This window comes from Scedosporium apiospermum (assembly GCF_000732125.1).
Source record: "Scedosporium apiospermum strain IHEM 14462 chromosome Unknown SEQ_SAPIO_0121, whole genome shotgun sequence".
Classification (NCBI taxonomy): domain Eukaryota; kingdom Fungi; phylum Ascomycota; class Sordariomycetes; order Microascales; family Microascaceae; genus Scedosporium; species Scedosporium apiospermum.
The window spans coordinates 2214067-2275411 of record NW_015971822.1 but is presented as its reverse complement, the minus strand read 5'-3'; the positions used below and the strand labels follow the sequence as shown (position 1 = coordinate 2275411).

General features: G+C 51.9%; 13 protein-coding genes and 4 pseudogenes across 13 annotated transcripts; 9 read left to right on the top strand and 8 right to left on the bottom strand.

Moving 5' to 3' along the window:
• Positions 1–1426: 1426 nt before the first annotated feature.
• On the bottom strand, positions 1427–1774 carry SAPIO_CDS8676 (uncharacterized protein; the record flags this gene model as incomplete). Its single annotated transcript, XM_016790267.1, has 2 exons — positions 1427–1495; positions 1568–1774. The coding sequence occupies 2 exons, from the start codon at positions 1772–1774 to the stop codon at positions 1427–1429; spliced, it is 276 nt and encodes a 91-aa protein (XP_016640530.1).
• Positions 1775–4774: 3000 nt separating this feature from the next.
• On the top strand, positions 4775–7792 carry SAPIO_CDS8675 (annotated as a pseudogene; the record flags this gene model as incomplete).
• A 3701-nt stretch (positions 7793–11493) lies between these two features.
• SAPIO_CDS8674 lies at positions 11494–12402 on the bottom strand (annotated as a pseudogene; the record flags this gene model as incomplete).
• A 1749-nt stretch (positions 12403–14151) lies between these two features.
• Positions 14152–15308, bottom strand: SAPIO_CDS8673 (uncharacterized protein; the record flags this gene model as incomplete). Its single annotated transcript, XM_016790266.1, has 2 exons — positions 14152–15069; positions 15165–15308. The coding sequence occupies 2 exons, from the start codon at positions 15306–15308 to the stop codon at positions 14152–14154; spliced, it is 1062 nt and encodes a 353-aa protein (XP_016640529.1).
• A 427-nt stretch (positions 15309–15735) lies between these two features.
• SAPIO_CDS8672 lies at positions 15736–16506 on the top strand (annotated as a pseudogene; the record flags this gene model as incomplete).
• Positions 16507–16827: 321 nt separating this feature from the next.
• SAPIO_CDS8671 (Tryptophan synthase) lies at positions 16828–17918 on the bottom strand (the record flags this gene model as incomplete). The annotated part of the gene is made up of 2 exons (XM_016790265.1): positions 16828–17631; positions 17796–17918. 2 exons carry the CDS (start codon positions 17916–17918, stop codon positions 16828–16830), a joined length of 927 nt encoding a protein of 308 aa, XP_016640528.1.
• Positions 17919–24946: 7028 nt separating this feature from the next.
• On the top strand, positions 24947–28821 carry SAPIO_CDS8670 (Uncharacterized protein; the record flags this gene model as incomplete). Its single annotated transcript, XM_016790264.1, has 2 exons — positions 24947–27412; positions 27472–28821. 2 exons carry the CDS (start codon positions 24947–24949, stop codon positions 28819–28821), a joined length of 3816 nt encoding a protein of 1271 aa, XP_016640527.1.
• A 1276-nt stretch (positions 28822–30097) lies between these two features.
• Positions 30098–31789, bottom strand: SAPIO_CDS8669 (HIV-2 retropepsin; the record flags this gene model as incomplete). The annotated part of the gene is made up of 7 exons (XM_016790263.1): positions 30098–30375; positions 30449–30525; positions 30585–30627; positions 30703–31248; positions 31316–31446; positions 31515–31643; positions 31710–31789. 7 exons carry the CDS (start codon positions 31787–31789, stop codon positions 30098–30100), a joined length of 1284 nt encoding a protein of 427 aa, XP_016640526.1.
• A 2474-nt stretch (positions 31790–34263) lies between these two features.
• Positions 34264–35550, top strand: SAPIO_CDS8668 (putative voltage-gated potassium channel subunit beta; the record flags this gene model as incomplete). Its single annotated transcript, XM_016790262.1, has 4 exons — positions 34264–34381; positions 34477–34631; positions 34724–35040; positions 35100–35550. 4 exons carry the CDS (start codon positions 34264–34266, stop codon positions 35548–35550), a joined length of 1041 nt encoding a protein of 346 aa, XP_016640525.1.
• Positions 35551–35944: 394 nt separating this feature from the next.
• Positions 35945–37014, top strand: SAPIO_CDS8667 (uncharacterized protein; the record flags this gene model as incomplete). Its single annotated transcript, XM_016790261.1, has 3 exons — positions 35945–36302; positions 36441–36824; positions 36905–37014. The coding sequence occupies 3 exons, from the start codon at positions 35945–35947 to the stop codon at positions 37012–37014; spliced, it is 852 nt and encodes a 283-aa protein (XP_016640524.1).
• A 331-nt stretch (positions 37015–37345) lies between these two features.
• Positions 37346–37764, bottom strand: SAPIO_CDS8666 (uncharacterized protein; the record flags this gene model as incomplete). The annotated part of the gene is made up of 3 exons (XM_016790260.1): positions 37346–37393; positions 37506–37654; positions 37746–37764. 3 exons carry the CDS (start codon positions 37762–37764, stop codon positions 37346–37348), a joined length of 216 nt encoding a protein of 71 aa, XP_016640523.1.
• A 2017-nt stretch (positions 37765–39781) lies between these two features.
• Positions 39782–41456, top strand: SAPIO_CDS8665 (uncharacterized protein; the record flags this gene model as incomplete). Its single annotated transcript, XM_016790259.1, has 8 exons — positions 39782–39844; positions 39943–40010; positions 40092–40345; positions 40431–40530; positions 40612–40661; positions 40718–40910; positions 41027–41309; positions 41379–41456. 8 exons carry the CDS (start codon positions 39782–39784, stop codon positions 41454–41456), a joined length of 1089 nt encoding a protein of 362 aa, XP_016640522.1.
• A 2363-nt stretch (positions 41457–43819) lies between these two features.
• On the top strand, positions 43820–44365 carry SAPIO_CDS8664 (annotated as a pseudogene; the record flags this gene model as incomplete).
• A 1861-nt stretch (positions 44366–46226) lies between these two features.
• SAPIO_CDS8663 (Uncharacterized protein) lies at positions 46227–50153 on the bottom strand (the record flags this gene model as incomplete). Its single annotated transcript, XM_016790258.1, has 2 exons — positions 46227–46861; positions 46928–50153. The coding sequence occupies 2 exons, from the start codon at positions 50151–50153 to the stop codon at positions 46227–46229; spliced, it is 3861 nt and encodes a 1286-aa protein (XP_016640521.1).
• Positions 50154–51082: 929 nt separating this feature from the next.
• SAPIO_CDS8662 (uncharacterized protein) lies at positions 51083–52217 on the top strand (the record flags this gene model as incomplete). Its single annotated transcript, XM_016790257.1, has 2 exons — positions 51083–52074; positions 52163–52217. 2 exons carry the CDS (start codon positions 51083–51085, stop codon positions 52215–52217), a joined length of 1047 nt encoding a protein of 348 aa, XP_016640520.1.
• Positions 52218–56161: 3944 nt separating this feature from the next.
• SAPIO_CDS8661 (UBA/TS-N domain-containing protein) lies at positions 56162–58647 on the top strand (the record flags this gene model as incomplete). The annotated part of the gene is made up of 5 exons (XM_016790256.1): positions 56162–56276; positions 56344–56360; positions 56459–56569; positions 56674–58424; positions 58596–58647. 5 exons carry the CDS (start codon positions 56162–56164, stop codon positions 58645–58647), a joined length of 2046 nt encoding a protein of 681 aa, XP_016640519.1.
• A 137-nt stretch (positions 58648–58784) lies between these two features.
• SAPIO_CDS8660 (Duf821 domain-containing protein) lies at positions 58785–60265 on the bottom strand (the record flags this gene model as incomplete). Its single annotated transcript, XM_016790255.1, has 2 exons — positions 58785–59783; positions 59864–60265. 2 exons carry the CDS (start codon positions 60263–60265, stop codon positions 58785–58787), a joined length of 1401 nt encoding a protein of 466 aa, XP_016640518.1.
• Positions 60266–61345: the final 1080 nt, after the last annotated feature.

Here is a 61345-nt window from a genome sequence, read left to right as displayed (position 1 = left end):
TCCGCAAATAAGAGAAACGTCCATTTGATCCGGAGAATTTGGCGGGAAAAGGGAAGCAAAAGTCTAATGCCCGAAACATGTCTCGCATCCTTCCTTCCAGAAGGAAAAGCACTTATGGACTAGTCAAGATAGACATCACTAAAGGAGATCGAGAGGAAAACCAAGAAATATCTTCTTCGCCATGAGAAGTATAGCCGAGGCATTAGTCTATTAGTTGAGCGACCAGGATGGCACTACCTCTGCCGGATACATTTCCTTCCCTTTGCCTTGATCTATATGAGAAGCCCATCCAGGGGCGGCTCTAGGAGTCCATTCCCTTAATTACTCCTCCACAAGGACTAACAAGAGCATGTGTTGCAACACATGCCCAATAATCATGTAGTCTCCGCAGCAAAGAAATCTCGTAACCGACGTGCTGGTATCAAACAAAACGCAACGTGCAAGCCAAAGGGTATAGTAGCAAAAGGAAAACATCAGGCTTCCACAAACTATGCCAGTCAAGGCGGGCAGATTAGGGAAGCAGACAAGACCTCAGAACCCACTGAGCACCTAAACCAAAAGCCAAATGATCACGAAAAACCAAAATGCTGCAAATCCAACAACAGCCAAGCTCGAGTAAACACTCATGGCACACACAACACACAACACACAACACACAACAGACAACGCACTCAACAGAAGAAAGCACATGGACGAGAACATCATATACTTCATTCAATCATACTCTCGATCCAATCTCTCCTTCACCACCACCACTCTCACCTCCCCCGAATGCAAAGGCCCAGCCAGTTCTTCCTCTCTCCAAGAGTGATGCACCAAGAAAACCAATCTCATGTTTTTTCTCTTGCCATAGCGCCCCATAAAGATCCCCCAAGTGATGCAGTGAAAATGCTAAACAAGATGCAATACCTATATATCACCAAGCGAGCGTCGGGGAACATAAAAAAAAGCCGAGGAAAAAGAGAAAACAAGTATCGAAAAAACGCCCGCCAGTGCTAACAAGAGAAATGCATCCCAAAAGTCCCTTGGGAATATCAAGCCAGTTGAGGAATCCGTCTATGGTAGTCCGAGCCGGAAAGATGCTGTTGATTCAGAAAAAAGAAGAAACAGAGAGGGAAATAGAAAAAGGATGCCGCATTACCACTGTTCTCCAGCGTGGTAAGGGCGGGTATAGGTTGACGTGTGTACGCGAGGCTGTATGTTTGTGGTGCAGATTCCCAGGAAAAACAAAAGTGGTCCAGACAAGAGTATACACCAGTGACCAGGGATATCCGAATTTGACTCCAGAATCGACCAAAATCAGACCGCAAGGAACAGATGTTTCGAACCAAAGTGGTGGACGCGGGCGCGGCATCAAAAGGTCCTTAATAGCTTAGGGCCTCGAGAACCGACGCGGGCACCGTGAAAAGGGATAAAAAGGGGTGTTTCAGTTCTTCTTGGAACATTGTTGCGCATCGGAGCTGCCGTGGCTGGACGAGTAATAGCAGGTCCGGTGCTGTATCAGGAAGTTAGTGCAAGTTCCACGCATCTCCTTCGCCAGTTCTAAGAATCAGGAATGACTTCGTACCCTTGAGCGGCCCCTCCTCTCCTCTTCGTCGGAGTACATGCCGCTAAGACGGCTTCTGTCCTCCTCGTACCATGTGCTCAGCGACTTTCCGCCAAACATTATGTCATCATCATCGATGGATATCGGCTCAATCCACTGGAACGAATCTGGGCTCATTTCCTTGCTGGAGTCGAGGTAGTATTGATGATCTGATGATGGGGAAGCCATGATTGCGATGGTTGTGTTTGAGTGGAAACGGATAGAGACTTTCTTGTCGCTGTGTTTTCGCGATGGCTATTCGCGATGTGGGTTCGTGTTTGTGGATGGTCTTCGCGCAGGTCGATGTTGTGCGACGTCGCAGATGGCGATCTCAACAAGGCGATGCGCGCAGGCTCGTCGTTGGGTGGGCAAATATAGTATCGAATACCGCCCGCCGAGTTTCTTCTTCGTCTTTGGAAAGTCTAAGTTCAGCCTTCCGTAATGTGTCTTGCGCCTCGATTGATGTAACAGATGGCGTCTTTATTGTGTATGTGGGTATCGTTGATTAAGGGGTGTGGTATCGTTCTAGTGTGGTATCGTATTGTATGGGTTGGTATGGTAGCACACCTCTTTTGGTGATGCGAGTCTTGATGAATCAAAATAAAAACTCCGCGCAATGAAGTAAAGAGTAAAAAGCGAAAAAAAAGAGCGCAAAGCAAAATAGATTCAAGACAAGGGAGGGCGATGGTCGCTTTAAGTTCCGTCGAAAAATTCTCTTCCCTTTCCCTGTTTTGCCTTCTTCCGGTATACTTTGTTCCCTTAGTCGGTAAGCGGGGGAGGGCGGACAGGTGGAGCTAAGGTTGGGCGTGGGTGGTGGCACTGGTGGGTGGGTGGCGAAGGGTTCTCGACGCGGTGGAACGGAATGCTTTCGGGGATCTCGATTCGAGGGGGGTGATGGGGGGGATGCTAACACAACGAGGCGTCTAGCTTGTTCGGATACCTCCTTTTCTTCGATTTCTTGCAAGAGGAGACAAAGTCTGCCGACACTTGAGATCGGATGGATTTTGCGGGGGAAGATAGTGGAGGTTTATGAAACTGATCGATCGGAGGGTTTACGAAGTAAACCTTGAAGGGGGGTCCTAGTCTTTTTGTAGGTGAGTAATAACAGATGGGCCGGGGAGAGTCAGAGGAAGAGTCAGATTTGGGGATCTGGGTTTCTGGGATTTTGGAGGACGAGAGGGCGGAATCCTTGATTGTGCAGGTTTTAGGGTGTTGCTCAATGTTGCTCAGGGGGTGGGGACAAGAAACGACAAGAGACGCCAAGAGCCCGGTCTGTCCAAGGGCCGCGGTGGTACGAAAGTACAGGTGGTACGAAAGTACAGGTGGTACAGCAGCGGTCTCTGGACTCTGTCTGGTGGGCAGTGGTACCGAAGTCGGGAGGATACGTACTGGTACAGGCCTATGGCAGAGCAGAAAAGGGAAGCAGCGACGCCGGACAGGGCAGCTGAAGAGGAAGAGGGTGTGAGGATTATTACTTGGTACAATTGTACGTGGGGTGTAGTGGGGTGTAGTGGGGCGCGAGGCTATTAAGGATCTTGTAGTGGTACCATTCAAGCCTACTGATCAATCGATCGGACTGATCGTACAGGTACTAGTCGATGATGGGGTTATTTGACGGTACAACTACACCGGAGAGTACAGACAATAGTAGTCTGGAAGGAGCAAATGGCAATGGCGGGGAAGGTAGTGTAGTGTAGCCTGTCCCAAGAAATGAGGAAAGCCGGATCCGGCACGTTTTGCGTTTTGCGTCTGCAGAAAGAGCAAACCAGAGGACAATGGAGGTGGAGGAGAGTTGCATTTCTCCCCTCCCGAAGCCAGAGCCTTCCTCCGACCAGAGAACAAGCAAATCGCGGGGTAACCATGTCCTAGTCCATCGTAAACGAAGAGGGGAAAATAAGAAGGAAAAAAAAGCGGAAGGGGAAAAAAGCACAGAAGGGCAGGCCACGGCCGTTGCAGCCTAGTGAGCAGTGTGTCGACCAACGATACCTGTTGGCTTACATGCAGATTTTCGTACGTTTCCGACGCCCTACATTGTTTAAGGTGCCCCGGACTATGCAACGATGGCGGAGGGCAGGGCTGCCTGGCCTCTTGCATGACCAACCTGCGGTTCAGACACCATCAACGGTGGCGGGCTGAATGATTTATTGGCTCGTAGTCTTTTCAGGGCCACCAAGCATGGAAGCCTTCTTTCGACACTTCATACTTCGTACAGACCACATTTGCCAGCTCACCAGGCCGGAAGACATCAAATATCGGCAAGCGCACTTCCCTCTTCCTCTTCCTCGTTTTTCGTCATCACATTTCTTGTCCCTCTGGTGATCTGAACCTGATAACCGCCTTAGGTTGCGAGGGTGGGCTCATTGCTTGCAGCTGTTTTGTGTGGTTCGATATGGCAGAAGGCGAAATGGGCCTCCCTGGTTTTTAGGTAACCATTTTAAAGGACCGGGGGATTGACTTGGGGCTTATATCGCTTTGCTGGATATACGTGTATCGAGGAGGTATTGCTGTTAGCGAAATCGGCTTCCGCTTTTGGGACACCATAATAACCAGCCAGCCCGTGGCTTCACCACTGCGTCGTGTTGGCCAGCCGCCGCTGCAGCCTGCGATTAATCGTGAATGATCTCCAGCTGCCAAGGTCGAAACGAGTTAATAAACGGAGAATGAGATATTGGGCACATGGATACTCTGGGTCTGCGAGACAGCGGTCTGCAAGACTCTTGTAACGACGCATCATCATTTTGATCAGTACGAAGTACATCGCCAGCTACCAGCGACCATCCAACCCTCACCATGTATGCAGTACCGTACAGCCTGGTCTCGACGTGGCAGACGCATTTGCGCCTGAGCTGCGGGTTGCCCCCTATTCGCCTCGCAGGCTACAGACAGACCCCTCCTTTTCTTTTCTATCTAGAGTATTACCTAGAACGACCACAATGCCCTCCCGCCCAAATTAGGTTCTCCCCGACATCTGCCTAGGCACTGAGGAGTGAGGAAAGAGAGCAAGTCCACCACAGCTACCGAGCTCACCGACAGGGACCAGACCAGAGTTGCCTGCCCACCAACCCGCGAGGCCTGTGGCGCTTTCTCACCAGGCGCTGTGCAAAACTAGTAGTTCTGACTTCGCAAGCATAGGCCCTTAGATCAGCCGACGTTCGATATATTAAAGTCGTCTTAGCCCTTGCAATCGACATGTCATTTGAAATTGGAGCTGGAGTGGTCGGCGTCATTGGCCTGACGATTCAGATCATCCAGGTCACTGTCCAATTCGGACTCGACTGGAAGGACGCACCGGACGACGCCAGAAGCTTCGTGGCTGAACTCCAGACTCTCAAAACAGTCTTATCGGAGACATACACGAATATCATTCTCAATGACGACTTTGCGGCCGCATTTCAAGGTCGACACTCCGCGTTGCTATCGGAGCTTGGACCATTAGCTCATGGTACAGATGCCATGACTATGATTTCAGCATTCGAAGTCGAGCTGAAAAGCCTGCTCGAAGACTTAAAAAAGCGGACCCAGGGCCGTCGAATTGGATGGGAGCGGCTGAAGGGGACTTTTCTGTCTACTAGAACACGAGAGGCCGTGGAAAATCTACACCGGAAATGCCAGGGCTTAAACCAGCTGTTAGCAATCGACTCTCTCGCACTCATGGTGGACATCCATCGTGAAGTAAAGGAAGGCAGGAAAGAACAACAGAAAATACATCGTGCGCAGTACCGCGCTCTCGATCACATACGTGACCGCATTGACAGCGAAGAAGCCACCCGCGAGCAACAGACAATCCTCAAATGGCTCGCCACGGTAGATTACGCTCCTCAACAGAACGACTTCATCGGCCGCCGACAGGAGGGAACTGGGCAGTGGCTTCTAGACTCAGAAGAGTTCAAGGCGTGGCTGCATGGCGAGAAGCAAACAATGTTCTGTCCGGGCATCCCTGGAGCGGGGAAGACAATACTAGCTTCCGTCGTTGTCGACGACCTCCGGGCCCGATTTCAGAACGACGAGCGCATTGGCATCATATACATCTACTGCAACTTCCGGCGACAGCACGAGCAAAAAGCCGAAGATCTTCTCGCGAATCTGCTGAAGCAGCTAGCTCAACGCCAACATTCTCTGCCAGACAGCGTGAAATCTCTCTACGACCACCATAAGGATAAGGGAACTCGGCCATCGATTGACGAACTTTCGAAAACTCTCCAGTCCGTGTCAGCCCTATATTCGAAGGTCTTCATCGTCGTCGACGCGTTCGACGAATGCCGAGAATCCTGCCTCTCGAAGTTCCTCCCTCAGATCTTCAACCTCCAGGCAAATTGCGGAGTGTATTTCTTCGCGACTTCGAGGTTCATCCCAGAGATCGTGGGCAAATTCGAAGAGAGCATACGGCTGGAGATTCGGGCCACTGAGCAGGATGTTCGCAGATATGTGGATGGCCACTTGTCGCGCCTACCGTTCTTTGTCCAAAGAAACCCAGACCTACAAGGAGAGGTCCAGACCGGCATTGTCAGCGCCGTCGGCGGCATGTTTCTACTTGCTCAGCTTCATCTTGACTCTCTGGTCGGGAAGAGATCCCCTAAGGCCCTTAGAACCACGCTTGCAAAACTGCCCACTGGTTCTGACGCATATGACAGTGCATACAATGACGCAATGGAGCGTATCCAAGGGCAGCTTAAGGATCAGGAAGAGCTTGCCAAGCAGGTTTTGTCGTGGATCTCGTGCGCAGAGAGACCACTCACGGCCACAGAGCTTCAGCACGCGCTTGCTGTGGAAGTTGGAGAATCAGAACTTGACGAAGAAAACCTTCCAGAGATCGAAGATATGATTTCGGTATGTGCTGGACTAGTCACAATTGATGAGGAAAGTGGTATCATCCGATTAGTCCACTACACAACGCAGGAGTACTTCCAGCGGACACAGGCACGGTGGTTTCCAACTGCCGAGGAAGAGATCACGATAATCTGTGCAACTTACCTCTCATTCAACGTATTTAAGAGTGGACCTTCTCCGACGGATGCTGCTTTCGAGGAGCGGGTACGGGTAAACAAACTCTACGACTACACCGCTCGAAACTGGGGTCATCATGCGCGCAAGGCTCAGCGCACCCGTCAAGAAACTGGAACCTCAGGTCATAAAGATTACATATATATGTGTACAGAGCCAGTAGGGAAGGTTGATAACGCAATTCAAGCAGTACTAAACTTCCTAGAGAGAAAAGGTAACTTTGAGGCAGGGATTCAAGCACTATTGGCGGCGAAACGATGGGACGACGATTCAGAGTATAGTCAGCAATTTCCAATGATGGCGACGACGCTTCATATAGTAGCGTATTTCGGGCTTGGGGCTATTGTAACGCTTCTGCTTGCCAGTGATAGGGTCGATCCTAATGCAAAGAATAGCTGGGGCGAGACACCGCTAAGCCGGGCTGCCTGGGGGGGCCACGAGGGCGTTGTCAAGCTTCTTCTTGCCGATGATAGGGTCGATCCTAATGCGAAGGATAACTGGGGCGAGACACCGCTAAGCCGGGCTGCCTGGGAGGGCCACGAGGGCGTTGTGAAGCTCCTTCTTGCCGATGATAGGGTCGATCCTAATGCGGAGGATGATGGGGGCGAGACACCGCTAAGCCGGGCTGCCTGGGGGGGCCACGAGGGCGTTATGAAGCTCCTTCTTGCCGATGATAGGGTCGATCCTAATGCAAAGAATAGCTGGGGCGAGACACCGCTAAGCCGGGCTGCCTTCTGGGGCCGCGAGAGCGTTGTGAAGCTTCTTCTTGCCGATGATAGGGTCGATCCTAATGCGGAGGATGGCGGGGGCGAGACACCGCTAAGCCGGGCTGCCTGGGAGGGCTATGAGGGCGTTATGAAGCTCCTTCTTGCCGATGATAGGGTCGATCCTAATGCGGAGGATGGCGGGGGCGAGACACCGCTAAGCCGGGCTGCCTGGGAGGGCCACGAGGGCGTTGTGAAGCTCCTTCTTGCCGATGATAGGGTCGATCCTAATGCGAAGGATAGTAGGGGCTTAACACCGCTAAGCCGGGCTGCCTGGTGGGGCCGCGAGGGCGTTATGAAGCTTCTTCTTGACGATGATAGGGTCGATCCTAATGCGGAGGATGGCTGGGGCGAGACACCGCTAAGCCGGGCTGAGCCGGGCTGCCGGGGAGGGGCCGAGGGCGTTGTAAAGCTTTTTGCGAAAGGACATTTCCCGACTTAGAAATTTAAACTCTCTTTACTTTTCTACTTTTTTTTCTCTCTCTTTGTTGGAAAGGGGCTTGGGGGCTGTACTTAATTTAAAGGAACTTGTTTACATTTAAGTTTCGGGATACTTTTAGAATTTATAATAATCTATTGTAAAGTTCTGCGGAGAGACAATTGGATGGGCTTCTTCTGCTGGAGCGATAAAATTAATTATTGAACACAGGTATTGTGAAGCTTAAAGACGGAATGAGGTCAACTCTGATTGCCAGGCTAACGACTGTACCTTCCGCTACAAGCATATCCAATAAAGCCATATAATCGCAGATCGAGCACGCCTGACGAATTCTTAAAGAAGCTAACTGAGAAACCTGCTGAGCGACACCTCTTCCGGCTTCCACTGTCAATAGCCTCAGAAATACGCGGGGGGGGCCAAGGAAAAAGCAGCCCAAGATGGGGGTGTGTCAGATCTCGAAGACCTCAGACTGATGTGGCGAAAAAGAAATGGATCATCCAAGGGAGAGCCCGCACCATGTCTCGGTCTGCTGGACCATCCTGTCGACCGACCATGACTACATTTTCTTTCTGCGCTCTCGATCCTTCCGCTTGACTCTATGAGATGATAATCATGGAAAGGCTCTCTGGCCATTTGTGCGCACAAGTTGGCAGTGGGCAGACGGAGAAGCCCATGCCAGGTTGGGGATCGGCCGGAGCACCCCGCCAAACGGCGCATATCCCGCTGACAGTCGTCACTCTTCTTGGAGGGTTGGTCCTTCATGGCAGTGGATGACGTGCACACACACACCTTCTGACAATCAATGCGGCCTGCGGGAGAAGCCTTCGCGGGGCCTTCCCGATGTGGGAGGTGAGGCAAAAGAATAGCTGCAAGTAGAACTGCGCAAGTGACTTTCGCACTTTGGGGGCAGTGAAGAAATATCGAGGGTGCATCTAAACGACAAAGTACTCCGTAATGCCATGCTGCGCCGCGAAAGCGTCAGTCTTGTGGCCTTCAAGTTTGCCTCCTTCTTCCTACGGAGGGCCCGCCCAATTTACAGAACGTAAAATTGTAAAATTAAGTTTATAAAAGAGAAAGATATTAATTGATCCTTGGGCAGCTGTCGTCCAAAGTTTCAAAGTTTCAAAAGCTCCGATTTCGTTTCAGTGGAGATGTGAGGAGGAGTGGGTAAGGAGTCAGAGCGTTCCGGGCTTTTCTTCGAAATTGTTTCGAGCGGCGCCTCGTTGATCCCGAAACGGGAGGTGTCGAGATGAACTTAACCGGTTGGGTCTAGACTGCGATCGAGGCATCAAAGTTCGAATTGTTCGGAAGGGAGGTTTTTTAAGTGGGAACTTCAGGCGCTGAATTGTTCTCCTCCTACATTTGGGTCTGATGAGATTAATCATAGCGCCATTACAGAATGTAAACTTGCAAGGATTGATTGCTCTTTGCTTGCGGAGGGGACCGATGACGCTAAAGCGAGATGATCTCTGAACAGCAGATTCGGTGAGCTCCAAAGGCCATCCTAAAAATGACGAATTATTCTCCAGCGATTACTCATCGTCCATCCTTGCTGCAGACAGGCGATGGAGCTTGATCTTGTCAATCCACCATCTCCAACAACGAAGCCGCCACAAATCCGCCGTTTTTCCATCGGAACACTTCTTCTCCTGAACTCCTTCGTATTTTGTTCCACTTCGCAAGTAGAATCTCGTTCTTATTCACAAGGGATACTTTAGGAAGCAGAGATTCCCGCGCCACTCGGGACCCCCCTCCCCCCACCTCAGGGCTGGCAAGCTTTCTCCTCTTCCATGGCTTGGCGTTGTGGACTGAGGCGTCAAAAGTGATTCGCAGCCTGGCGCCTCCTGCCCAGACTGTCGGGTTTTGCAGGAAAGTAGTTTACTTCGGGCCCTGCTGTGGGAGGGCAGGAGCGAGCGCTAGTGTGCTTCGTACTGACCTTTGACAGGCCTCTCACACTAATCTACTTTGCTTGTGATTCCAGCAGCATCTGAGATTACCCGTCTGGGGTAAAGAGGGCAGATGCATCGTTTGCGGGAGATCTCTGGAGAGTTATTCTCATTTCTCATAAACTTGAAGTTAATCTGTGCTTTCCTCTGATGAGTCCTATCGCGGGCGTCCTCAAAAGGCATTGAGCACCAAAGCTTCTGCGGAGTAAACAAAGTAAACTAGACTAAACTCCGCGAGGCCATGAGCCCATGTACCAAGACGCCTAATTAGTGTGGGGGCGATACATCACACCACTCATCGAGCTCAGTTTGCTGGTGGCGTTCAACCTCGGCTCAACGAAGTAATCTCCACGTCCAAAGTGTGTAGATTACTTCGCAGGGTACGAAGGACGCCAGGGGTGTGAATCCAGCCTTGTACTGGTACCTGTCCACAACCCTAAATACCCCAACTTCTAAGGGTCTGGTCACCCTCAACCTCGTCAAAATGGCGGGGTCGTCTCGGGTTGCTTCCAATGAAGCTGTCAGCTCCAGCCACAGCTGAGCTGACTGCGAAGATGACCCCGTAAATGCGGTGAGAAGAACGGGGATTTTGAAAGAAATATTTGGAATCGAGTATGAAAAAATAGGGTGTTGTTCGTGTCCTTGCATTTGCTCGTATTATGGTGAGGCCTGTACGAAGTGAAGCTTGAGCCTTGAATGTTGGACCAGTTTGGTGGTAGGACACGGAAGGTCGGTCGGTCAAAACAGCAGCTTCCCCGCTCTGTGAGGGAACCCTGGCATCTTCCCCACGCTCCATCCTGCTGCATGCCTATTCGGGCAGTTTGCTGGCAACACAACATGTGAAATCCCATCATAGGATAAGAGTCGTCACCTCTTTCGTGTTCTGCCTTGTTTATTTTGGATGACGCCTTGCTTATTGCGCGGCATGACATGGGAGACCAGAATAAGCCAGGTAAGCGAGAGGTAGGAAATGCCAAGAACATTACGCCCCGCCTGACATCGAAGATGAAGCTGTGGGTGATGGGTGTAATATGGTGGGCATATATCTGACCACTCCTGTGCAGCAGATGATCGGTGTCCGCAAAGACATGTGCGTGGGCCACGGCCTGGAAGCGCGGACGGGATGTGATGCAAAACGTCCTCGCATCCGCCGGAATCCTTTCGGCTTTCGGATGTTGCAAGAAGCACTCGTTCCGTCGTGTATGCCTCCGTCTTCGAGGATAGAGGGAGTACACTACTCGTGCTATTTAGATATTTATCAGGCTGCTGGTAAACTAGACCAGAAGATAGATGGTTGGCGCTGTCAATTGACCACCCTCCCCACCTAAATGCGCTGCGTGGGGGTGCCCTAACTCTGAAGCGAGATAATCTAGTAGAGTTGAGGCCTCGGGGTTAGGCGATGTCGCAAACCAGCACGTAGCAGCTCTTGGCACAAGAGTTACCGCTGGTGTCTTTTGAGCGGTTATTCATTGCGTGTAGCTTCCCAGCTGCCCTTCGCAAGCAACTGTGAATTGATACATAATGGATGGATACCTACCTAGATGCCGGAGGAGAGACACCTGGACCGTCTATAAAGGACACATTGAATGCTGAGGGATCAAACATCAAATCTAAACCATTTTGATTCTATCAGACGAGCATTACGGTCTGGTAACTATCCAAAGAGACCCAACCCCAAGGAGATTCCACAGAATCACATAGACGCCTTCCTTTTTTGATGAGAAGAAAAATTAATAGGTGCCCCCAGTTAGCCTCGCTTCACTTCGTCTTTGTAGACTCGATCTTATCGCCGGGCTTCCTGGCACTCAGTCCCTGATACCCCCATTTCCCACCACCAGCGAATCCGCAGACTCCAGCGATGGTGTTAATAAAGTGCTTCTCGAGACGGAATAATCTGACAAAGTAGTATGGAATGATAGCCATAATATAGAACAGCCTTAACATGGGCCGAATGTTTTCCGTGTAGTCCTTCCGCTCGACGTTTCCAAAACCGGCATTTTCGAGGAGGCTCTTATAAAGTCCCCTCGTCGACGCCTGGTTCGTAGGCATCGCGGCGATGGTATTGATTGTGGCCATATCCTGCGCCAGGGATCCATTCTCATCTATGTCGGGGAGGCGATCATATTCAAACATGACGAGATGACCCCCCGGTTTGAGAATACGATAAAAGTTGGCGAGCACAGCGGCGGGATCCGTAGAGTGAACAAAGGTTTCCATGGTATACACGCCATCATACGACGCATCGGGTATAGTTTCGAGGTGGTGATAGTCCATGCGTTTTACCTCGACCTGGCCGGTCGGTAGACCGGACCGTTGTACGTTTCGTTTCGCTTTCTCGACGTGGTGCTCGACGACATCGATGCCCGTCACCTGGAGGCCCTTCTTGGCCATGAATAGCGCTACGTGGCCGACGCCGCACCCCGCATCCAACACCCGGGCACCCTTTGGTAGGTCGAGACGCGAGAACATTTCCTCTTCCATGCGCCGTAGCGATCTGCTGACGGGGAAGGGCCAATATGTGTCTTTTTCATAGTATCCAAAATGGCGGGTACCGCCTAGCACTAAACGGTAACCGATGCGCGATTCGAGGGAGTAATAGTATGATTGGAGGTCAGGGTTGTCGTTGATGATGGGGGCTTCATCGCTTGCTTCGTTCTTGCGGGCCATGATGTGGAGGGTTCGGAGGGGACGGGAAAGAGGGAAGTCTAAATTTAGCACGAAATTAGGTTGTTAACTTCTATTAAAACGCCGAGTCGAACGAGTCGAGAAGCATTGATGATATCAGAGGTCGGCAGCCGGAGCCACCGTAGTTGCAAAAAGAGCTGAGACAAGACGCGGGACGAACCGCATGCGAATCCTGTCGCGACGATTACGCGGGGGCGGGCGCCTACAGTAGACTTACATGGGTAGCTTGGTGGACAAGGATTTGATCAATGATAGGTGCAGCTAGCAGCGGCAACGCTATGCAACGGGATTAAGCAAAGGCTAAGAGCCTAGCTCAACTGACTTAGGCGAATGGTGGACGATACAGGCGGAGACGGTAAATCCTCCAATGTCACAATCAATTCTCCTCTCGAAGTCCGTAATGGCGTAGCATCCGGCAGCACCCCGATATCACCTGGCCTGGCCCTTGCTGATCCCATTCCACATGAGCAATCCAGTGATCTCAGCCAAGATCTACCCCCACCAACACTGCACAGTTGCACCCACACACCTACCCCCATCGTCTTGAATGGGAGGGTCGATAAATTGCCTGCCTGCCTGCGGTCATATTCTGGACACGGCAGGCGAAAATTGGCTGCAAAGGCTTCATTCAATTTATGTGGAGAGTCCGCCAAAAATAGGGTGTGCGGAAGGCAAAAACGAGCTTGAGCTCTCTATTACAATGTACGGAGGTCGCTACAAAAAGTTTTGTCCTCAAATCCCCTCCCCTACAAATACATATTTCTTTTTATTTCTATATATGAATCCCAAGTAATTGATTAATGTACTTTTAACTTCCATTTCAACTGTAGAAATCAAAACAAACACACCTCTGACCTTTTTTTTTCCCGTTCCCTCCCTAAAAACAACATCAACTGTTTTCACCTTTTCAAAGATGCCACGCGGCTCAAATATAGATCTAGCTACGCGAGCTGTTATTGTATCCTTAAAAACCCCCTTTGGAGGCAAAACTACTGCCCAAATCGCATGCCGACTAGGAATTCCAGAGCGGACGATAAACCGCATCTACGCGCGAGCCATTGAACGCGGGTTTGATCCAAACCAAGAACCTTTAGTTCTCAAAGACGAATATCTTACTGATGCCCCGCGTTCTGGCCGCCCAAAGAAAAGAACAGATGAAGTTATCAATCAACTTGTTCAAAAAGTACGATCTTCTACGGATAGTCGCGCTCTTTCTTGTGCTGACCTCTCTGGCTTCCTTAGGGAAACATTTAAAGCACGGGGCAGATATTGTTTATTATAATTCTATTTAATTAATGAGGTTATTTTATTATCATGTCATGTGGGTCAGGACAAGACTTTCTGTGGCGACCTTCGGGGAGAGAGATCAATTTAGGGAGCTGGATTCTGGGCACGGAGTTTCTGGAGTCGCATAGTTTGTGGGTACTTTGTTTCTAATTTACTCTATTACTATTGAGGCTGCTTCGGGTCTTCATGATGTCTGATCGCCAGGGCTGCTCATATGGCCTATCCATGTTGTCATACTGAATTCTGGTTGCAGATATCGTCACTTCAATAAAACGAACATACAAGTTTGCGTGAGGCCTGGACAGCCTTCAGTTCGGGTTACATATGTCGGACTGCTTGGACAGATAAACAAGCTTGGCTTTCGTGGAGTTGGAAACTCTTCGTTCCTCCATCTTATGGGCCTAGAGTGAAGAGATTCGTAGATTATAAGCTCCACTCTATCCATCACCTCCCCTTCAACCTCTCCAAATCACCCCGAACCTCCTCAACCTCCCCCCTCATCCCCCCATAAACCCTCGCCATCTCCCTCAAAACCCTCTCCTTCCCCTCCCCGCCCTCAACCCCAACCCCAAACTCCCGCAACTCCGCCTCCAAATCCCTCACTCTCTCCTCGACCCTAACGCGCGCGTCTCGCAAATGCGCCGCGTAGTTCACCAGGGCCCTACGCACCTCGGGCGGGTAGAAAACCGTGGCGCGTAAGAGGATAAGGTTGATCTGTGCAGAAAGGTGGGATGTTTGGGAGGCGAGGGAGAGGTGTGTTGCGCGGAGCTGGAGGGAGCGGGAGGGGGATGCGTGTTTGGATTCGAGGGCGTGGATGAGGGTTGTTAGGGTTTTGGTTTGGGTGTTGAGGAGGGGGAGGAGTAGGTTGGAGGTTAGGGTTTGGCGGTGGGTGAGGAGGGTGCCTGGGAGGTTGGTGGGGGGAGCGATCGTAGAGATGGATGATTTTCTGGATGTTGTTGTGGGCGGCTGCGGAGGTGGTGGTGTGAGTGCGAGGGAAGAGGACAGTGACGCTATGGTCTGCGGGAGAGTCGGTATCGTGCGGTGGAGGTACGACGGATTTGTCGAGGGGGAAACGACCCGGGCAATGGCGAGGGCCGAATCGTGCAGAGAGCGGGATATGAGCGGCCCGAGCAAGGGGAGGAGCTCGGATAGGTGTGAGAGTGGTGGGTGCGCGAAGAGCCGGGCCGTCGAGTCTGGCGTGGGAGGATCGCTGAGGAGAGGTGGGAGGAGGACGAGAAGATCAAGTAAGGGCTCTGGGAGGGGAGGGTCTCTTGAGGAAGTGCGTGTTGGTTCGGGGACGGAGGAGACGGCCGAGGCTAGGAGGTGGCGCTTTGCGGCTTTGAGGCGGTGGCCTTGGAGTTCCTGGGACAGTTAGTTCCTTTGCCCGAGAGCGAACAGCCGAATTGAGGGACATCCATGAGTAAATGGACGAAGAGAGTAGGGGAGATCATTCTTACGTCATGGACAGCTTCTCTGGACTTGGCAGAAGGGTCTGCTCTCGTGGTCCCATCTGGATTCAGTATCGACTTGGTAAGTGTCGCGTAAAGGGTCGCGAAGTCGGGGTTATTCTCGAGAACAGATGGTTCGACGGGCGGGAACATGGTGAATATAGAACACACGCATATCCCCAAGAATTTTTCCCTCTAAAAAAAAAACCTGCTTCTCACAATGCATCAGTTGATGGCTTTTCAGGAAGCTCGCTCCGGGAGTTGAGATCCTTGAATTGGGATATGCTCGAGAGCTTAGGCCGGTCTGGTGATGGTGGGGGAACACAGAGCTTGGGCGGGACCCACCCTTGCAGGAAGCCAGGAACCAGACACGCTATCAGGTGACCCCCTTACATAATCACCATCTCGAGAATTTCCATCCAGAAAAACTTCAAGCTTCACCATCGCCAAACCACATCACCAGCTCCAAGACGGCCAATCGAGGTTCCGCACCGCCAATTCCCCCCCGCGGCCTCCCCATCAAACGAACGACCCGCCCCAGTCAAACACCGAACGAGAAAAGGGCTAAGCCGACTTCAAAATGGCGCAACAAACCCCCCTCCGCGCCGCCCTCACCCGCCTCACCATCTCCTCATCGACACCCTCAACCCGCACCTTCTCCACAACCGCCCCAACCCTCACAAAGACCATCCAAGCCCACAAGATCCCCTCCCCCCTAACCCCCCTCTACCCGCCCGGCCCCCGAACCCTTTACAAACAATCCAACAACGGCCTCTACGGCTTCTCCCGCATCCGCTTCGGCAACAACGTTTCCGGCCGCAACGACACCCGCACCCCACGAACGTGGAAACCCAACGTCCACCGCAAAAAGCTCTGGAGTGAGTCCCTCTCCGCCTGGGTCAAGACGCGCCTTACGACCCGCGTCATGCGAACCATCAAGAAAGAAGGCGGGTTGGACGAGTATTTGACGGGGCATGGGAAGCGGAGGATTGAGGAGTTGGGCCCCGCGGGGTGGAGGTTGCGATGGCTTGTTATGCAGACGCCGCGTATGAGGGAAAAGTTCGCGGCTGAGAGGGAGAAGTTGGGCGTGCAGGTCAAGGAAGCCGAGGATCGGGAGAAGGAGGCGCTGAAGAGGGAGGAGTTGGTTTGGATTGCTATGGATTATGCCACCCCGGGACCGCTGAGCAAGAAGACGAGGGATATCCTGGAGAGGAGGGAGAAGGAGATGTTGGAGGAGGAGTATGCTTTTGGCGAGGGGAACGTTGATGTGAGGGTTAAGTGGGTGGACGGCGAGGCGCCCGAGGGTTTCGAGGCTGAGGGCGAGACCGAGACCACACCGAAGACGGCTTGATTGCGGCGAAATTCGACATTTCTCGGATCGGAAACGACATCGACACCCACTTCGAAACGACTTGAATCGGAACCTCTTTGTGTGATTAGACTCGGTGGGATTTTCGGATACTGATAGAGGAGAGAGTCCATGTTTTCTTAGTTACCCCAACACCCTTTTGCCATTGTATCAATATGTACACCAAATACAGACAACACATCAACATCCAGTCCGAGACAGAAAAGGGTGATGAAATCCTTTCCATTACCTATCGACAAGTGACCAAACTATATATACCAAGTGAAGCATAATGCCCATTTCTAGGTCCACTTTTCCTCCCACCTAAAACCTCAAATCCCACCCAATCACGGGTCCAATCTTCGGCAACTCATCCGCCACACTCTGCACATCCTTATCACCCCGTCCACTCACACAGATCACCAAATCTTCTCCCTTCTTCATCGTCTTCGCCAGCTCGATACCACCATAGATACCGTGCGCCGACTCCAACGCGGGGATGATACCCTCGAGCTGGCTAATGAGCCTGAAGCCCTCGAAAGCCTGCGCGTCCATCACGGCGCGGAACTCGGCCCTTCCGCTGTCCTTCCACGAGGACAGTTCGGGTCCGACACCGGGGTAATCGAGACCGGCGGACACCGAGTGGGTATCCCCGATTTGGCCGTGGGTGTCCTGGAGGACGTAGGTACGCACGCCGTGCAGCACGCCATGGCTACCGGCGGTAAGGGTCGCGCTGTGGCGGGGCGTGTCGATGCCGTCGCCTCCGGCCTCGAAACCGACGAGCCTCACGCTAGGATCCTTCGAGAAGGGGTAGAACATGCCGACGGCGTTGCTGCCACCACCGACGCAGGCCACGACGGCATCGGGAAGTTTGCCGCGCTTCTCGCGCAGTTGTTCCTTCGTCTCCTCACCAATGACGGACTGGAAGGTTCGTACAATGGTGGGGAAGGGATGGGGGCCGATGGCGGAGCCAATGAGATAGTGGGTGGTCTCGAGGTGGACGACCCAGTGGCGCAGGGCTTCGTTGACGGCATCACGGAGGGTTCGGGTGCCGGCCTCTACGGGGATGACCTCGGCACCAAGGAGACGCATGCGGAAAACGTTGAGTGCCTGACGACGGACGTCCTCCTAAATAATTGATGGGTTAGCATTATTCTTGAAGCGTTCGTGGGTGCTCTTTAAGTGGAAGAAAAAAAAAAAAAAAAAAAAAAAAAAAAAAAAGAAGGAAACACACATTCTAAAAGAAATGGTATAATGGTTTTCTTTAGTCCCGGGATTTCCGTGCTGTGGACGGGATTCTGGTTCCATTGATTCAACGAGGCGTAGATGACGCTCTCCTGCACGAAGTACGCAGGTGAGGGCCAGGCCAAGCCGATGACAAACAATGCCCGTCTAACTGTGTAACCCGGGTTCATTTTCTTCCTCGGCCGCCAGGTTCTTGCTCCCCGCTGATTTTACTTCATGATTTAACTCGACGTATTTCATGGACTTTTGGCTGTTGAGGCTATTCGTGGGGATAAACCCGCCTCTGACTAGCCTAGCTACTTAGTCTAATTACCTGTAGGCCACGGAGGGCGACGGCTCAGTGTTGCACGGTGGATGGCCTGGCCTGACTGTCCAGTTTGTCGTCTGGACTTGCTCCTCCAACCAGGATTGTATTACTTCGCTCGAAGAATTGTCAAAGACATACTGACCGTGGTATGTTGTCGCCGTACAGCCACCAGGGTCTTAGCACTTGGGCCGCCGATCAATGGCGACGTCGCCCAAAGAAGAAAGCGAATTACGAAGCAAATGATACCAGCATCTCGCGAGGCCGTGATAATGATCCTCCACAAGCACTTTTACTCGTGTGGCAGGGTCCAGCAACGCTCGAACCCCGGATTAGCGGCAAGCTAAGGAGGAATACTGAAGTGCCTTAACCAAATGGAGAGAAGTGAAAGTGGCGGCCAAGCTGGCTAATTATACGAAGTAAGGGAGAGAAAATAACGAATGCCAACCAATAGCATCGACATCTCCATGATGCTCAGCTTCTGAACTTGGAGATGGTTAGCGCAAAATGAAATCATTGATGAAGCGTCCCTGCCCACCCAAAGTGAGATAGCTTCTACACTACACTACACTACTCTACCGACTTGTACACTGTTATGATAAAGTTACTCCGCTAGGCTCTGTGCTGAGCTCTATCCGAATTGGGCATCCACGTGGAATGAAAGTTGGGGAAGAGTTTGACAAATATAGATCGTGCGTTCGGATTGGGTTGCATTACGAAGTACGCTACCGAGGTCGATGCGGATATGCTCTGGTTCAGCTGTGATTGAACAGGAAGCTCAACATTAGTGGGCACTTTGTTGATTTCATATCTTGCTCTCGATGGGCAATGGGGTCGTCGTTTACAAGAGTTGAGGTAATATATTCAGGGACGACAAACATGAGCTCCACTAGCCGGCGTAAAACCAATGCACCTGCTACTTGTAGGAGGGTCCTCTCATGCCTAGCCGTAAGACCAGGGCTCGTCAGGGTCTTCTGTAGTTTGTTGTGAGCCAGCCACGTCCGGTAATGATTCCGGCTGGATGATGGAGGACAAAGAAATACCGAGGTCTCGTGCAGGGCAAGGCTCGTTATCTCTTCGTCGTCGATTGGGTGTTGGATGGCAAAACAGTCCAGAAGATCAGCGACCAAGCAGTGATGTATGTATGATTGGGACTTCTCTTCTACATTGTAACAAACACTACAAAGTCGGCTTGAGGGCTTGTCCTACCATCCCCTCATGTACTTTTTGCAAAGGCCTTGTGCAATTCTCAATGCGCCCCGAAGGGAGGACTGAACCGACGCTCCTTCGTAATGAGATGTATATTACACATTCTGGAGTGAGTACGCTAAATCCAGGGAGGGAAAGGGTTTCCAAAAAGAAAAGGCCCAGCCCCAAGAAAATGAGAGAGGCTTTTTCGGCGCAACTCCCGACCGTAACAGGGGGCTATCCAGCTAGCCGCGAAGATCAGCTTCAAGCCACCGGAAACGCACCGGCCGGCGATGCCCCCAATCAAGAGACGACATGGATATCGGAGAGGGGGCCAAAATGAGAAGTGAACGAATTTAACAAATTCCAGGGGTAGATGTTTGGAATGAAACTGGATCCGTGAAGATGGAAGTTCGGATGAGACAAAGCTGCAATTAGGCAAAAAAAGATTGAAAAATGTTTGCAGAGATATGCGAGTATTTCCGAAGCCGGCCTTGAAGTTGCTGGGACCCGATCGGCATATCACAAGCCCGGGCGAATCCTCCAGCCTGGTCGATCCCTACTTCGTGGGTTTAAACGGAAAGAAAAGATGGGCGGAGCACGGTGCAAGATCAGGGTGTTGTTGGGAACCGTGGACAGGCTGATCGCAAGGGTCTCGGACCATACTTCGTACGAAGTTGGCGATCGGCTGCCAGGCTCCCTGGGCACGATCGACACTAGTAATGGGGATGCTCGGGTCTCACCTCTCACCCTTGCAAGATGCTTGATGTTGAGAGATGATATTATCTTCCGCTTCACTTCGAACAGGTTTCGAGGATGGCGGGATAATGCCGCGGCAAACGGGGAACCTGGATAGGCCTGACCATGGGGATATCCAACCTCCGCCATCGTCCGGCCATTAAACGTTGCCAGACAATGAGCCAGGGGTAATTTTCATGGGTATGCCGATATTCTCTCTCCATACTGCCCGGGTTACGCATCAAAAAGTTTACGAACGACGAGGAACGGAAAGGCACAGGTGTTTGTTTGTTCGGGCATTTTCCCCGAATCTGCCTTCTAGAATCTCAGATTTGGTGGGACCTTCCTAAAATGTCGTTTCGCCTAGTCCTGTCAAGGCACGAATTACGAAAGTCTGAAGAGAAAAGCAAGGCCACATGGGCACCACAAGTAGTAATGGAGATGTTGTGTGACCATTTGGTCTACGCTAGGAATCAGAGGAAGCAAAAATGAGAAACATCAATCACTGAAAAAGCAAGCAACGGCGCCTCCAAAGGGCGTCTGTCGCCCTGTACGAAGTATGCCAGGTCTGTCTCTCTTCAGCCGCAGCAAAATATTGAGGGATGAGTTGCCAACCTCTGCGCGAAGTACCTTCGGACTGTCGATAACCGGCGGTGACGGTGACGGTGATAGTGGAGTGGCGTCTGTGGCTAGCTTCTCTTTTTTAAAATGAATCTCCACGAGTCCATGACAAGTTGCCTGATGATTCGGAGCCGGCACCGCTCCCACAATTCCAATTCAGGAGGACAGAACTGGGTTAATCCACTCTTACCTTGTTGGGAATAGTGTTCCTTCATACCTGTGTACGGAGTAGTGCCATGTACTTTTGAATGTAGTTTAAACTTACGAGAAGAGTTTAACCTCGTGCATGGCTGGGGTGCGTCTGTGTGGAGAGACTCTTCTCTGGGCATCACCATTTTCACCACTTCCTTCGTTCACGACACCACCTGCAAGTCGTCAATTAATCTAGTTCTGGATGAAGTACTTCGTATGGATGTATGTACTTTATCTTGAACACGGACTGCGCTCAGACTGAAAGGGGAGCTCGGACTCTGTCGTCTGATATCATCTGTTGGTACCTCCACAACTTCACGGGCAGACCGACGCGAGGAGGAGAGAATCATCTTCCATGAGTAAATCTTTTCTCGGGGTACATGGACAGACCGCTTCGGCTGAGAAGATGAATTTTTGATGCTCGCACTTAATTAGTGTCTAGCGTTGAGATGGTTCCTGGTGACACAGGACCTCCTGCAGGAAGGCTTGCCGCATTTTTTTTTCTCCCGTAGACGATATTGATCCTCACCTCCTTCGTAGCTTATAGAGGTGTTTGCTTCTCCTTGTCGTTTCTCTTGTCCCTCGTTCCTCATTGCCGTACTGGACTTCCCACTCGTACGAAGTATTGGTTTACTAAGTAATAATTACTTCGTAAAAGCCTGCCAATCTTCTGGCCAGCCACATCGTCAATATCGGGTGGTCCCCTAATGCCCTAATTGTACCCAAATCGGACATATATAATAGACTTGGTGGGTGACATCGATCAATGTCAATGGTTATTCCAGAAGGACGTGACCTCCACACATCCCACACTACTTCGTAGTCCATCTGTGATCAGACAACCCCAAGCCTCGCCGACCAAATTAGTCAGTATTACCTACTTCGTACTTGTGAAAGTGTATGTACCGACCTCAAGACTCGTAAAGCCAGAGTCCGAGGTATTTGAATTTACAAAATGCTAGGAGTCCGAAGAGAGCAACGTGCAGTAAATTCTACTTCGTGCTACTAAGTATGTACCAACCATGGTCCAGCTGCCGTTGAAACGAGGTTGTAATAAGTGACGGTGCTATACTCGATTGGAGATATTATGCAATGATTAAAACTGCTGTCGAAACACGCAGGGTGAAACAGATGCCACCAAGAACCCAGGTTCGAAGGATTTCTTGGAAAGATATGCTCCACAGATTTTTTCCCTCCGTCTTTCAGGTGCCTTTTCCCGCGTCCTCCCACATGCTTCTGTGGGTCTTCTTCTTCCCCTGCTGCCGCTCTGCCAGTCGGGACAGAGAACAGGAAGAAGAAGCGGGGCAGTCTCTCTGTCTCTGTTGCTCTGTCTGGCGAGTGACGACTCCTTCCAGATCCAGGTTGACATCTCACCCTTGCAGCCTCCTCCCTTTAATGCGCAAGAAGCATGGATTTGTCTCGTTCCAGAGCCCTTTTCAACGAGACCTACCCCTCTTCCCTAGCCTCGGCAGGCTCGGTTTGAACAATGGTCCTTGTCGTACAAGGCACTACGCACGAAGTGCTAGATAGAGCTTGGGAAAGGGGCGTTGCTGATGGTGTCTGTTGCTCATCAAATATGAATCGCAATGTAGACGAAGTGGGACAAACTGCATTTTTGACCTAGATCCTACATGTCCTGACATGGCCTGGCTTGCTTTACATCGCTCCACTGGTTACCAGAGCACGGGGACTTGCTGAATGGGCAAGTCGGTCGAGAGTGGGGGTGTGGGCGAGCTTCACGGACGCGCTGCAAAGGGCATGCCATACAAAGTATGAGAATGGATCCATCAATAGAACACCTCATGTTCCTTCGCCAGGCGTTCGATACGAGACTCACTCTGCGAAGTACTCATCAATGGCCCAGAATACTGGTTCGCGGAAAGTACGGAACGCCAGCTCACAAGATAGAATTCACTTGCTTCTCATCGAATTGCGGCGATGATGGGGTCCAAGTCATGACAATAATAAGATAGGTGGGGCGATACCTGACTACAACGGCCTTGAATAACCTGAAAGGGGTTTCTTCGTGGTCTCTGGAACTGCTCGGATGAAAACTCTCAACGGCGCGGGTGGGTGCCTTCGTCTCCTTAATACAGTGAGGTAGACTGCCCGGTTGGGAATCGCTGTGGTGATTAACTCTTTAATCCAAAATCCTCAGACCCAATATGACAGTCCGTCAACGGTCGTCCTTCGCAAACGGGCTGCTCTCATCGCGAAGGCCGCGAAACTTCGTTCCTTTATGCCGTTAGGGTGTTGGAACTTTCCCGTGCTGTCGGAAGCGCCAAACTGAGCGAAAGCCGATTTTTTTTTTTACTCTCGATTCGATCTGTTTTCGATCAAACAAATCCATCTCCTGCCGACCACCCTCCGCAGACACACCTGAGCATCTCAGGTGTCTTGCTTTACTGACACAAGTACTTCGTACTTCGTACGTGTTCAGCGACCTTTCCTCTTGCCAGGCTATTTTGTCCTTCCTTGTGGATGCATCAATTCCCTTCCAACTCTGCAGGTACCAGGTGTTGCTGGAAGGGAGATAACTGGACCTGAGACTTTGGCCCGAACAGGGGCAGGATGTTAGATGAAGTACCGAGGTACTTCGTACTAATGGTGTTCTATGTACGGAGGAGGACAGTTGAGGGAGGTTGACCACACACACCATTGCCATTGTCCAAATCGCCCCCTGTATTCTTTGCAGCAATATTGGAAGTTGTGGAAGCAGGTGCAACGGTGCGAATGCTACTCTGCTCGGGTTCGTGTGGTATCCTTGTATGGTGTACCATTGGGAAGGAGTGCTGTGCCTCGTCCTAAAATGTACTACAACTGTTCCTGTGAATGTTGAAACCGGTACCGAAACGGAGGCTTTTAGGCCAAATACTGAAAGAAGGATCCTAATGAGTACTTTATTATCCCCCTGTTAGTACCTTTTGTCTACGAATACGATGGCCTTCGATCTCGACTTCTCGGTTGGTTTCTCACCCCTTTCCCAGGTACTGGTGTACTTCGAAGTGTACGAAGGCATGTATGTCCTTCGTACATTCGATCTCCCGCCGCCAATTAACACCCACCAACCTCCAAACGATCCAAACCATCATTACGACAGGGTACTTCCAAGTCAAAGTCGTACTTCGTACCCACTTGATCCCTTTGTCCTAGTCCAAGTTCATCTGCTGAGCATTCTTGCCTTGCACTACCACTTCGCGTTGTATTATCTGGTCAAGCACCGGCACCTCCAGTCGGTCATCTCCTTTCTTGAATCTTCCTCTCTCCCTATCTGCTTTTTGCTCAACTCGCCGTACTTGTTTCGTCCCTGCTTGCTTTTCCTCTGCGAAGCTGGCAGCGAGATCAGTGTTCCAACCCTCGCGAGGTATGTGCATGTGCCTGCTTGATGCATCATTGTTCCTACGTGAGTACTTTCCACTGGAGGCGAAGACGTGATAGTCTCACACAGCATTGGGACGAAAATAACTCCCGTGGTCGCTCACATCCCGCCTCGACGACCGCGTTTGGATATTTCCGCTCTGAAACCCCAATATAGTTTCTTGCCAACCCCTGATATCCCGCCCTCGCTGCCGTCCCAGTTTCCCTTTCATGATTTGCATACTGAGCTGCGCGCTGGTCAACTAATTGGATCTGCGCCTGCGTCGACCTGCAACCAGCCTATATTACGACGACCTCAATTGATGCCTTTTCCGAAGGAGGTAGTACCGACTTCGTGAGATGTGCCCCTCGGTTCGTCCGGCGCATGAATCTGTTTGCACGACCAAGTGGATCGCACAAAAGGCAACGCCTGCCGTGCACTTCTGGAGTTCTAGTTTCAGTCTCTTGATACCTTCTAAATACTGATTAATTTGCCTGGCAGTCTTATCGTGTTGCTTCTTAGTGCCGGGCTTTTTCTTGCCTCCGATGAGCCCTTAACCGGTGGCGTCTCTTGCCAACTTTCGTCGAGGTTGCGATTCAGAAATAGACTTGAGCCTCCAAACTTATCCGGCGATCGACTCGGACTTGGGCGACCATAACGATACCTTGACCTTGAGCGACGCGAACCGACATCCTCGCGTGTGAATCCGTTAATTCTACCCAGGACCCCTCCAGTGGGGGCCTATATAATCCTCCCTTCCGTCGCAAATCGCGATGAGCTCGGTACACGACTCAACGATGTCGCGACCAACGTCAGGCGTGACCACGCCTCCGCGCTCCACGAGGTCCAGAACTCACAGCATATCCAGTGACAGGCCGTCTCTGTTTGCTTCCGGCCTAATGTCTCCACCTCTTTCCGTCTCGCCCGAAGCGGCTTTCATCGCTGCCTCGGCAGCCTCACAGATTGTCACTAATGATCATGATGCGCACGCCGAGAAGTGGTACGATGACCATGGAATGGAAATGCCCAGAGAGACAGCGCTGGTCACCCTCACAGCGTTGCAGCTTGTTAACAATTTCCTGGATCAACTACTGTTCAACATTCTTTCTGTTTCCCGCTCTACGGCTCTAAACTCCCTTCGACCTGCGGTTACCGAAGTACTAAAGCCTAAACTCGCCAAGGACGCCATCAACCAGGCCGACGAGGAACTCCGTGAATATCTTGGAGGTGGCGACGAAGATGAGCTTCTCCTACCTCATGGTTCCGAAGCCTCCCGCGACTGGGATCTTGAGTTGGTTTGGAAGCGAACTCGACTGAGGTGCATGGTATACTCGTCTCTGGGAGACTTGGAAGAGGAGGATGAAGATTATTTCATGGAGCAAGAAGGACTCGAAATTGGCAGCGACGAACAGCCCGACGATGTTATTTCCCCAGCAGTAGCCATTTTCCTGACATCTATTCTAGAATATATGGGAGAGCAGGCCCTGGTCGTTGCTGGCCAAGGCGCCTATCACCGACTCCAAGCCCGCCTCGAGAAGGAGCTCAAGGATGGAGCAAGAGACGTCAACGATATCGTAGACCGCGTCGTCGTCGACGATCTTGACATGGATCGAGTAGCGCTTGACAGGACTTTGGGTCGGCTCTGGCGTGGTTGGAAAAAGAGGATTCGGTCCCCCACTTTCGAGTCGCGGCCTTTTTCCAGGGGTTCGATGCGAAGCTCCCATTTCAGGCAAAGCAGCACCGTTCCCATTGAACAGCCAGTGCCAGAGATGGGTCCAGATGAGGCTGAGACCGATGAGACCGACAAGGAACCTCCTGAACAAGAGCTTGACCCAGAGATTCTCGCTCCCTCTATTCCACTTCCGATCACCGAACGCGATATCGATGAGATTGAAGTACCAGGGCTTGCGGTCTACAGTGATGATGAAGACGAAGACGAGGCCGGATACGACGATGAAGTCATGACGAAGAGACCAGTTAGCATGGTTTCGATGCCATATCGTATCCCAATCGGTCTCGCGATCTCGGAAAATTTCTACGTTGATGTGCCCGTCGCTGAGCCCCTCAAGAGGTCCACTTCCAACCCCAATCTCCCTTCTGTTGCCCTGTGGGCGAGACGCCGTCGGCTCGCCTTGGACCTTGATCTAGGAACTGTCGACAATACGGCGAACCTGGCTGAGGACGCTGACGAGCCTGAAACAGGACTCGAAACTGCGAGCCCCACAAGCCAGGCCAGCGACGTATACCAAGAAGAGACGAGAGAGTACTCCGCTACTGAGACAAGCTCCGTACCCGAGATCCAGGGCCGCAATGATGAAGCTGGCGATTTCGAGATTCTCACCTCGTCGAGAGTTTCTATTTCGCCTTCGCTCTCCGGGTCTGATGCGGCACATTCGAGAAGCTCTAGTCGCCAGGCCACCCGGCCAGCTAGCATGTCTTCACCCCGCTTGATCGAAGTCGTCGGGCCCAAGAGCCCGGTAACGAGGTCGCCCATCGAGGCGGAGGTAGCAGAACAATACCCACCAACTAACAACTACCCCAATCAGCAGGACCGGCCTCAGGCGGTGGAGACCATTTTCCGGTCCCCAATTGCTAGCCCTATGTCTACTGTCGGGCGGTCTAGCCGGGCCGGCCGTACTTTTTTCAACTCGTCAATTGACGAAGCGGAGGAATATCATGATGCCTTGTCGATCCCTGCCGAGTCTACGCTGAGGTCTGCCGGCCTTGCTCAAGCCGGGGAGACGACGGAGGCTAAGCACTCACCCGCCGTATTTGGATCGTCGAAACGGCATCCCAAGGTCCCATCTCCCACTCAAGAGCAGCCGCATTCCGGCACAAAGGTTACAATTATCGGTACATCCAATTCCGACGGTCGATTCATCCAAACCGCTTCTCCCGAAGTGCCCTATAAGGAACCGGTGCCTAACCGTAGCTATCCTCTCCAAAGCCACGACCGCAGCGTGCCGATCGCTAAGTCGCCCGCCGCACCTGCGAGCATTGGAATGGTATCGGTGGAACGACCCACCACAAGGCCGGATACCAGCGATCTGCCACAGCTCGCCACATCGAACATTGCACCACGGCAAATTCATACGTCAGGCTCTTCTGTCTCCTCTGGTACCAGCAGGCTAAAGCCGGTACGGACATCAGAGGAGAGCGGCAGTGCTCGACCCGAGGATGTTGCGCGTAACTTTGAACAACTTATCCATAGTGATGAGACGATCCAATACACCTTGACCCCTGAAGGCGTGCGCGATATTGATGTAAGTATAGATGTCCACTCGTCCCACCTAAAACCAAAACAATTGCTAACCTCTTGCAGTCCTCGTCTTTGCACAGCAGCCCTGTATTAGCATCCAAGTCTAGGAAGAGCGATGATGTTAAGCGCATTAACACTAACCGCTCTCGCTCGTCGAGCAACTCCGGATCAGCAAAGAGAGTCGGCGGCGTGTCGACCGAAGTCAGCCGCTCGAATGCCGCCTCGTCCTATCCTCCTAATGGAAGTGCACCTAAGCTCTCCGGGCCCGTTCCACGCGCACCCGCATTGGGACTGGTTTCATCTCGCGGTTCAAATGCACAAGCCCGCGAGGCCCGAATCCCTCGTGAATCCATGGCTGAATTCGCCGATTTCATTCGTTCCACCGGCCCGATCGGAGGTGATAACGGCCCGGTTCCGGTCCGACCTGCGGCCGGATCTGTTACCTCAGCGAAGAATAGTATCGACACCCGTCGGCCCTCAACGACGAGCACAAGAAACCGTCCGCGACTCCTGGCTCGGGATGCTACCGCAGATACGCGAGAAGATAATTCCGATCTTATTGACTTTATTCGCAGGGGCCCCAGCGGACCAGGCGACCACCGAATCCCGCGTGCAGTTGCTCCGTTCCGAACAACAATGGATTCTGATCAGATGTCTGGGGCGGTTGGTGGCAAGGCCGTCGATGCCACACTTCCTAACATTCGATATAGCCAAGCGTCTACAAGCGTCACGGATATGGCACCCTCGATGCATTCTTCTATCAACTCTCAGAGCGCTCTGCTGAAGAGCAAGCCCTCGTATCAGACCTCATCCTTCGACGAGGAGGATTCGATGCCGATTCCGAAGCGAAAGACCCGTAGAGTTCGCGATCCCTATGCTATTGACTTTAGTGATGAAGAGGATGATCAAGTTTTTGCCCAGCCGGCTAGACCGGCAAAGAGAGAGGAGAGCTTGGCCGAATTCCTCCTCAACTACGAACCTCCTCCAGAGCCGGTACAGAATATCCCACCACCGGTCCAGACCAAGCTGGCCAAGCCCAAGAAGAAATCGAGCACGAGCAACCTCATGGGTCGATTCACACGCAGTAGTAGCAGCCACAGTAACAACCATCATGCGGCCAACAACTCTAGCACACTTCCGCCGCTGCCGCGGACAAACAGTACCAGCAGCGGCAAGGGGTACATACCTATCCAGGTCAACATGCCAAGTGGATACGACAAGTATGGGCCCGTCGACTCGAGTGCAGCGAAGACTTCGTCTTCTCCAGGAACCGTTAGGGTGCCGCGGAAGAGGTTTGAGCCACGAGAGGCTGTCTCTACTCATTCCAGCTCGGCTACTTCAGATCTAGCTGCCTTCCTGCGAAGCTCTGGGCCGCCCTCCGCTAGTGGACCCCGATATGCCTCCGGCAGGTGAAGCGAGAGCGGAGACAACTTTTCTTCTATTTAATCTTTTGAACTCCCAGTCGCTCGACGGCATCTCATCATTTATACCCATGATTTTCACGATACTTTTCTTCGCACACGTACAACCGCACTAGCATACTTCTCGTCGCGTGTTGATGACGATCTAATTTTGGAACCGAGGGAGGCGTTTTTGCGGAGGAAGGGCAAATGCCTGTCTACCTTATAGACATGATAATGGGTGGATCGAAGTCTTGTTTTTCTTCCCTTCTATTGATTCTATTTCCTAGAGGTGTATGACTCGAATATCTTTGTATCTATTTCAAATCGTGTCTTTGAAATTTTTTTTTTCTTTTGCTTCGGGGTACTGTAAATAGCACTCACTATTTTTATGTTGTTCCTTTCGATACCACTTCAATCCGATCCGTCCCTGTTGTCGTTCTAGTCCTTCCCTCGTCCAAAACTGCCTTGGCGTGTCGATGAGTCCAACTAAAATAGGAAGAGAGAGGGTGAATTTTGGACCTCGTAAAGCCTCACTCTTTTAACGTTGTCAACATGGATTGGGGTGTGTCATGTAGCCTTTCTACAAGTAGTTGCTGAAGATGAATCATTCAGTTGAAGTTCGCTTAGCTCCGCCAGTTCAACGGCGATCCAACGAAGAACCACGATCGTACCCGGACAGATTATTCAACTGCCGATGCAAATAAATACTAGGTATACTTGCTCATCGCTTGATCCTGTTTAGTCTGGGGTTGAGTAGCGCAACGCTGCTCTGCATGAGGACGCCTCCGTGGCGGCGTTTCGTTGAATACTCGACTGCTGGTCCACGCTACAAGTATATTGCTTCAAGATGTCCGAAGCAACGTCTAGTCGTGTACCAGATGCCGAAGAATAGGAATACATACATGTCGAAATTTCAACTCGACTCGAGGATAGATGTTTCGGGCATGCTAAAAATGCCATACTTCTGAAGTTCTCCTGGAAGCATACGCACTTGCGGTCGCTCTTCGCGGCTACGAATGCACAGATGGATTGCCGAACTTAAAACTTTTCATTGATCTAGACTCTGCCAACCAGATCCGGTCATAAACGGCCAACTTCACGGGAACCATATTCTCATGATGGTTAGACGTAAACGACCTGCTAGTCAACACTGACGCGCCATGCTAATGGGCATGCGTCAAGCCCTGAAATACGAAACACCGCGGATTTTTTTCTTCCCTCTCTAGTACCAAAAAGAAGGGAATGCAGGTGGCACATCGCTGGCCCCAATGCGCGAAACACGGAGCTTACCAGCCATCATTGGTGTGGGAAGCGTTGTAGCCATCGTCAGCATCATTGTCTGCCACGGGGGAGCGCGGGCCCTTCTCAGATTCGTTGTCGGCATTCTCCTTCTCGGGACACTCTCGAGCCAGATGATCAGTGCTTCCGCAGTTGAAGCACGAGCGGGAACCGCCACCGCCCTGCTTATCAGGGCACTCTCGGGCGAGATGCTCAGTGCTACCGCAGGTATGACAGGCACGAGGGCCGCGACCTCCCTGGGGGCAATCACGGGCGAAGTGACCAGCTACCCCAGGAGTCAGTATCCACCTGGACAGCAAATTCTGACAGGAAAAGTTGGGCAAAATCTTTCAACTTACTCTCATTGCACTTGCGGCACTCAACATTCTCGGCAGATCGTGGCTCCTCGCACTCGTTGGAACGATGTCCCGGCTTACTGTGTCCAAACTGTCAGTTTATCGAACGTAACTAACTGTTTGAATTTTAGCGACTTACCCGCAGTTGCGGCAGGCATTCTTCATACCGCGTGGCTCCGGGCCTGTGATAGAGTATCAGCATATAGGCGACTAAGAATGGCAGTAGATTGGGGATATCGAAGAAATGTGGAACGTACAGTCTCGCACGCGATGGCCAACACCATCGCAGTTGTAGCACTTGATGACTGTGCGGCTCTCATTCTCGACAGGCTCAGCCTGGCAGTGCTTCCGTGTATGGCCCATTTCCTTGCAGTTGCTGCACTGGGGAATACCAGTCTCAACGACCTCACCTGCATCCTGGAGGCGGGCAAGCAGCTCCTCACGATCCACAGGCCAGCCATCCTTCTCACGGGGACGGGAAGGCTGATCGCTGAAGCGAAAAGAGACGGTGTACTTCTTGTAAAGATTGCCTTGGAGGTCCATGTTGGTGTACGATGGCAACAGAGGTCGCTCCATGGCAATAAGGAAAAGATTCATGTTCTGCTCCATCAGAGCCTCTTGGAAGTCCCGATAGGTCATTGTGGGACAGGCCTTGCAGTACTTAGCAACAGCTTCCTTGACATCGTCAAGGTCTCGCTCACGGATGGCGGTCGCGAGATCGGCCCAAGCGTCGTCAGGACAGACGTCGGGGATATGGCTACGATCGACGACTCGGGCGTTCTCGCACTTGGAGCGGCCGTGACCTGTGCATTTAGGCGTTTAGTTTTATTCATTTTTATGGCTTTCTGGACGGTGCTGTCCTTGACTTACCTTCCTGGCCGCAGTTGCGGCAGACAATAGGCTCACGGGTAGGGCAATCCTTCACCATGTGACCCTCAACGCCGCAATGCTTGCAGGTGCCGGTGAACTTTCGAGGGTTCGGACAGTCCGCCTTGTTGTGGCTTCGCAAAAGTTAGTCTGGGGATGGTCGACCCCTGTAGTCTCCTAGGATTGTTAAGGCTACACTTACCCTTCCTCACCACAATTGAAGCAACCACGCCTGGCGTCACCATTATCCGCGTCACGAAAGGCGCTAGCGGCGTCGTCGCCGTTGCGGCCGTTCTGAGTACCACCGTTGCGATCATTCTCGCCCTCATTCCTACAAGTTTGCGTTAGAGAATGAAACGGCACGGAGAACTATTAGCCAATTGGCATCGGAACATACTCGAAATCATACTTGGCCTCATGCTTCTCCCTAGTCTGGACCTCCTCCGAAGGGCCCCACTCCCACTGTTGATCCGCCATTCTGAGATGGAATAGAGTAGACTATGAAGAGACTGGAACAGACGAGTTAGACAGGGGATGCCAAAAGAAAATGTGAGATCTAGGCGAGGACCGAAGGTTTGAGACAGATCCAACCAGGAGGAATGTTGCAGGGAGAAGAATAGTACTGTACAACCTAACAGGTAGCAGGCCGTGTTGGACTAGAGGAGAGTCCAGAGAGACTGACGATTGAAGCTTGAAGAAGCCTCAGTGACAGAAACCCTAGTTTCTGAGATAGTCTTGATGACCTGGTAGGGGAAGAGAATGTTGGGAGATTAGGGGAGATTGGAGGAGACGATGTATTTAGGGCAGGAAATGTTGAGGTGATGAGGGAGGTACAATGGGGGCAGGATGAGGAAAGTGCAAAGGCGAAGGTCAGACCAGAGTCACAAGTACTTCTTCAACTCAGAGTACCTGTCAGTGCCGTCACCTCTGATGAGTCCAGGGGGATAATGACCTCAAAAGAGCCGAGGAAATTGAAAATGGGGACGAAATTGGCAAGCTACTGGTGGAGGTGTTGCAACTGATGAAGAGCCCTCAATGGAGGATAGTTGACCCCCTTTGGATGGGCAGAAAGAACAGGCACCAGAAAAGCCAGGGGGATAGGAAGAAAATCAACGCAAAGAATGAAGTGCCAACACTTACCAAACGGGAGAAAATAGACTCCTATTTCTGGTATAGGAGAAAGAGAAGCGCGCGACTTGGTGTACCAAACACTGGTAGCTTTGGAGGATTCCAAGTCCAAGGAGGGATGGTGAGAAAAGAAGAATGAGAACAAGGAGAGAAGGGAGAAGGAATTTTAATACCTGTTTGTAGTTTCCCCTGGCTGGGGTCAAGATAGGAAGAGTTCCTTTGCGATGCCTAGGGATGGATAGAGTCAACGGCTACTTGCAATGAGTTGAGGGATAGTGACACTACATTATCGTGGAGGGTACCGGTCCTCCTTGTAAGTTCAAAGCCATGACTTTATCCATGAGTCCTTCAAGGATAAGACTATGAGAATATTTGCAAGTAGTGAAGAAATGATATTGGTTGTGCTCTGAAGGTGTCTGATAAGAGACTTAAGATGGGGGTATTTACAGGCATGTAGATCTAGAGCTCGGAGATGAATGAGGCGTTTGGTTAGGTGTTGAAAAGCTATGATCCACCAAACGAACAGAACCGATCCGACTGTCTATCTAGCTATTTGCTACGTATATAGCGGAACAATGGAAGTGGTGTCCCTCGCTCTCTTAAAACCTCTTGAGACGGATGACAGCCATCATCGACGAAGCTTCAAATGGGTCAGCTTGAAGCTGTGTAAGCCATCCGAAGATATAATTCTACGTTCTATGATTGAACCCTTTCCGAAGTACAGCCTTGCCAAACAGCCTCACCGAATATTGGCCTATTGAGCGGGTTCTGCGAGTAAGCCTCCAAGAGCCATATTGTATCATGTTCAGGCGCCCATCAAGTGGCTTCTTTCGGAAGTCGATGAGCGAATGAACGAGGCGCCGATTGACCGCCGAACGAAGCGGGGTCCCGGATCAGTCGGGCCGCTGAACAGGGATTGAGGCTCCCGGAGACCCAACCAAGTGCCTCATACCTGTGCTTGCTTTCTATCAAGACGATACTAACTCTAGTCGCATGCGCAAATTTGCTCTTAGACTTGCACCTTCCCTCTGAAGGTGGGAAAACTTGTTCTTACTAATTGAGAAGTCAATGGGAAGGTGGCCGGGGTTCCTGGGATCATGTGGGGAGTGGAGTGTTGCCGTCAGGAACACCTTCCCTTTCACACACACGAGTGCGGGGCAACCTCAACCTCGTTGCTCGAGCCGGAACAAGAGCAGCGACGTCAAAATTTGGTCCACGATGCTGACTCTTGTCTGTCAAGGTCTTCTGCTCTCTGCTCCGTCTTCTCAATGTAATATTGGCGAGAATCCAACTTAGTGGGGGGCAGAGTGTACAATCATTCATGAAATGCCTTCCTGCAAACGACTAACCTCTGACCCGGACACTAGTTCCGCTTGCTCTCCCACCAACCAGTAATCCTCCCCCATCAGATCCTAAACAATTCGAACTTTGGGTGCCTTGACTCCCCCGACGCTACCCTGCAAGATCGCCAGGCCGGAAGACTACGGCCGGTAAATTTTGTACGGGAAATAGCCCGTTTATTGGGTCTCTTTTGTAGGATCTGTATTAGAAATGCATTGATCGTTCGCAGCTCTCTGTTTGGACTCGCGCCGTAGCTATGATCGATGAAACGTACGTGGCGCTCCGCCGCCTAGCTCCCCTCTTCTCCAGGCCACAGACAACGTTCGATCCAGTATTTTAAAGCAACCACCCTCCCCGCTTCTCGTCTCATTCCGTCTGGTTCAGTCGAATTTCTATATCTACTTGCCAGCTTGTCTTTGAACCTTTAAGACTGTTGCCAATTGGTCCCTACAGTTCCTTCAATTATTCCATCTCTCGTCACAATGTCGAAGCCCGAAGACCTCCCTCCTATGCAGTACCGCTTCCTCGGGCGAACTGGTCTCCAAGTCTCCGTCATTTCTCTCGGTGGCTGGCTCACATATGGTGGCCATGTTGACAAAGGTATGCTTGTCTCGGGAAAAATGCTTGGACAAGAATTGGGCTTCTCGGGTGCCGGAGAGACTTGCTGACTTTCTTGTCCGTTTGGTAATGCACAGACGGAACCCTTGCCTGCATGAAGGCTGCCTACGACTGCGGAGTCAACTTCTTCGACACCGCCGAGGGCTACGCCTCTGGCGAGTCGGAAATCGTCATGGGGGAGGCTATCAGGCACTTTGGATGGAACCGCAATGATCTAGTCATCTCTACGAAGGTAAGCAGCTCTTTGTGTGAGCTCCTGCAGGCTTGCATTCCCCTCCTATGACGTATTGCCAGGCATATTAAATCTCATTTTGAACGGAATAGCTCTACTGGGGTGGCGCGTTTGGCAAGAACCCGGTCAACAACACCGGTCTGTCTCGGAAGCACATAATTGAAGGAATGAACCAGTCCCTCAAGCGACTCCAGCTCGACTATGTTGATATTATCTACGCCCACCGACCCGACCGCCACACACCCATGGAGGAGACCGTGAGGGCCTTCAATCACCTTATCGACACTGGTAAGGCGTTTTACTGGGGAACTTCGGAATGGAACGCGGACGAGATCATGTCGGCGTGGCGGGTGGCCGACCGGCTTGGCCTCATCGGACCTGTCGTAGAGCAGCCGCAGTACAATATGCTGTATGTTTAACATCTGGCGGAGCCTTTTTCCCTTCTGGTTTACAACTAACATGAAATAGTGAGCGTCAAAAGGTCGAGGGTGAATTCGCCCACCTCTATCGTGAGATCGGCCTCGGTTTGACCGTCTTCTCCCCCCTCAAGCAGGGCATCCTCTCCGGAAAGTACAAGAACGGCATCCCCGACGATTCGCGGTTCGCCCAGACTCAAGTTGAGTTCGTCAAGGGTTTCTGGAAGGCCACAGGAAAGGAGAAGTGGGACGGCATAATTAAGCAGGTCAATTCGCTCGAACCCATCGCGGAGAGGCTCGGCACTAAGCAAAGCTCGCTCGCTGTGGCCTGGGCTATCAAGAACCCGAACCTCAGCTCTGCTATCATCGGCGCGAGCTCGATCGAGCAGATTTATGAGAACATTCGTGCGCTCGAGGTTCTTGATAAGTTGACGCCAGAGATTATGGAGGAGATTGATGAGATCCTTAAGAATAAGCCGCCTGCGATTACTCCTAGGTATTAAATTAGTTTGGGAAGAGCAGTAGCTAGGATTTCAATAGACAGACGGAATTGGATTTATTCTCTCAGTTTAAAGATCAGCCACTGTTGATACCCCGCATTTTTCCTGGTGGTGATGCTCTGCCCATGTGCTCTCCCATGTGCTCCATGTTGCATCCACACCCGTGGACGGACTTCATGAATGAGCCTCGGCAACACCCCTCCAGCTTACCTGGACCACCACACCAAAAGAGAGCTCCCGGAAGGCGATGTTCAACTCCGTCAAACACAATTCCATCGCTACATTCTTCCTTTTAACGACGTCGTAATCCCACCTTAATCTAGAACACTTGCCGAAAAAATATCCCAAAGAAAAAAAATAGTCCTTGGAAAAAGGAACCCCCAAGAATACGGCCAAAATGACATCTCTCACCAACTACAAATATGCCCACTTCATCGTGACGTCGCCGGGCCCCTACGTCGCGCACGTGGAGATCAACCGCGCCTCCAAGCTCAATGCCTTCCATCGCAACATGTGGCTCGAGTTCGGCGACATCTTCGACAAGCTATCCCACGACCCGGAGGTCCGCGCCGTTGTGCTCTCGGGGGCCGGCGACAAGGCGTTCACGGCGGGGTTGGATGTTAAAGCTGCGGCCGAGGAGGGCGTTATAGCAGGTGGCGGGGCAAGCGAGGATGTTGCGAGGAAAGCGACGGCGTTGAAGAGGTATATTTTCGAGTTTCAAGAGTGTATTACCAGGATGGAGAAGTGCGAGAAGCGTGAGTAGTACCTTTGGTGCTTTTCCTTTTCTCCTTTGGCGCAGCAGGTTGATGGAGCGTTTACTTCGTATATGGTGATGAAACTGAGGTGGTCGACGTTCACCGAGATTTTTGATTTTACTAACTTACGCCCGATAGCCGTCATCTGCGTTCTCCATGGTGTATCGATAGGCCTCGCCATCGACATCGCAACATGCGCCGACATCCGCATCGCCGCTCAAAACGCCCACATGGCCGTCAAGGAAGTTGACGTCGGTCTCGCCGCTGACATCGGAAGTCTCGCTCGCCTGCCAAAGGTCGTCGGTAACTCTTCTTGGATCAAAGACGTATGTTTTACGGCCCGTCCCTTTTCGCCCGAGGAGGCCCTGGCTGTTGGGTTCGTGAGCCGCGTGTTGCCGGATAAGAAGTCGGCGGTTGAGGCGGCGCTACAGTTGGCTGGGAAGATTGCGGGCAAGAGCCCCGTAGCGGTGCAGGGGACGAAGGAGCTGCTGAATCATGCGAGGGACCATTCCGTTGACGAGAGTAAGTGGCTCATATTTACATATGCAACAACCTTTGAAGAGTTCTTCTGGCCTGAGTTGCGCTAACTGGACAATGAATAGATCTACGATATACTGCCATCTGGAACGCGGCCATGGTGCAATCAGAGGATGTCAAGAAGGCCCTGATGGCGGGGTTGACTAGGAAGACTCCGACATTCGAGAAGCTTTAGAAGCAAGGTTATAACGTGGGAAACTATCAAAATAGCAACGACATGGTCGGCTGGGGTAGCATCTTTAAATCATTGTACTATATTGGGTATCTTTTTTCGACATATATAAATATTACATGAAAGGCAGAGAAAAGAGGGCCTGGTGGATCCAAATCAACACTCCTTCCGCACGTGGCGAATCGGCTGCGTGTAGAGCTTTCGAAGAGATCGGGTAGTGCCGGGTTCGTGGATGGGGCAGGGCGAGGACGGGGGAAGCTGTATAATGTGCCGACGGCCCTCTTCTCGGCAGTCACCAATGCGAGCGTAGTGATGCACATCAAAAGCAGCGGCCCTAATCCGATCCGGACCCATCCTGCTGGTCCTGCGTATGACGAAGTTTCTAACGGAAGAGAGAAGTATACATTAGCCGAGCCCGGAATAGGCGGGCTTGATTCTCGGAGAAAAGAGAGGGACAGGAAAAAAAAAAGAAGCTAAAACGGTTCGGCCCTTACTTCGTCAAGCTTTTGCTTTAGCTGAGCGACCATAGTTTCCTTGACGACGCAGCGCTGCTCGTCGAGATCTTCGATTATGTAGTCATGGTTCTCGCTGTCGATGTTTACGATAATGGACTTGACGGCAGGGTCGCACTCGATGAGGACGCCTGGGAGTGGAGTGTACAGCCGGAGTTAGTGCTGATCGGGAACAGGAGATGAGGGCGGGGGAGGGGCGCAAGGGGCCTTTTTTTCACGAACCTCGGATAGCTCTGGGCATGATGGGTGGCGGGCGTCGTGTGGTTGGATAGTCGGATAGGGGACTGGATGAGGAAAGAATAGGAATCCGACGAAGGTTTCGAGGTGAAGGCCGGGGCAAGGATCGCTGCCGTGTTTGGACCTGGATTTGATATTGAAAATATTGATCTGGTCGTGATGCTTACTCATTCCTCGGAGAGACTTGGGGATTTACATATGAATTCCGTACAAAATCACAAGCCGACGTGCAATTGGAGGAAAACGCTATCTGTAGACTGCAGGTGCCAGAATAATTTTGTGCACATCATGCAAAGACGTCATCAATTGGCTTTTTGACAACCCCGCCATCATCAATTTTTATTTTTATTTTTATTTTTATTTTTATTTTTTATTTTTTTTATTTTTTTTTTATTTTTTTAAACATCATTGAATTCAACTTAGCTGAGAGAACAAATACCGCCTCAGAAGGAAGAGGCAATCCTATTTACCGAACTATGGCGCAAAATCCACCTTGCCTTGGACGAAGTAGACGCAGGTTCAAATGCACCCTGCGTAATCCCGGCGATTGAGTATCTTGTACTCCGTAGTGTAGTTCTTCCCATCATGCGTTCATCTTGACAAGCAAGATTGGCTTGCGGAAAATCGGCGCGGGCGGCTTAGGCTCGAGAAGGTGCGTTGGAAGCCGGTCTGCCAAGCGCCAATGGCACTATTTCGTATCTTGAGTGAGGTCTTTCAAGGAAAATAGGTTGTGGCGAAGGGTATTTTCACAAACGGAAAATGAGGTCTTTAATTAGTTTACGAGATTTATGGACTCGTTGGTATCGTGGTCTAGATCTGGTTCGATATCGGGGGGTTTGGGAGGGTTCCGTGTTACAAAACCCTTCTTTCTGGGGCTCATACATCTCTCATATGGACCTGTTTGCCTTTCATTGCTCGCTCGTGGTCGGTCCGTCTTCTACTAAAGAAGCTACCATGACCGCATGATCATGATGTTTTGACCCATCCTATTTATGTAAGTTGGCGGAAATCGTGTAATCGCTCATCACCAGAAGCCAAGCAGATTTGAGCGGGCGTGAGCGGGCTTTGAATAGTCTTCTAGTCCTATCTAGGCAATCAGAAACCGTATGAGCCACCCGGGATTTGATAATGGGATCCAGTATTCAAGGTATCACCAGGCTCGATCTCCGGCCTCCATCGGGCCTCTTCTCCGTCCCGTGGCCCGAGGATAAGACTAGGTAGAGCCGAATGGTCACCATTATCTTCCATTGTCCAATCTCAGTTTGATTAGGGTTGCTTTTGATGACTTATCCTGTCCCTCTGGAACTCCTAAGAGCGCAATAGTGCAGATGCGAAGGGGCTCACAAGACTTTCAAGCCTTGGAGCCGTCCCAGTCCGAATACGTAATTGGACAAACCCGGCTTGTTCCGGTGCTTTGCAAGTCTTTTTGCCCCCCACTAACAGAGGCTGGCTCGATACAAGGATACTTCGTACCTGCGAAGAAAGCGCGAGATGGAAGCCAAATGGCACCAACGGGAGATAGGGATGGGGCAATGAGACAATCGAATGGACAACTTGGATGGGATCAAGCGTGGAGGGATGTGGAGGGGTAAAATACGGTAATACAGTAATACATAGTAACAAACCTAATGTACCCTTTTTCCTGCTTTCTGCAGGTGCCCCTCATCAGCTGTTGAGGTCCCCCTCGACCCCTCGACCCCTCGCTCGACTTTCTACAAGTACGCAGTACGTAAAACCTCAGGTCATCAACAACTCCCTCCCACCACTCTCAACACCTCATATTTTTTTGTTGACACCAGACGAGAGAATTTTCTTGGAGGAAACATCGAGTCCTTCTTATTCCAAATTGTATGTCCAATTTCCAATTCCCAAGTCTCTTGCCTTACAATTCACTAGTCCTCTTCTTCCTCCCTCGTCCCTCATCGTTCGCGGATATCTAGCACTACCTTTGAACCCCGCAATTGACACAGCCGTTATCTAGTGTTTTTCAAGCTTCTCGACACATCTAAATAGCGCGCAAAATGGGTCTCTTGGAAGATTTGAACCTCAAGCCTGGCGTCCTCTATGGCGATGATGTCCTCAGCGTATGTTTCTTACATCCACCCAAACGAATTGACCTTCGGATCCATCACCCGAAGCTGCCTGGATGTTTCGGAAAGGCTAACTTGGCGCCGTTGGACAGCTCTTCAACTATGCCAGGGCCAAGGGCTTCGCCATCCCCGCCATCAACGTCACTTCCAGCTCCACGGTGTAAGTCCTGCGAATTCTGTCCTCTCGTACTGCTGTTGTCGTATACCGGGGCTGACTTGTATGCGCGTCTGCCCATATCAGCGTCGCTGCTCTCGAGGCTGCCAAGGACGCGAAGTCTCCCATCATCCTCCAGGCTTCCCAAGGTGGTGCTGCCTTCTTCGCCGGAAAGGGCATCGCCGATTCCTCCGAGAAGCGCGAGGCTTCCGTCGCTGGTGCCATCGCTGCCGCCCACTTTATCCGCGCCGTTGCTCCCATTTACGGCGTCCCCGTCATTCTCCACACCGACCACTGCGCTAAGAAGCTTCTTCCCTGGCTCGATGGCATGCTCGACGAGGGTGAGTTGAATTTTATATCTAGATTTATATATCATCAACTTTATTCTAGGTTGAAGCTGCTGTTAACTTTTCACTACTTTCATAGACGAGCGATTCTTCAAGGAGCATGGCACTCCTCTCTTCAGCAGCCACATGATCGATCTCTCCGAGGAGCCTGTTGACTGGAACATTGAGACCACTGCCAAGTCTGTTCCTCCCCCCACGCCCTGACAGCCGGTAAATTCAACAGGGGAAATGAATTGATCTGACCATGCCAACCGCGATAGGTACCTCAAGCGTGCCGCTCCCATGAAGCAGTGGCTCGAGATGGAGATTGGTACAGTCTTGCACCTCCCCTTGTCCTGAGCGACGATTGGCTAACGTGCAATCTAGGTATTACCGGCGGTGAGGAGGATGGCGTGAACAACGAGGATGTTGACAACGCGTCGCTCTACACCCAGCCCGAGGATATCTGGAAGGTCCACTCCACCCTTTCCGCCATCTCCCCCTACTTCTCTATTGCCGCCGGCTTCGGTAACGTCCACGGTGTCTACAAGCCTGGCAACGTCAAGCTCCACCCCGAACTGTAAGTCCCCTAAATATATTTCTGTTCGTCCTTTCCTAGCGCGCCAAAGACGCCTATTATAGAAAAAAAAAAAAAAAAAAAGGGGGGCATTGCTAACGGGGTTCGGATACCTCCAGTCTCGGCAAGCACCAGGCCTACCTCAAGCAGCAGCTCAAGACTGAGGACGACAAGCCCACTTTCTTCGTCTTCCACGGTGGTTCCGGCTCTGCCGTCTCGGAGTTCCAGACCGCCATCTCCAACGGTGTTGTAAAGGTTAACATCGATACTGATACCCAGTGGGCCTACCTTTGCGGCGTCCGTGACTTTGTCACCAAGAACATCGACTACCTCAAGACCCAGATCGGAAACCCCGAGGGTGAGGACAAGCCCAACAAGAAGAAGTACGATCCTCGTGTCTGGGTAAGTAGCAATGTCCCCCTTTCTGATGCGTGTCGCCGTGGCAGTCTGCTAACCAAGCCTGTCTTGTAGATCCGCGAGGGTGAGAAGACGATGACGGCGCGCGTCAAGCAGGCCCTCGTGGACTTCTACGCCGCTGGTGTCTTGTAAATGATTTATCGGGAAGCATGCATTTTGAAAATAGTTATGAGAGTTATACGAATTGGGTCGCATGAAAGGATAGGAGCAATTGGGTCCATAGTACCCCGGGGGGAATGCCTTGCATGTCTCTATTGGAGATAGGAAATATCACCTACATTTAGAGAGGCAGAAGCTACACAGACATCCTTTGACGAAGTAGTGAGATTGTGAAATGTCGGTCTACCGAGGTAATGGCGCCGAAACTGGCGGAGTGTTGGGAGTTGACGGCGCCATTGTTCGCAGTTGAAACCCTACCCGCGCCGGTTTTTTAGTGGATGTCTCGCGAGCATCGGCTGATTTTGTCACCGACGACGTAACACGTAGCACATTGAGCTTATCGCAGAATTAAGGGGCAGGGCCATGCGGCTGAGACGAAGGAGAAACTGTACGAACTGGATTCCTGGAAACAACCATGCAATTGAAAAGAAAAGAGATCTCTCGTGCTTTTACTTCGTAATCTAGTATAATGCCGGTAAATGGGAAACGGCGCCGGCAACTCTTGGGACAAATATAGCTAGCGCATGACCGTTTTGGCAGTGAGCTCAGAGTTTAGTCGTACGAAATAGTGGACACCGGCAGCAAGAATGTCGCCCTGTTAGGGAAAAGCACACTAACCTGCTGGTGAGCTCCCAGCCAAACTATATTTTGGGCGTGCTGTGAGATGCTGTCAAGGCCTGGTGCCGTGTGTACCGAAACATGTGCTGTTGCATTACGAGGCGAGCCTCCATGACTTCATACGAAGCCGTAGTGGACGGCCAGGCTGCCGTGGAGGGAAGGACAAAGACAAAGGGGGGAACCATGACGTGGACAAGAGCGGAGCAGTCTCCGAGAGACATGTTTTGCTGGAATCTCGTTTGCAGAAAAAGGGCAAGATTGCGTCGCGCAAGAATGCTCACGAACGCAGTGGGATCCTGTCCCTGGCACGTTTGGAAATGGCCAGAATTTTTGGAGATGGACAGAAGTATTTTGATGAAACCCGCACCGCAGAGGTTACATTCTTACATTCATGTCTGCGTCACAGGAGACTTGTCGTCATCGACGAAAGTGTAATAATAATAATCTGTGGCAACATGGAGGGGCTTTCAATGTGCCAGAATACCTGTATGGGGCCAAGATGTGGTTTTCGAGAGTTTCAGATCCCAATTAATCTGTCCCATCTTGACTTCCACCCCCTTTGCCAACCCTTGAGGGTCCAGAAGATCATAATACAGCCTGTCAATGTTTCGTTTCGAGATCGTCCCAGTCTCCGGTCTTTCCTTCCTCTTGATCCAAGTCCCCGCAAGCGCACTTGCCTCAACATTCTTACCAGCCTCAATTGCACCTTCCGCAGTCGCCATGCCTGCCCCATCTCTGGGTTGATGTCGCCTTCCCGTGCTTTGCTATTGCAACTATCTTCTTAGTTTCGCGAGTTTAAATTTCCGTCTCTCTTCGCTTGACGTGGTCTCTTTCCGTGCCGACACGAGCGACGCTTTCCCATTCGTAGGCTCTAGGGGATTTATTATACCTCAACCAGAGCCATTATTTTTTAACTTCCCTGCCGTTCTCCGAATTAAAGAGGTGCGAAAGGAAAGGTGGCAGATATCAGGCATTTGGGGGGCAGAACAGGCATCTGTCCCTCCGAATCCGAATCCGACAGTGTTGTGGGCTAAGGTTGGATTTGAAGCGTATCACTTGCTCCAGCCACCACACCAACCTCACAGGGAAGAAACTCTCTCCCAGGTGGATTCTGATGCAACTTGCCTCCTCACACGACACGCCTTACGACAACTTAATTTGAAGCCCTCGACATTTCTTTTTCTGTGGAATTCCCTTCGATAATTTAGCTCTTTTATTTCCGTTCAATTTCCTACCCTGTGCCGAGCGACGAGCGCTGTGATTATTTTTCTTCCCCTCCATTACATTCCGACTACGACGACTACGACACCGAGCTTACGACGAGCTATCGCCCCTCCTCCGGATCCGACGGGAGCTAAATACGCCAGTTGTCGAAGGAGGGCACGGCCAGGCTGGACAACGTGGTCGTTCACGATTTGGGCCTGGAACAACTCTAGGAAACGCACAGAAGACGATTTCTTTATTTCAAACACGCCGATTGACTTTTTAAAGGCGTACACCTACAACTTAATTCATCCTCCGTCTCCCGCCGCGAGCGTTCGTTCATCACGAGACTCCCGAACCATCTCCGAAATCTCCATTCTCCATCTTGCTGGGCGCCCTAGGCCACAGCCAAAACCATCGTCGACGCCGAAAGCGACACGAACAAGAAGCGAACGAATAAAAAGAAAACCCTATAATACCCCCATCACTACATACAAATACAAAGCCGACCCAACATGTCTTCACCGTCCACAGATACCGATATTGACAACGACGACAACAAGTCCTTCACCAACAATCCCTACACATGGATCATAACCCCCCTCATCCTCTTCATCCTCATCGCCGTATGCGCAATTATAATCCAGATGCGCCGCCGTCGCGCGGTCCGCCGCTTCGCCGAAGCCCACACGGCTGGTAGCAACGGAGGTGGAGGGAGAACTGGCCGCCGCCCGCGGAACAGAACGGATTTGGAGGGCGGCCCAGATGACTACGACGCTCCGACTACGCGGCCCGGTAGGGCGAGGCGGTGGGTCGGCATTAGAGCTGCTGCCGAAAGGACCGACGTTGAAGGGTTGAATGAGTTTGGGGAGGCGCCGCCGCCGTATAAGCCAGCTGCCAAGAAAGACGACGAGGATGTGGAGTTACAGAATATGGGGAGGGGTCAGGCGGAAGACGCGGGCGAGATACCAGCGACTCGGCCGCCGGAATATAGTCCGGCGCAGGGTGAGGCTGGCGAGGGCGTGCGAGCTCCCCCGCCTGCGTTTACGCGATACGCATAGAGCGAATCTTGTCGAACTTGGGGTCGATTTGGTGCGGAGGAGGAAAGAAACTACTCGGCATAGCTTCTCGCCCTCTAGTATCGAGGAAGGAAAGTTAGGAAGGCTCGCAAGGTCTAAGCCAGCCGTCCCATCTACGGAGGAATCCTTGTATTATTGTCACGACTATTAGCGAGCTGGTTCATATTTGGCTGTTTATGTGGCGTTGTGGGCAGAATGGGAATATTGATTTTAGCGACTAAGACTGGTTCTAGATAATGAATTTGACGTTCTTCTTCCGTTCTATAAGTTTCAGGCGCCTCTCCGAGCTTGGTCTCAAGTGCATGGTCCTCTTTCCCTTCAACCCTGCAAGGTGACGGGCTCTGGCTAGGGAGTCTCCTTTGGCCAGGCCGCAATGTGAGGTTGGTTCACCCTGGGTATCTTCAAGTGAGAGAAGCCCTTCAAACTGGTTCGATTCCTATCCTCGACGTGGAAATTTGAAGACAGAAAAAAAAAAAAAAAAAAAAAAAGGTGCAAAAAGCTCACCCCGGGCGTCGAACTTCGACGATTCCGAGGCTACGAAAAACCGCAGTTTTTGCTGACAACCATTGAGCAAGTTTGGGGAAGCCATCCCCGAGTGCACCCTGCAGTGCTGCTCGGCTGGAAACTTCGGGCTTGGGGTGGTATATAAAGCTTAAGTGGGTGAGCTGGCGGTGGAGTATGTGGTTGGGGAAGGGGCGGAGGGAGGAAGGAGTTCCTTCCCTTGATCTGAACGTTGAATGTTTGGTTGTTCTGGTTTCTTCGAGCTTTCCGAAGTCTCTAGGACGCTTGCTTGTATGGTATCTTGGCCATCGAACCGAAAAAAAAAGAACCACCATTTCCTTCTCGATACAAGTTCTTATAAGCATGGGTCCCGTATAGTCAAAACTTCGTGCTGTCTTAGCTCGACTTATCCGGTCTCTTGGTCGTGGTCGGACTCGACCAACTCTTTGATTGGGTTTCCGGTTCTTAGACGACGCCTCCCTTCATCGAACGGCGTGTCCAAGGAAGAGCTGCTCTGGTGGGTGTTACTATTTCCTTTATGGGTTGGAAGGCTGGTGGTCTGAATTGGACGACCTGTTGCTGGCGTTGGTGATAAAGGGCATCGATTGCTATCTCAGGAGACTACAGTACCCCCGTCCGTTCGGTTTTCCTTTGATAGGCAAAACAATCTGTCGGCCCTTGAATTGCCTCATTCTGTTACCACGATCCAATGCAAAAAAGAAAAAAAAAGGACACACACGTTTAACGGAGAAGACTAGGAATCGAATATATTTTCAAACGTAACATGCCATGTATTAAAGGAGATAAGGAACCTAGACGGACGCGAGATGTCGAGTGTAAAAAGGGGCAGGAGGAATGCTCTTTTATGTTGAAAGTGAGGGCGAGCAGGAATGGGGGAATGGGGGGAATGAAGTCGACAAATCGACAAGGGACAAAAAAAGAAAACGCCAGTGCCATGTGTTCGTTCTGCTGTGCTGTTGTGCTGTGGATAAAAATGCTGGGGAATATATGATGTGATGCGTGTAGTGTAACAAGTTTTTGACCAAACACCTATTTTTAGGGGAAACTGATGCCACTGCTGCTGTTCTGCTTCTGCTCCTGATTTCGCGCTCCTGCTGTTCAACCGCATGTTTCCCTTTCTGCCGCTGCCGCATGATAATGTATACTTTAACAGAGTAAGAAATATAGGACTTCGATGCTGCCCGTCCATCACGGCTTCAAGGGTAAAGGGAAAAAAAAAACTCCAAAAACGAGGGGCATGAATAAAAGGAAAACAAAAAAAAAAAAAAAAAAAAAAAAAAAAAAAAAAACCCTAAGTGTCAAAAAAGACCATGGCTCTACTCTAATCCTTCTTGTTCGCTGACTTGTGCTTCTCCAGAGCTTCTGCAAGTGCCTTGGCGAGGTCCTTCGTCTTCACCTGCACCATCCAAGTCTCCAGGCCGGAGCCTGCGTCGTTGGAGGTGGTAAGCTTGACGTACTTCTCCTCGGCCTTGTATTTGAAATCGGGAAGCACCACGCGGTTCAACGCGACCTGGCCCGTCGGCTCACGTCTCAACAATACTCGTACAGCTCCTGTAGTCTTGTGCTTCAGGAGACGAAGAGGCCCGACACCCTTAGTTGACCAGGGGCTCTTCGCCTTCTTCTCTTCACCGTCCTCCGACTCTCCCTTGCCGGGAGGCTCAAACTTCATAATCTTTGCTCGCACATCATGCACAACCGTCTCGTCTTCCTCGCCAGGTCCGCCCTCCACCAGGTTGATTTGCTCCTGCCGCGGCTCGGCATCCCCGTCGGCCGGGGCAGTATCCGTGGTAGTCGTTGGTTTAGTAGTGGCAGTAGCGGTAGCAGTAGGAGGAGCGGCAGCAGCAGCACCAGTGGCAGTGCTGCTTCCTGCAGTGTCCGAATCCGCTGTAGGCTCAGGAGTACCAGTGGCCGGGGTAGTTGCCAGGCTGGAAGCTCCACCAAAGTTGAAGGGAGAATCTGAAGCGAGAAAGTAACTCGGGTTAGCACGGTCACATTATCAGTGAGTGCCAAAGCTGAACATACTAGTGCCGTTCGTGGACGCGCCGGCGGGTGGTGCTTGAAGTCCCGAGAACAGGGGGGCCGAGGATCCATTAGCGTTACCTCCAAACAGATTTTGTTGGGGTTGTGGAGAAGCAGCCGTGAAATTGAACGTGGGTGCCGAGAGTGGCGCGGGAGGATTGGCCTGGTTACCACCAAACGTAGGAGCTTGTGGTGCGGGCGAGCCCCCCATACGTGCTCTCGCCTTTGTTGCTGCGAAGTTGGGCTTTTTGATCGGACGACCCGAGGGCGTGGATGCCGCGGGGGTGCCGCTGAAGGCGAAGGGGTTTGCGCCACCTTGGTTTCCGCTAGGCGTAGCCTGGGCAGGAGCAGCGATCGTGTTGCTGGCACCACCAAACACAAATCCTCCACTGGCCGGGGGCTGGTTAGGAGTCGATCCGCCAAAGTTGAACATGCCACCAGATGGGGGCGCGGCTGGCTTGTCCGCACCAAACTGGAAACCAGTGCTTCCCGAGCTAGTTTGTCCGCCGGGCGTGAAGTTGAAATTCATACCACCAGCAGCAGGTGTGGAGTTTGCACCGAAAAGAGATGGCGCGCTGGCATTGGAAGCAGCCGGGGTTCCACCGAAGTTGAAAAGCGGCGTGCCGTTGCCATTCGTCGATCCGGCGGGGCCTTGTGATGCACCGAAGAGCGAAGGAGCCGCGTTCGCGCCAAATGGTTTCTTCACGGGCGAGGGGTTGTCTTCTTGCATAGCATCGCCAAATCCTCTCTTGCCGGGAGAGGGTCCGTCCTGCTTCATGGGGCTACCGAAGAGAGCATTTCCAGACGTCGCCTTGTCAATCTTAGGCTTTGGTGTTTCACTACCGATTGGAGCAGCGGGGGTGGTCGTGCTGGCCCCAAAGGAGAAGGTAGGTGTTCCAGTAGGTTGACCCTGCGACGAGCCGAAGAGATTGCTGGCTCCCGATGAGGCACCGAAGAGGCTGCTAGGTGCAGGCTTTGCGCTGTTGCCGAACAGGCTACTCGTCTTAGGAGCTTCAGTGGCGGCCGTGCTAGTGGCACCAAAGAGCGGCTTAGGAGTCTCGGCGGCAGCCGGCTCAGGAGCCTTTGAAGGAGCTCCGAAGAGGCTGCTCGGCTTGGGTGCTTCGGCCGTGGGGGTAGGCTCGGCGGGTTTCGCACCGAACAACGTCGATGACTGGAACGGTGAGGCAGCGGTAGTGGAAGTCTGCGCCTGTGAGGCAAACATATTCGTCGCGCCTTGGCTCTTAGCGCCAAAGATGCTCGATGCGGAGCTTGGGCCAGCTTCGGTTGACTTCCGAGCTTCATCTGCCTTAGCAGGAGCCTTCACCTCCGGTGTCGTCGTAGGCTTGGAGAGCTCAGAGGGAGCAGACTTGAACACCGAGGTTGGGGAGGGTTGTGCGCCGGTAGTTGGCTTTGACAAGTCGAACGGAGCGGCTAGCGCCTTGGTGGCAGGCTGCGAAACATTCTCTTTATCCGACTCTCCGCCCGACTTATCTACGTCGCTAACGTCTTGGGCCTTATCCTCAGCCTTTGCGGGCTTAGGAGCGCCAAAGATGCTGGAGGTAGGTTGGCTCGGTTTAGCCGCGAAGAGGGAGCTCGAGGGCGTAGCAGCATTCCCGAAGAGCGAGGCGCCTTGCGGGGGCTGAGGCGCGAACTTGAGTGGCGAATTAGGCGTCCAGGTCTTGTTCGCGGGTAGGTCCTTGGCAGCGCTGAGAGCAGCCTGAGGAGCTGGGGCGGCCTCAGGGGTCGGCTCTTTCTCAGGCTCTTCATCATCTGTGACGCGTAGTGGCTGTCCATCAGATCCCTTCGTCACGCGATCAAAGAGGCTGCGACCGGGGGTAGTCTCTCGAGCCTCCGAGGTCGTGCTCGACGCTCCTGTGGCAAACCCGCTAATGCTAGAGGTCTTGGAACCGAAGGAATTGATTGCAGCTGAGGGAGCCTGCGACTTTGCGATGGTAGTACCGCTACCAGCTTCTTGAGTATCCTCATCGGCCTCGGATTCCGTCTCGCTCTCGGCATCGGCATCAACACCGCTGTTCTTCGCCGAGCTAGCATCAGACAGATAGCCAAAGATGTTCCCCGACGCGGTGCCCGACACACTCTTATCGAGGACGGAGCGAGCGAGGTTGCTGTCTCCAGAAGGAGCCGCGAGCAGAGATGGCTTCGCAGCGGCGGGTTTGGGTGTTGCCGAAGTAATCGAAGGAGCGGCGAAAGTGCCTGGCTTCGATGCGATCTTCTCAAAGACTGACTTCGTAAGGGACGGTGTGGTCTTTTGCTGCTTAGAAACCTGTTGGCTGTCGCCGCTGAGAGAAGCCTTCCGCTTATTCGTGAAAAGAGCGTCGGCCTGTTCCGAGTCGGCTCCCTTATCCATGGCACGTCGCTTATTGCCCGTCGACTCGATGGTCGCGCTTACGCCGTGGTCAAGATCATCATCTGCCTTGCGCTTGTTGGAGGTTTTGGCAGGTTGAGGGCGACTAGCGGCATCGTCATCGTCGTGAAGGCCATGTGCGGCTCTCCATTTTCGGAGGACTTCTGCGGACGGCCGTACGTTCTTGAACTCATAGAGGCCATAGCGCAACATGATAAGACTCCTGCTCTTCTCGAACTCTTTGGCGAAGTTCATGATGTTCAGCTTCCAGTCCTTCTTCGCGAAGATTTCATCAGCGGCATGCTTGAGTCGTCGGAGATCAAGAATACAGAAGAACTGGCGCCTTTGCAAATCGTCAAACTCCTTGGGGCAAAGGTGCGCGAGATACTGGTCAGCAAACACGGAGCCGTGCTGATCCAGATCCTTGGGCACTTCCTTGGTCAGAGCGGCGCCTGTGAGTTCGCGTGGAGGCGAAGGGATAACCATCTTGAAGAGCTCGGAGGAGGAGGTTCCGGCCATCGTTCGGCGGGGAGTAGCCTTTGTCGTCGAGTCACGGAATATCTTCTTCGAGTCGGGAGTCGCGGCGGGCGCGAAGATCTTGCGGCGTGTGGTGGTGGGGATGGAGGGATCGAATCGCGGGCCAGTGCTTGTCCCGAGACTCGATGTCTGAAAAATGTTCCGAACGTCGTTGAAGTTCTTTTGACTCATGGTGCTAGCAGAAAGGGAGTTCCCGTTAAAGGGCTTGCGCGACGAGGATGCAGTTGGCGTGCCGAAGCGCCTATTGCCCACCAAAGGAGACTCGTACGCGCGGTTCGCGAAGCCCACTGGCCTGGGAGCCCTGGGCGTGCCGTTGACTTTATCCATGTTTTCGATGGAAAATGAGTGTGAACTGGACGCGTTTATCGGAGAAGACTTTGCGGAGCCCGTGCGAGCCGCGATGGGGTGGCGACGACCACGTCTCGAATGGCCCGTGGACAATGATGATGATCGAAGAGTCCCAACAGACAGATGTGGCGATGATTGAGGAGGGGGAAGAGGTCCTCGAAGGCGACCGATTTCAATCGCGGGTATGGTCTAGAAACGTCGGAGTAATTAATTAAAAAGGTAATTCGGGAACTAAGGAACGATAAGAAGAGAATGGGAGAAAATGAGGATGGATTTCGTGATGGCGATGTGGTTGTTGGTCGCGAATCAACAAAGTCCGAGGGAGCTTTTTTTTTCGGTCCTTGTTGTTGTGCTTGGGGCAACGCTGTGGTTTTTTAGGCCAGACAAGGGGGAAGGGGATAATATTTTTTTAAGCGTGTGGGCGCCTGGGCGAGGAAGGTGGTCATCTGGTGACGGCGTGCAGACTGCAGAGGAGAGGAGGAAGGTACAACCAATGCTTCCACAGAAGAGGGACTGCAATGGTGGCATAATACCACATGGGTATCAATACTATTGTTCAGGGTCCTGCCTTCGTTCGGGCAAGCTAAAAATAGCGTAGCATTAGTATATGTACATTTTTGGTAACAGTTAGCTCTCAGAGATACCTTGGGTCGAGAGCTGCAGAATTCCACGAGAAAGTGGAAACTTACAGTACGAAAAGTGTATAAAACACGGACTCCCCTGCATGATTGTCGATTTGCTCACACTGTCTCCAGTTGTACCTCTTGTACTGCTCAAGTTTTTTTTTCTTTTCCTGCTTCGTGGATGGTTGGCTTCGTACATCTTCGGGTTAGTGCAGACACCACTCACCAGGCTACGATCGAGGACGGACCTGCATCTGGTTGTCCCAGATAAGAGAAGCCAGGTTGATGGAGGCCAACCTGTGCCTGCGCGCCTTGCGCAAGCCCCTCACCCCGGCGCATTCGAGTCAATTTTTCGCATTGTACTCTCTTCCATTGAGAGCTCGCCGCTTCTCGACTCGGAGCTCTGCAACACCTCCAGAGACAACGGACCTGACAACAGACGATGGCATCAACCCACCTAGAACGACTCTCCCTCCTCCCCTTGAACTCCCGATACGGAACCCGACCGATGGGACCTTTAGCCATTTATTCAAGCTCGGCAAGGCGTATGTTGGCTTCTACAAGACTGGGCTGAAGAACGTGTTCGTAAACCGCAGACTGCTTAAGAACAAGGTCGAAGCCCTGCCTACCGAAGACCGCCCATCTATCTTCAAGCCCCACCACATCCCTCGGGCGTTTTCGAGATCCGATTGGATACTGCTATGGAGGGTTAGACACGATATGGGACGCCTTCCAGTGTTCGCCGTTGTTGTTTTGCTCTTCGAAGAGCTCACGCCGCTGGTCGCGTATGCTTTCGAGGGTATCATGCCCCACACCTGCCGGCTGCCTCAACATCTTGAAAAGTCTAGAAAGAAAGCCGTAGCTCGGCGCAAGCATGCTTTCGAGGAGCTCGGATGGAAGAATCCCGATGGAGTCAGCCAGGCTTCTGTCGCACAGGTCCATATACTACGCAGTCTAAATCTGGTCAGCACGCTATGGGACCGCGTGGGCTTGATACCACCGGGTCTTTGGCAACTCAGGGGTCGATCTCAGGTTGCATTTTTGGAAGTAGATGATGCACTGCTTCGCAAGGCTGGCAAGCTCAGCCAGTTGTCAGCGGAAGAGTTGATGCGGGCGTGCTCTGAGCGCGGTATTGACCTGGAGCCTTCCCTCGAAGAGGCTGATGAGCGCAAGAAGGAACATGAACGGAGGCGCCTTCTTGAGCAGTGGCTTCGACTGACTGACGCACAAGAATCCGCCGAGCGAAGGCGGAGAATGGCGGTTCTGTTGACAACTAGGTCAGTATTGCCGCCGCTTTTCAACATGACCTGTTCAAGAAGGTTCCGGCCTCAATATGATCCAAAGCTAACTTAATTCCCCCCATAGACCCGAGAACTGGCCCAAGAAGCCTGACTTCGCTTTGCCTTCATGGAGCATCTGATAATTCCGCCCACTCCTATTCACGGTGTGAAGGAATCGTCTCGTCTATCTAGGGAAACCCCTTATTGACGTCGGCTCTCTGAGAGCCGATCTAGATAGCAAGTGTAGTGTTGGATAGGTCTTTGGACTACACGAACAAGCCTAGTTGGCTGGTATAAGAGTAGGGTGAGATTCTTTCTTCCACTCTGTACATATCATACAACGCGCTGTCTCGATAGATTCCCCTCTCCAGCTTGCTGATGGTAGCTTCAGCTGTACAACAGGTGGTCATTTTGAACCACTTTCCTCCGTCTACATTTTCGACGCAACATGTGTGTCCTCGATTGTGCGCACCGCTCCTAGACAAAACCCCGTGAGGAGTCGCGACACATCGCCTTTTTGCATCTCCAGCCGTACTGAATTCGCGCCGGAGTATCCGCCTCCAACTAGTGCAACTCCCCATGAATCCGGAGTACCGGGTTAGCATCAATGATTGCGTCCTTTGGTTTTGGTTATCCGCGTCTGCCTTATCCGCAGACGCCGAACTGCTAAATCTTTCGTTTCATTCGGGCTGAAAAGGCCAGGCCGAAGTATAACTTTTGCCGCAGATTCCGGTGCACATTTGCCCGTATCTGTTTTTTTTTTTTTTCTTCTTCTTATAGGTGGATCTCTGCGAAGTCTATCATGAGACCTCCACTCGGTTGGTGAACGATAGCGCGGGTAAGTGGCAACTCGTACTTGGTCTGCAAACTTCAAGGTTCTTCCTCTATCAATGGAGCTTGCGCCAAACACCAGACTACTGCATCAATTTGATCAAATTAGATGTGCACGACCCTCTCCTTCCAACACCAACAAATGCCCTTTTTCTTATTGCTACTTTGTAGTCTACTTGTGCTGCGTAGTGAACAACTAGTATGGCCTTACTTGATCTTGATGCTACTGACGCGCTAAGCCTTGCTCTAATACCATTTCGGCATGCCCAGTTCAGTCTATCCAAAGCGACTCCGATTACGACCAGACTAAACCCGCGAAATCTCTCCCGCTCTTTATATTCTTCAGTGTTCTGTTCTCCCTCCCCACGCCTGTACGAGGTCCCCATCTTGGCGCGGAATCAATGGACATTACTTCGTAGATCCTCGGAAGATCTTCGGCCAACGGGTATGTTCTCCCACCCCCAGGAACGTAAACCAATAATGTAACCCGACACCAGGGTCTTCTTAATTGCCAACTCTTCAAGGACATTAATAGTGGATTAGCATTAATGCACATCGCCCAAGCATCTGTCCAGGCCATTCAATCAATTGATCAATGAAAGCCACGAGAACCCGACAGGTACTTGGAGAGGACGCCCTTTCCCTGTCTTCTGAAATGTACTTCGTACTGTATGTCCAGCCAGGCTGTGGACTTCGTACGAAGTAGTGGAGTGTGCTGGGGTACAGGTGGTGTACTTCGTATTTTGTATATACCACCGCGTGGTGCAATACTTCCGTAGCACCAAGCAGTAGCACCAAGCAGGAGGCTTGTCTGCTCTTCTGCCCACACTAGCGTACGCATACATCGACGTTCTGCTAGGCCTAAGTACCTCGTGGTATCATTACGATGTTTATCCCAAATCTCAGAGGCTCATCCATTCATGGATTGGATTGTACTTCGTCTTCGTAATAAGAATTAGTACAGAGTACGAAGCACTCGCGTCCTTGAATGCATCAATATGTTCGGTTGGGCTCTCGAAGGTTGATGTACTTGGTCCCCCCCCTGTAATAATGGCCCCTAGTCAGGTCACTGTATGGTGTGACTTGGATGGGGTGATATCGAAATCACCTTATTTGTTATAACCAGATAGAATATAAATTACCTCATAACAGAACAGTATGGTATTCCCCATAGAAACCTGTTTCCCAACCTTTTACTTTCTAACATTTTCAAACCTCAAGAAAAAAAAGAAACCAATGCTTCAACACCGAAGACATCTCACCAACGCGGATAGAGCGCGCGTACGAACCCTCTATTTTGATATAGCCGCCATCAGATACGCACTGCTCTTGACTCTGCTCTTGTTAAAGCCCGCCCTGGCCGCCCACACCTCATGACGCGGCAGCAGGAAGATGAACTTATTGCTTTCATCTCATCTTCTTCTGAGCGCCGCCAGATGACCTTCCTTGAACTCTCACGTACCCTTTTCGATGGTCAGTTTGGTGTGGATACAATCCGCGGGACACTGAATCGACGTGGTTATCGCAGATATCCTGCAGTTCGCAAGCCCTTTATATCTGAAGAAAACCACTGCAAGCGCCTTCAGTTTGCTTATAACCACCTTAACTGGACTGCTGCGCAATGGGCTGAAATCTTTTGGACTGATGAAACGTGGGTTGCTGGGAGACGCCATCGAAAGACCTGGATTACACGCCGCATTGATGAAGCCTATAATCCAACCTGTGTGGCACGCAAGGAGCGGCGATGGGGAGGATGGATGTTCTGGGGTTCTTTCACAGGAATAACACAAGGTCCAGGGCTCTTCTGGGAAAAGGAATAGCACAGCATCACAAGTGAGTCTTATTGTGAGCACATCGTCCTCGTCATCGATGATTATATCTCCCGCACACACTTTCAAGGTCGGAAGCTAGTTCTTATGCAAGATAATGCCCCTGGCCACCATGCCCGAGCAACACTTCGTGAAATCGCAGCGCGTGGAATAGAAGTCATCGATTGGCCACCATATTCACCAGATCTGAACCCAATCGAGACCTGCTGGGACCATATGAAGAACTTCATCGACCAACACTTCGCAGCAGAGCCAAAGCCATCATATCCAACCCTTCGCGCTTGGGTATTAGAAGGATGGCAGTCAATCGAGCCCGAGTTTTGGCAGAAACAGATGGTAGTATGCCATTGCGTATGCAGGTAGTGATTGATATAAATGGAATGTATACTAGTTTTTGATAGATTAAAATAGTACTTATTTCTTCCTAGTTAATTCACTTTATTTTCAGGTACCTTTCTAATGTGACTAAAATACCCTGTACTTCTAGCCTAGTCCTTATTTGGACTGTGGCAAAGTGACCTGACAAGGGGCCATTATTTACCCCTGCGACCTCCGTAGTATTGATTAATCCTCAATTCAATCTTCTTACACCATCGAGGTGCTAAGCCGGGTACTGGGATGGAACTAACAAGCAGGAAAAGGGGGGGAAGAGATCGAGACTGTCCTAAGCCAGTAGTAACCAGGCCCTGCCATGGCACCCCACACGCGGGCTCTTTCTTTCATCGTCCTCTTGCCCGTACACAGGTACGAAGTACTTCGTACTTCTTCGTCCCATCCATGCCCCAGCTCAGCACCAGCCAGGCCCTTCCAGTTTCCCAGTTTCCGGTTGTTTTAGGGGGGGTTTTCGGCGTGGCTAGAAAGTTCGCGTGGTGGATATTATCCATCGGTCATCCTCGATCAACCCCATTGATTCATTAACCTTCGAGTTTTCTTCCCACGCCGATATCTGGACCAGTCTTCTCTTTCTTCTAGCATCTTTTCTTCATCCTTTCGTCCTTTCGTCCTTGCTTTTTTGTGGGCATTTTAATTGTTTAATATCTCATGTATTGCTTCATGTTCGTTCATTCCTTCCTACTAGCAGCATCTAGCAATTACCTCGTACTTCCATATTCCACTTGCATTTTCTTGTGCTTCCCATCTCATTAGCCTATCGACCCCTTGCCCTCCAGCACAGGTGCACGCGATTCCCCACAATTGCATCAATACCTCGTACACAGCCCATCCGCCGCGTGCCTCAACCAGTCTCGACCGGTCCTCGCCCTCGTCCGACCCTCGACTCAGACCTCCCTCGTCGAGCTCTCGACCCCGACCTAACGGCCAAGTCTGAATCACTTGTCTGGCACAAAACCAACGTATTGGCCCGTTCTTCCAACCCCCCCAAGTCGGCATTCCCCCATCGAGCCCCCCGGTGTTGAGCTGCAACGATGGCTGGAATAGTGAGCAAGCGCCAGCAGGCGCGCAACGAAAAGGTCCTTCAAGAATTAGTTCAGAAGGTTCCAGGAAATAATGTGTGCGCCGACTGTGCCGCAAGAAACCCAGGTAATTTCTCACGCTGTGCGACAATCTGGCGTAGTGCCTTGGCTGACTTGTCCTCCCTTTCCTCCAGCTTGGGCTTCATGGAGCGTATGTTGTCTCGGAGACTTCCCCACACCTTCCCGCTGCACCTACCCGACGCAAATCGATCCCGCGAACTTGTACTAACAAACTAATCGCAATACTAGTTGGGCGTCTTCTTGTGTGTCAGATGCGCAAGCCTCCACAGGAAGCTAGGAACCCACATTTCCAAGGTCAAGTCCTTGAGTATGGATAGCTGGACAGTCGAGCAAGTCGAGGTCAGTCACGACCTCCATGATCCCTCTCGACAATGGTTGTTGCGCAACCGCCTTTTTGGCTTCGACCGCGTTGTTCGGGCCGTGGCTGACATTGCTCTCTGCAGAACATGAAAAAGCTCGGCAATGTTGCTTCGAATAAGATCTATAACCCTCAGAATAAAAAGCCTCCCATCCCTGTAGACGTAGATGAGGTTGACTCCGCCATGGAAAGGTTCATCCGAGCCAAATACATTTCTAACAGCCTCAGTGGAGGCAATAAGAAGGGCGGCATCTCGGCTAGCATTTCCATCGAGGAAACACCACCACCCCTTCCCCCCAAGGGCAAGTTCGGTCTCCGATCCGCCTCGTCACTGTTCCCCCTCTCATCCAAGTCGAAGAAACAAGTTCCTTCTCCGGATGTCCTATCCCCCACAAGAGAGCATTATCGGAGACCTCCTTCTCCGCGTCTGGTGAACAAGCCGTCGCAGGTATTTGGTGCCACGATCGAGTACGAAACGGGGGATACAGAGCATAAGTTGGGCAGACTACGTGACATGGGTTTCATGGACAATTCGCGCAACGCTATGATTTTGAAGGGCGTTCACGGCAATCTCGAAAAGGCCATCGAAACTTTGATTCGCCTCGGAGAAGGCGGCTCGCGATCACCCTCCTTGGCATCCCCTCGAGAAAGCTCCCTTCGCGCCACTCGATCTTTGACACCCCTCTCCCCGAATCCCGTTGCAACGACGAACGGCCGAGTCGCCCCTGCGACACCTCCTGCCGCGTCTACGAACCCTTTCGACATGCTCACTCCACAGCCGCAAACTGCGCAGTCGACCGGAACTCTGCAGAATAGGAACGCCAATCTTGCGTCGACAAACCCGTTCGGTCACCCCACGAACCAGCTAGATCCCTTCAGCCAGGCATTCCAGAACATGTCCCTCGCAGCACCACAGCAACCCTTATTTCCCAACCACACTGGCGGGATTCCTCCCCAGCCCGCACAAGTTGGTTACAACCAGCAAGCTTCCATGCTGGCCCCCGCACCCGCACCCGCACCCGCACCCGCACCTATAGCTTTCAATAACAATCAAACCTATCCTCAACTTCAGCCGCTCCAGATTCAGCAGATCTATCCTCAACAAACCGGTCTCTCGCCCGCATCGGCCCAGTCCACACCAGGCCTCCCATACAACTACAACCCTTTCTTCTCGGACCAAGCGCAAGTGCAGGCCCAAACACAGGCACAAGCACAGGCACAGGCACAGGCACAGGCACAGATGGCATCACAGCAACCTCTGGCTGTCAACACCATGATCACGCCTGGTTTTGGAAGTAACCCTTTTACGCGGTCGCCGACCCGCATTCAATCTCCAACTCTCAGCCAGATCCCTGAACGGTCGCAGTATGTCACGACCCCGTCACAACCGACGAATCCTTTCTTTTCCCAGGCACAATACCCGCAAGCGTCGCCTGCTATGCAGCCAACACAGGCATACGGTCAGAAGCCAGACAAGGCCTCCATTCTTGCCCTATATAACTATCCACAGCTCGCCCCACAACCCATAGCGGTAGCACCGCAAGAACAGCAACCAGTGCCGGCTGCAGCGGTCTATGCCACCCGTCCTGCTGGCCTTGACCCGCAACAACCGCGGAGTGTCTCCACACCTCTCCCAGGCAACAAGAACCCATTTGCTCTGAGCAATGGAACAACATCGCCTTCCGCAGCATCTCCTTTGCCAACCAATGACATCTTTTCCAATGGCCTCGGCCCTGGGAGTCGCGAGAGCATCGCTCTTGGCATGGACATGGCAAGTTGGTCCAAGAGCGGACGTCACAGCCCAGATGCTTTTGCTAGCCTAAGCGCGAGACACGCGTAAGGGAAAAGAGGGCAGGTTTGTCGTCTGTGTACATAACGTTTCTTGTTTCCCTGTATAATAGTCTTACACGGCTTTTTTTTTTTGCCCTTTCATTATGTCTTCATATTGCATGGTTAATAATGCCTCCATTTTTCATTTTCATGCTTGGACAGGACACTGTTATGTAGATTGGACCTGGTGTCGAGGGTGGATATTGAGACGACCATGGCCACGGTGTAAGTTGCGACGTTTAATAGTTCAATGTTATGTACAAGACAATCCTTTCTGCGCTATATACGGCACGATCCCTCTTGACAACCCTTGCTGATTCCAAAGGCCATACATTTGGCCAAACGGCTAAAAAGCATACCTGTACCTTACGATGCCTCTGGTCTCAAAATGAACTCCTCGAACGCTACCCCATCGGGTAAACCGCTCGCATCGACACGCGCCACCTCGTTCCATCCCTTCAGTAAGCTCCTCCAGTAGCAGGTCTCCGCGGCCTTGCTCACATATCCCCCTCCGACGAATTGGTCGCGCTGACGCGCAGCAATACCCTCAGCAACCTCTGGGTGATCCTCCAACCACGCGACGGTCTGCTTAAGATCTGACCAATCCGGCTTCACGAAGACGATATTTGCCGTTTCGGGGCCAATATCAGCCGGCCACACCTCGCGTGTCCTCTCCGAAGGGTACGCCCTTGGGTTTTCTTTTATCTCCCTTTCTAGGGACGAGCGTCCGCGCAGCAGGACGGTAGAGTAGACGGGTCGGAGGAGGTGGGTCGTCGGCTCGAACCATTCCAGCGGCGGGGTGAGGATGACGCTGCGGCACATGCGGTGGAAGGAGAAGCGGCCGCTGTAGGAAACGCCCTCGGTGTGGATGATGTACTTGTACCGGCAAAAGTCTTGGATGGGTAACCCGTTGGCGGCGGAGGCGGAGTTGGTGGTCCAGTTTAGGGATTGGACGTCGGCCCACGACGAGACCTTGGAAGGGGAGGCTACGCGGACGAGGTCCTGTCGGAGATTGGGGTTCGGGCCGAGCGGGTTGGAGAACCATGGGGTGCCGCGCCACACGGCGCGGCTGTCCTTCTTAGAGAAGGGGAGGGTCGATTCGAGGTTCGTGATAGTGGAGGAGGCGGCTGGGAGGGAGTTGAGGAATGGGAGGGCCCAGGACCAGGCGGAGAAGTGGGGCATGGGGAAGGAGTGGGCTTTGGAGGTGGAGTAGGTGGAAGAGGAGTGCGCGTGGCCGGGGCGGGCGTAGACGAAGCTTTTTGCGATGGGGGAGTCATGGATGGATAGGGAGAAGGTTATGTTGGGGAGGGGGGTCGGAGAGGAGGTTATTGCGCGGTAGATTTGGTGGAGGGCAGCGAGTTGTCGCTGTATAGAAAATGCACATTAGAAGTCGGTAGCTTGAAGAATGAGTGAGATTATGGTAGAAGAGGAGCAAGGAGACGCACCTCTTTCATGTGCCTAGAGAGCTGCCCCTTGCCAGGCGGCCTTCGAATATACAGATCCCCGCCTCTCACTGTCCCTATCAGCGCCTTACTGTTCTCCACATTAACGTCGAACGGGCCGTTGGCGACAGCTCTATCAATCTCGTCCATGAGGCCTGGGAAAGTATCGCGACATTCCTTTTCCGTGAGTCCGAGGTCGTCAAGCGTCGCAAGCGACACTGCGCCGAAGACCTTGGGGGATGAACGGGTGTTGGTTCCTCGGCCGTAGCGGTTGGAGGAATTGTCACTCAGGAGGAAATAGTAGATGAAGGCGCAGAAGGCGACGGCGAGGAGGAAGGGCCGCGTGAGGGGACGTCGGCGTGGAGGACGAGGGGCCATAACGGCTCGTGTGAGGAGCTTGGACATGTCATGGTAGATTTGGCGTCTTTACTTCTGGGAGTCTAGAAATCATGACTTGGCGATTGGGGGGGCACAGGTATATATTAGGCCCAGACGTTGGAAAAGGGTTGTATCAAGTCCCCATCTCCCCGGAACAGGATGTTGGGAGACGTGTTAGAAATAGAGACCAGAGCAGTCTTATAGTGGCCCTTACCAGGCAATCTATAGATCTGGTAAACTACAGTGGAATTCCAAGCAGCCCCAGTAAATGGAAATCCGATACAGGTTGCTAAGGATTCCTAAGGATTCATTATACATCTCAGTATGAGACCGGATTCGAACACCCTATCATTTCGGTAAGAGATCAAGGATATGAAGCCAAGCTATCGTACATAGTGCATAACACTGTACCAAAGTCTTGACGGTACAAGCAGTCCAGCTCTGGGCCGACTGGCCCGGTAACTGTCCCCAGATCCGGGTGCGGTCCGTCCGGCATTGCAGGCCAGCGGGCTACGAACCGGATTCTCAAACATCGGTCGACGGGTGTACACAGTGGGGCGAGTGGATGCGTAATTGGACCGCTTCGTTAATATAGCAGTGGAAGGAGGTGCGCCGAATCTCCAAGCTATAGGTGGAAAGATAAACTGTGTTCGTTTCGGTTCCGCCAAGCGGTTAATTTGTCGACCGATTCTCCATGCCCAGCTTACGACGTTAATGCTTCAATGCTGGTGTATCATTTCGATAAAATACCAGTGCTGATATTGTGCGGGGTACAGAAACATTGGCTCGATGCTACAGTGGAAAAGGAGGATCTTGTCCCGATTCTAAGCCAATTTGTGATCGAAGTCTGTGATAACCTCACGACAGTAAGCGAGGGGAGGAGCGAGTCTGTGCTGGCCCAAGCCGACCAACCCCGTTTACATAAGCAGAACACCAAGACAGACCTCAAACCTCCTTCCACTTCACCTCGATTGTTGAATCATGAGTGCTTTCGCGAGTCCTTTTATATGCAGCCAGGACACTTCTCTCCTCAACGTCCACGAGCCTGGGCAGACCCGGGAAATCTCTACATCTTCGGCTCCCCTCCGTACTTTCCTACCCAGACTC